General features: G+C 44.5%; 2 protein-coding genes, 1 long non-coding RNA gene and 1 other non-coding gene across 7 annotated transcripts; 3 read left to right on the top strand and 1 right to left on the bottom strand.

The window, feature by feature from the left end:
• The first annotated feature begins 1,951 nt into the window (after nt 1–1,951).
• Nucleotides 1,952–13,317, top strand: srsf10b (serine and arginine rich splicing factor 10b). Its single transcript, XM_063034716.1, has 6 exons — nt 1,952–2,184; nt 4,516–4,620; nt 10,408–10,511; nt 10,888–11,059; nt 11,145–11,204; nt 12,282–13,317. The coding sequence occupies exons 1-6, from the start codon at nt 2,120–2,122 to the stop codon at nt 12,484–12,486; spliced, it is 711 nt and encodes a 236-aa protein (XP_062890786.1). The 5' UTR covers nt 1,952–2,119; the 3' UTR covers nt 12,487–13,317.
• Nucleotides 13,318–28,861: 15,544 nt separating this feature from the next.
• LOC134338682 (CD276 antigen-like) lies at nt 28,862–56,286 on the top strand. Of its 3 annotated transcripts, XM_063034714.1 has the most exons (5): nt 28,862–28,895; nt 29,380–29,456; nt 40,553–40,906; nt 48,345–48,629; nt 54,309–56,285. In XM_063034714.1, exons 2-5 carry the CDS (start codon nt 29,405–29,407, stop codon nt 54,446–54,448), a joined length of 831 nt encoding a protein of 276 aa, XP_062890784.1. In that variant the 5' UTR covers nt 28,862–28,895; nt 29,380–29,404; the 3' UTR covers nt 54,449–56,285. The 3 variants fall into 3 exon arrangements, with proteins under 3 accessions (XP_062890784.1, XP_062890783.1, XP_062890785.1); XM_063034713.1 differs by lacking the exon at nt 28,862–28,895 and having other exon boundaries at nt 28,906–29,456; XM_063034715.1 differs by lacking the exons at nt 28,862–28,895; nt 48,345–48,629 and having other exon boundaries at nt 28,906–29,456; nt 54,309–56,286.
• Nucleotides 35,821–69,740, bottom strand: LOC134338685 (uncharacterized). Of its 2 annotated transcripts, none has more exons than XR_010016281.1 (4): nt 69,207–69,740; nt 61,177–61,225; nt 39,461–39,687; nt 35,821–37,389 (listed from the first exon to the last, which is right to left on the bottom strand). It is a non-coding gene; the product is annotated as an uncharacterized LOC134338685 (long non-coding RNA). The 2 variants fall into 2 exon arrangements; XR_010016280.1 differs by lacking the exon at nt 35,821–37,389 and adding an exon at nt 37,419–38,554.
• trnaq-cug (transfer RNA glutamine (anticodon CUG)) lies at nt 69,605–69,676 on the top strand. Its single transcript has one exon. It is a non-coding gene; the product is annotated as a tRNA-Gln (tRNA).
• Nucleotides 69,741–71,420: the final 1,680 nt, after the last annotated feature.

Below are 71,420 nucleotides of genomic sequence, written 5' to 3'. Positions count from 1 at the left end.
GACTCCTGATATTGAAAGCATATCACCTCCTACGTGGCTGTCCTCTGGTGAGGAGCCTTCAACATGCACGTTGCCAAGCTGCATCTGGATCTTGGCAACACCAGGATGCTGCAGGAACCCAGGATGTGAGGCAGCAACCATGGAAGGAGATGGACAGTCGATGTTTTGGGGAAAGATCCTCCCTGAAGACTGGATAGCCAGTATAAAAAAGGATTGGAAGCCAGGAGGATGTGGAGCTAGAGTTGGTGGATGATGGGTGATCCAGGTGAGGGGGAGATGGGCAGGGCAGGTGGAAAGAATGGGGATGGTATAAGAAGCTGAGAAGAGACAGATGTAAGTGCCCAAGTGCTGAAGAATCCAAATCAGATTCAAGTTGAATGTCATGAAATTTGTTGTCTTTGCAGCAGCAGTACAATGCAAACCACAATGATAGAAAAAATGTGAATTACAGTATATATCAAGTAAGCAGTGAACAAATGGAAATTAAAAAGTAGTGAGGTGGTGTTCATGGCTTCAATGTCCATTCAGAAATCTGATAGTGAAGGGGAAGAAACTGTTCCTGAATTATTGAGTGTGAGCCTTCAGGTTCCTGTACCTCCTCCCTGATGTTAGCAATGAGAACAGGGCATGTCCTGGCTGATGAGGGTCCTTAATGATATACACTGACTTTCTGAGGCATCGCTCCTTGAAGATGTCCTGGATGCTACGGAGACTTGAGCTCATGTTGAAGCTAACTAAGTTTACAACTCTCTGCAGCTTATTTTGATCCTGTGCAGTAACCCCCATGCCCCCCATACCAGACAGTGAGAATGCTCTCCACGGCATTTTGTAGAAATTTACTAGCGTCTTTGGTGACATAAGAAATCTCCTAAAGATGGGCAAGGACTGGAGACCATGGGATAAGTAGGTGAAGAGAGGAGGCGAGGAGCAGGATGCATAGGAGGAATGTGTAGATAATGGGCAAATGGAGAGTGTAGGGAGGGAAAAACAAAGAGAGAGGAAAGGAGATGGTGATGATAAGAAGCTGAAGAAATCAATAACTCCTAAGAGATTGATAATTCTTGTGTCCTGCTATTAGACCTGTATATGTCCAGTGATGGCAGAGCACTAATAAAACTCTTCACAAAAGAATTTGTTACAGTACCACGCCCCGCACTCCCCACCACTGCCACCAGCACCTTCGTGTAGCTGGAGCTTGAGAGTATTATGTTCCTCATGGCCTGGTAAGGAAATACCAGTACCTTTGAATTGAAAGTCCTACAAAAGGTAGAGGATACAGCCCAGTCCATCATGGTTAAAACCCTCCCAACCATTGAGAACATATACATGGAATGCTGTTGTAGGAAAGCAGCTACCATCATCAGAGATCCCCACCACCCAGGACATGCTCTCTTCCTGCTGCTGCCATCAGGTAGAAGGTGCAAGAGCCTCAGGACTCGCACCATCAGGTTCAAGAACAGTTACTACCCCTCAACCATCAGGCTCTTGAACAAAAGGGGGTAACTACACTCATCTATTGAGATGTGCCCACAACCAATGATCTCACTTTAAGGGCTCTTTATCTCATATTCTCATTATTTATTTATATTTGCATTTGCACAGTGTGTTGTCTTCTGCACTCTGGTTGATTTTTCATTGATTCTGTTACAGTTTCTATTCTATAGACTTATTGAATATGAATCTCAGGACTGTATGTGGCGACATATCTGTACTCTGATAATAAATTTACTTTAACGTTGAGCAGACGGAAATGTGAACTGGACACAACGGACAGCGGTCACTGAGTCCCATTGAAATAAAAACACAAGCGAGCCATCTGCACCCTTTTAAAGCCATCCTGCTGGCGACCTCATGACGCGCGACCTGGGAGGATCCCAGCGGTAGATAAAGGTCTGAACGAAGGCGGCGCAACACATCCTTCGGCTGGAGATTACCGCCTCACGCCTCACCAAATGGCGGCCGTGTCGCCTGCACCAAGATGGCGGGGAGCAGCCGCTGCGCTCTGATTGGCTAGAGCGCGGTTGTGACGCGGCTTCTAGTGGCTTCCATGCCTCGGGTCGGCTGAGGCCGCGCCTGCGCACTGGTTGCCCGCCTCTTTCGCTTCGGTGCTGCCGCCGCCATGTCTCGGTACGCCCGTCCGCCCAACAGTTCGCTCTTCGTCAGGAATGTGGGCGATTGCACCAGGTGAGAAGGGTGCCCGGGCGAGGCTGGAGGGCGGCAGATTCGCCCCCGGGGCGGTGGCTGGCATGGGTCAGGCGGGCTCAGGGTCCTGGGGCCACGAGGCCTAAGGACAAGGCCGCAGCGCTGGCCCTACATCTCCTTTGACTTGCTGAGCGCTGGGGGAGCGGGGTGGTCGTGCTTACTATCATGTGAGACAGGTCCCAGTAAGACTAGCCCACGATGGCTTGTGAAAAAAATACCTGAAGTTCTCAAGCCTCTCTCGGTCATTGGGACACCGAGAGGGGCTGTGGAAGTAAGGCCTGGCGTGTGGAAACTGAGGGAATTTTATCTGCATTGCGGTTACTAGCATCTGTATAAAACGCATTTCGAGTTTCATCTCGTTTTCTGATTCCATTTTTGGTTTCTCCCCGCCCTAAAAAAAAATTAAATTGCTTTTTGTGAATGTTGATACCTCTTTAAAAGATCTGGCATGGGTAGCTGTTTTTTTTAAGTATATAAAGTTAGATTTTTAAGTGTAAATGTTTATCTCGTTTAGTATGGTTGCAGGAGATCAATCATGGGAGTGTAGAAGACATACATTTAAAGTTGCTGAATCTTTGGTCATTTCATTATCTCTCTTTGGATTTGATCTGAAGGAATTAGAAATTAGTTAGAAGTTATAAATGTTAATGCTACTCAAACCTTGCAATTTAGGTTTGGCTAATTGTCCCAAAAGAAAAGTGCATATCATGTTAAAAGTGAATCTGGAGTTTTGTACATCACACCAGCAAAAATTATTGAGGGCCTGCATTATTAATATCAATCATTGATTTTAAAGGTTTGTTTTTTGGGTACATCACTGAGTATCATTGAGTATATCATAAAAGCTTATAAATTCGGAGAATGGTTATAATTACCAAGAATTCTGCAACAGTTAATAAATTGCTGAGCTTTTTGTATCAAGCTGTATGCAATTTAACTGGGTATCAAATGAAAATGTCGAACTTAGTGGCTGCACAATTTAACAGTTTGGACTTTGCCCACATACCAAAGAGTGTGGCCAACGTCTCCTTAATACTTCAGTGAGAGAAAAAGATGCATCATATATGGACATCCTTAACTGTTATCTTTAATGGCTTCATGTGGGTAGTGTTTCCTCCTGGGTAGTTATGCAGGTTGGAGTCCACTATTAACAATAGAATATATCATAGCTGAGCCAGTATGATTCTCGTGGGGTGACTGGATGGGAATGCTAGTCTGAAGTGCTGCAATTCTCCAGCTGGTATTTTATGCCTTAAAGTGGGTAAAAGATTAAAGAAAGTCTTTTTTATTTTGGTATAGCTGTCCTTCTGATAAGTCTTTGCAGTAGCCATTTACAGATTTGGTTTAACTGAATTACATCAAAGTATGTATGCCGTATACAGCCCTGAGATTCGTCTTCCCCACAGACAGCCTCAAAACAAAGAAAACCAGACTTGTATTATTCAAAAGAACATGTGGATACTTAGCTATATTCCTTAATGCACTTCATTCTATTTAACCCAAAGGATTGAAGCAAAAAAAACTTCAAAAATATATTTGTGCTGAGCAAAAATAAAGTTCAAAGCATACACTGTAGATGCTGGAAAATACCCAACAATTTGGACAGCATCTGTGGGAAAGCTAAATAATGCTTCATATTGGAGATTTTTAATTTAAGTCCGTTGTCTTGACTGAAGAGCAACTTTCTGGGAATTTAGAAATCATTAGTTATTGTTCAGTAGATTTTTACAATAATAGGTTATTATTCTTAGATGGGATATTTAAATTACCATAATGTATCCCACAAGGGGCATCATATCATCTCTGCAGATAATTAGAACCCGATTTACTATGCAGGATGTAGGTGAAATATTATGGCTATTCCTTTGGCCACTGATAATGAGGGTACATGTGCACATTTATTGATAGTTAAGAAATTGAAATGAGGTGCCAATTTCAATGATACAAGGTAATTTATGGGCAGGTTGAAAGGTTCAGTAAGGATCATGTAACTTCAGATGACAAATTAGACTTTAAAAGGTTTCAGTTAAATTGATAAATCCAATGGAACAATTATCTTGTTAAGTCAGTAGCAATCCCAATTAAAATGGCTTTTTGTCAAACCTGTCACTCACCTGAATACCAACAAATTCACCAGTTCTATTCTACTCATCCTGTAGATAGTTTATGTTGATTTGATGTTGAATTTTTTTAGAAAGTAATCGAATCTCCTTTTGGATGGTTTAAAATCATTACTTTTTTTGGACTCTTCAGCACATGCATGCTGGACATTTCCTATTGCAAATCAACTATATCATTTTTATGGTACTTTAGGCCTGAGGATTTACGTCGTGAATTTGGTCGCTATGGCCCAATAGTAGATGTTTACGTTCCCCTTGACTTCTACACTCGACGACCAAGAGGATTTGCATATATACAATATCCTTTCTTCAATTCTCCTAAATGAGTGAAGCGAGATGCTCAGTTTTTTCCAGTTTAATGGATTTGATTGTCTTAATGATTTTTAGTCTGGTATAGCATTATTCCTGTGGCAATTGGTGGTGACTTATTTAATACAACATTGGCATGTGCGCAGTGATATATACAGGCTCCACTGCTTTTAGCAGGCATGTTCATGTGTTCTTGATTTGTCTGTGTGTGCAGTGGTTGGGGTACTGGGTAGCACTGGAGAACAGCTATGTGTGAGTGGAAATGCTGAGAGGCCACTACAGGAGATATTTAAGCATCATTTTGTGTGATAACTTGACACCTGTACAATGTCATTTTTGAAGCAGTAATTTTCCCTCAAGTGGTATTACTCACAAATGTGTGATCCCATCTGACCTCATTGCTCGTTCCTTAGATAGTGATGCTCCATAAAATAGCTCAAGTTATTAGGTTTCTCGAAATGACGAGCGATGTGGGATCCTGGTTAAATTTACTGTACTCAGAGAAATTACCCAATAACTTTAACTCCAACTTTGAACTTGACACTTCAGAGAGTCTGATTAATCCGGTACCCTCAGGGCTTTGCTGAATTGACTGGCCTTTCTGAACTATTGGATATTACTCCTGTTAAAACCCTAAACTCCTAAATTTAGATACAATGTTGTATAATCTGGAGAACTCCTTGAGCTGAGAGAGCATGAGGAACTGAGCTATGATGAGCCAAGCACCAGATGATTGTGATTTTTTTTTGGATTATTTGAATGGCTGGTTATGGGACTTTTATGTAGTTAATTTAGGATTGCAAATTAATAAGAATGGCTATGAAGTGGTGAGGGCACTAGTCTTTAACGTGTCAGAAGGAGCATTTGAACTTCAAGTACTTAGCTTCAAACTAAATGTCAGAACTGTTGAAAATTTGCAGTTTTGTTACAGTATTACATCCCTTACATGTTCAAATGTACATATGCAAGATTTCTTATGCTAATGATTTGAGTGTCTAATTGAAGGTTTTTGAGTATTAACAAAAATTAATAATTGTATTAAAATAGACTGGGATGTAAAATTATCCAGCTGGGCTTTTTCCCTTATTTGACCAGGATTTCTAAGTATTTCATTACCATGCAGTAAGTATTGACTCTGCATACTTAAGACTGTTTGTCCTTGGGCTCAAGTTAAATGAGCGGTCTCACCTGGTCTCTTTCACCTGTCAAGTATGCTGCAGAGTTGTTTCATTTCCACCAGAAAGGTAGCATTACCAACATTCAAACATACCTGATGACATGGCTTACCAGTTAATAGCAGCTATGTAATGGAGTGGGTATTTGGCAAACTCCGTTGAAATAATCTTGCCCAATTCCTTAAAGTCAACAGTGCAATGGGCCCTGTAGAAAAAAAAGTAATAATAAAATAAATAACTAGTCTCAGCAAATGTGCTTTTTGCTTTTAGTTTTGGATCTTGGGAGGCTGGCTTCTTTAGATTCCTAAATGCTCCTACTATAGGTTCATAGATACAGTTAGCTCAGCAGCATGAAAGTGGAGCTGGATTTAATAGTGCTATTTTTTTGAAATTGGCTCCTCATACTTAAATTCAAACCACGTTTCTGTTGTAAGAAAGCAATACCAGGTTGTTGGGCTGATTATGAATTGACTAGAAATGTACTTATGCACACAACTTTTCCAGATTATTGGATGTTCAAATCTGAGCATTCAGAGAAGTGATTTGAAGTTTTGGACAGATTCACTCCAGCTTTGCTACTGCACTGACTAATCACAGCAACCATCATAATCCTACATTTTACAGGAGATCATGCTTATATGGTACCCTCAACCTTCATCTTAAAATATCAATTTGTAGAGTGACAATAAAGTAAAGTTCCATTGTACAGCACAGAAGACACAGCAGCGGGTGTTTACAAATAACTCTTTAAGCTAAGATGGTAGACTACTTTGGGTTTGATGAAAACCTTTGTTACAGCTGCACCCATTCAGGCTGTAGGTGCTTGTAAAGTTCTGAGAATTGGGGTGAGTTGCTTTCACTCTGTGAATGACCCACTGTAGTTGTACCTGATCCATTGCAACACTGGTTCCTGTTGACCCCATGGGTAGGAGGTCTGTCATGGAGAATGTCTTGTGTCATGACTATGACTGTATTTGCAGCTTGAGACGAGTTCTTCTCCAGGTCTTTCTATGAATTTTAATTAGAGATGAGCACAGGTATTGTTAATAAAAGCACCATCTCTGAATTTGTGATGCAGAAAAAATGGCTCTACTGACTTAGAGTTGTGCTTAAAGCAGAACCTGGAGAAACTGCAGTGATCTTAAATCGAGATCATTAGTCTACAACATGAATCGTGGTTGTACAGCCCTGAAATGGGTCGATCCTTTAGTTAACTGTGTTGCACCCACTATGCTAATTGCATTTTCAGTAGGCTTTAGCTTTCTGTCCCTTGGTGATTCAAATGCTTTTGGCATGCTTGTTAAATGTGAAAATATCTGCCTGTACCTCAGGCAGCAAATCAAGCCACTCTGCATCCCCTCTAAGCGTCTTGCCTCTCATGTACATACATCTTTATGCTAGTTAGGATAGTAATGTGGGGTCATTTCTCACTTCAGTAGTTTGCTGCAACAGCATCAATGTCACTTAAATTGAAATACAAATTGTCCCTGATGGAATCTGAATGAGTATTATTTGGTAATACTTTTAGGATGAATGATATTGGGCTAATTAAGCCATAGGTGGTTAGTTTGCATTTGTTCTGATTTTCTACAAAATATAACAGGCATTTTACAACACTTATCAAATTAGAATTGACAATGAAACAGCCTAGTTACGGACGTTGTAAATTATGGAGTCCAAAGTAAATGTAATTGTGGCCTATTCTATACTGCATTGAAAGCATCATTCCCTTCCACAAGGAAAATAAACCTTTTAGAAATGTGGTAATAAAAATCAAGCTGGACAAATCTTGGGTATTTGAAGGACAATGGTTTTGTATTTCCCCAGGCAGCAAGGAGACACAAATGGTCTGGTGCGCAGTACTGATTGGTTGTGAATAATCCAGTTTCATTAGAATGTAGTTACTGGTGTAAAATGAGGTTTGAGCTCTTTTAAAGTGTCTGGCGATATTTCATTCTCATTGCCCTGGAAGGCTTTGCACACTTATTCCCTGGGCCATTGTAAATTGCATTTATACTGAGTTGTATCCATGTGTGATGTTATATCAATGGTTATGTAGAATTTAAAACTGGTTTTCTAGGTTTATAAGGACAAAAAATGTTTATTACATTATATCTAAAAAAAATTTACCACATCTTTTGAATTAAGAGAAACTTATCTCTTGCAAATTCTTGGGATTAATGAACACAAGTATTACTTTTTAACACTTGCGTCCTTGTACATCTGAATGTGAATTATGGGATATGTTTAATACACCAAGTTACTAAAAACACAAGTTTAAGCAAAATTAGCTTGTGTCAATTTTTTTAAACTTTCACCATTTTTTCTAGACCATTAATATTGTATGCAGTTCATTAGCTGTGAATACAAAGTGAAATATATATTCCTCTTTGTGGGTTTAATTAAGGAAATACATTTTACCATTCCCTTTCACTAATGACATTGACTTAACCAAAACTAAAATGATAGATTAGTTTTATTTTAGGAAATTTACTAGAATAAAAACATCTTTTTGTACAAATTGGAAGTTTTCATCCTTTTATTCAGTTGTCAGTTGTGACTAGTTTTTCTCTCTATTTCACTCCAATTTTGAAAATGTGAGTAAATCCTTCCCCTTATTGCTTCAAGTTTTCTTTAAAGTCTAATGACAGCAAGATCTCTGAACATTTATTAAGGAAGTCTAATCTTTTGTGTATGTAGGTCAATTAAATTCAGTAAGAGAACAATTGGTCATCTGACAATATTTTTTTTGGTAAAATGGTTGTGGACTAATTGCCTTGCTGAAAAAGTAATTTGTATTAATTACATTCCCCAATACCAAATATGGTGTGTGGTGAGTATTTTTAGACTAGCTATCAGAGTACAACCAGTCAAAGGTATGTATATTTTAAATGTTCAATGTGTATAACTTGTATTGAAATCATGCTCATGAATGTTAGTTTGCTCTAAATTACTCTGGTTTAGAGTAATTTAGGACCAGGAAGTGTTAATGTGCTTCCACATAATATGAACCTATAGTACTGATTTGTGTGGTTAATGTCAAGATGGTTGTTGTAGGGGACTGCTGGTTCTGGCTTCATGCATTGCACTCCAGTGTTGCTTTTTATAACAACTTTTTTCCTATTTATGTCATACTGTAAGTACTTGCCTAACATGAAGTTCAGATCATGGATAGCTTTAAGCTGTTTGTAAAATGTACTTGCTGGTGTTTTTTGGCTAGCTTTGGAGGTAGTCAAACAAAAAAGTGATTTCAAACCCTGCATGTTTGTCTCTTTATACCATCCCCTGACATAATCTTTTTGTTGTTGTTGCCTCAGAAAATGTAAAGCATTCCACTGTAACTGGCGATCCCACAAAGAGTATGAAAGAGCCTTTTAGATAGAATCCAAGCATAAGACAAGCAGACAAGCCAAAGACCTCTTAAGGATCAGGCTTGAAGAAAAGAGAGGGAGGGTGTGAAAAAAAGATTAAAGCTTGAAGAGGGAAAAGTCAAGGCTTCGATTTGTCCGCAATTGGAAAAAGGTTGTTATGTCAAAGTCAAGTGTCTTATTTGGGCCAGCGCCTCATGTCAAGTCCTTCTGGCAAGCACTTAAAGAGTTAAAGGTCAAGCTGACGGTGCAAGGTCAAGTTGACAGCCAAATTTAAGGTAACCAGCAAAGTCCTGATATTGTATCCTACTGTAGTGAAAACAATTCATTCGCTCTTTAAATGTTTTGATTGTGATTTTTTTTTACAAACTGATCCTTGTGTAATGAACTTTATTAAAGCATAAATCTTAGTTTCAGTGCTGCTGATCAATTTAGTTTTGTTTATTTTCGGGTATTTTTATTTGAAATATTTGCAGCTTTTTACTTTTCCAGCTACATTGACTTGACAGGAGATGATGGGTTAGAGTGCTCTTCTAATCCAATCCGTTCTCCATCATTTGTTCTTTCCCCAACAAAAGTCCTGTCAGTTAATGCTCCCCTTAAAGCAGTACCACTTTGGATTGCTTGAGCTTCAGTGGTTTTGTTTCTCTTAAGTTATTGAACTGCCACTCCAAAATCAGTGAGTTGCTGCAGAATTATAATTGCAGGTGCAGTGAATTGTATTCACCTATTAGATTTAACATTGGTGAATGCCTGCAAGCACCTGTACTTTGTGGGAGGCATTTGCCTTCTTGGGGTCTTTAACATCCTTCTCAGTGTGACCACTGTAGTGGCACATGATTGGTGCTTCCCTGTCGGGATGATTGAACAGTTTTTGATTCTTTGACTGGCAGTGTGATATGTTTTATTTTATTTCCCAATTTTTGTTTGCAGCATTTTATAAAATTTGAATGAAGGTGGATAGTGGTGGTGGGATAACTAGAACCTAATTACTTTGATTAGTTTTAATTGTTTAGCTATTGATATCAAAATCTTGTTTTTGTAAATTTAGCAAACGTCTGTGTGTTTTAAGGAATAGACTGGATAATGGAGTTTTGGCGTCTTATGCATTTTTTTAAGAACTAGCTTTCTAGATATTTGGTAAAACAATGTTATGGCTGAAAATGTGTATTGAAGATTGTAGGATTTGTTCGAAACCTGTGAAAGTGAAAAGCCCCCTTAACAGCTTAGCATGTTTGAAGATGTTCGTGATGCAGAAGATGCCCTCCACAACCTGGATCGAAAGTGGGTGTGTGGCCGTCAAATCGAGATCCAGTTTGCCCAAGGTGATCGAAAGAGTAAGTATTGTTCAAATAAAACAGAAATTCAGGCATGTTTCACATTAATTCTGTTGAAGGATAGTTTCATTAATTTGTATTTAAGAAACCAGGATGGCCATTGACAGCTTTAATTGAGGGCTGTATTATTTGATGATCAGCAAATTTAGTGTATTTTTGAATTCAGAAATATTTTCCATATTGCTCATTCTGGGCTGCTAAGGGGGAAAATGTGGGGTTGATTACTATTCAGGTTTGTTTCATCTAAAACTCACTCCAGCATCGTGTTTGCAGAAAGGCAAGATGCTTTTCCATTTTGCTTGTGCCTCGAAAGCAAAAGCTGTTGTTTTGATTCCTTGCCATGCAGTTCTGAAAATCTTGACTCTTATAATTCTAGCACCTGGTCAGATGAAATCAAAGGAGCGAAGATCCTCACGAAGTTCGCCTCGATATGACCGTTATGATGACTATGATCGGAGGAGGAGGTCCAGAAGTCGCAGTTATGACCGGAGGAGATCTCGAAGCCGTTCATATGATCGTGGCCACAGGAGATCTGACAGCCCTAAGAAGTATGATATCACAAAAGCATAATACTTGGTCTGCATTCAGTGTAATTGCTTTCATTGTTTTATTATGCCTTTTTCTTCTGTGCAGTTCACGGAGCAGATCAAGTGGAAAGCGCAGGCGGAGCCGTAGTAACTCCTTCAATGACAGGTATATTCATGTGAATTGTTCTGACTGTTATGCATGTTTGGGAGTCAGTGAATGCAGAGCCTCATGAGGCGGTAGGTAAGGCAGACAGAATTCTGCACTGTTAATGTGGGAAATGGAGTGATGCGGGCAAGGGCAAAGGAAGGGAAATTTTGATCTTAGGAGGAGGATGGCATCTCTGATGTCCTGGAAAGGAAAGCCACATCCCAGGGACAGATGCAGTGGAGGCAAAAGAACTGAGATATGGTCAAGATCATCATGGGAATCAGTAGGTTTGTGAAAGAAGTTGGTTGACATTTTGTCTCCAGAGATGGAGACAGATTGAGGAGGAGGGTTGGTGAAAGTTGGAGGAAAAATTGATGGAGTTGACAAACTCTGCTTTGGAGCATGAAGCAGCACTGATGCATTTGTCAGTGTCGCAGAGGAAATTTGGGTGTATTACCAGGGAAGGTTCTACGTGGCGCATAGCTGGGGTGCCTGTCAGATGCACATACCTGCCCCTGGAGGCTGGAGAAAGTGGGGGGAGCTCTGAATTGTCTTGCTGCTTACTTCTCATTGACTATCAGTGACAAAATTTACTGCTTTTTGAACAGAAGCACATGCCACTGAAACTTAAAACTTGGTTCTGAGCATGATGTAATGTCTAGCAGTCACAGTGCATGTGACTGATGCTAGTTAGAAACTGGAAAGTCTCCTGTCCCAATTAAGAAGCATAATGTCCCAAATAAATGGCTTTCCTGATTAACAGTTGGCCCAATTAATCAGAATCCTCTATTTGAAATTCTCTAACCTGGGAGGTTGAGAATAGATTGCTGGATGTTAACTATGTGGTGATAGTGATGGTAAATGGCATTGAGACATTGCGAAGCCAGCTTTTTAGTCTGAATGAATTTGTTTTTTGTTTTTCGGTCAGATGACAATGTAGTGGTTAGTGATGGGAGTTGGCAGATTGGAATTTGAGGCTTTTCAGCAGCTGTGAATATGAACAACCTGGAGGCATGTGTATGATGCATGGGAGGTCAGCACAATATCGTGGGCTGAATGGCCTGTGTTGAAAATGCTTTTGTCTTTTTTTCCCAGGCATAGACGTCGCCATCGTTCTTACACCAGATCAAGATCCAGATCACGGTCCAGGTCCAGGTCAAGATCCAGGTCAAAATCTGCATCCAGAAAGGATTCTAAGACACGGTCACAATCAAGGTCAATCACCCATTCAAGGTCTGGGTCTAGATCTAAATCCAGGTCACTGAGTGGCCACAAGTCTGACAGTCACCATGAAGACTGAAGCAGCGGAAAGTCGTCCATTTACAGCTTCCATTGTGATTATTTTCTTTTTGTGTTTATTGGGGTCTTGTAGGTGTTAAGAGAAGGTGGGTACTGTTTTATGACTACAAGAAAACTGTGTGAAGACTAATTTGTTGATGGTGCTTGAAAGATTTTTGCCATGATTTTAAACAGAATGATGCAGTAACTATAACTAGATGATAACAGTCCATTTGACATTGACATATTCATTAGTTGTTTGAAACTCAATTTTCACATTTACTTTTAGGCAAATTTCTCGTATTTGATCTGCAGCTTTGCTATGTTACTGTTAATTTTTATAAAACAGTGCCCTCTATACTGTGCAAAGAAAAATACTAAATTGTTTCCCCAGTTAATATTCTAATGCTGCTGGTACAAATTAAACCGTGTGAATTCAAAATTTGTTAATGATCCCTGTATTCATTACCATACATAATGTGAGCTTTTTATTAGGTCTTTCAGTTTGCTGCAGAAATCCTTTCCCTTTGTGCTCAAGGTGATCGGCAAGCTCCGGCAATTTGCTGCCACAATTTTGTTCCATCAGTGTGCATTCATTTATACAATGCAGTGGTCTGGCATGCTTCCTGTAATATTGATTTGTGTATTTTGCATGAGTTCTTTCATACTTGGCTGTAAAGATAAAACCTGCCTCAACATTGGAGAATCTGCGTTTAAATGTAAGAAATAACAGTGACTGGGAAACAGCTGAGAAGTGTTGTGATCAAACTTATTTTCTTTCATGTAGAAGCTTGTAAAAACAAAAGGGATTTTTTATACCAAGTCTTTTTAATAAAAGCTGTTTGTAAAAGTTCATCTCTAGTATAAATGTTTTCAGTTAAGCTTTAAAATGGCAAGTTGTGTAGTTTTTGCATGCCTAGAAGGATGTGACATGTTAAATTAAGTATTGATCATTCTAGTCTGTTGCTTTGAACTACAAGTAACAATAGTATATCTTTAGGATTAAGAATATAGAGGCCCTACGAGTCATGTCTAGTTTTTTTTTAGTTTGGGAGGAACAAAACTGGATATTTGTCTAAGTGACCTGATCACTGCACATGTGTAGATCAAGTTAGGGTTATGTGACTATAACTGAGCAAAACCAAGATAACCTTACAGTTTGTGACAGTTTAGGGTCTGCCAGGACATTGAGGTTGTCTTGTCATAAGGCCTGGTTTATTTCTTAAACTTAATTAACCAGATTTTTTTGACTGAGCTTCTAAAGACCATAAATACAGGGTACGCATTTCATTACTTTATAGAATTTGGTTTAAGATGTGCAGTACAAATAAACCCTTGCAAACTTAACACAGATTTAGAATTAAAAGCTGACGACATTTTACTTTTTTGAGACAGATGTGGTTGTACTCATCTTTTTTTGTTCATAGCTGACTGTAACTTCATTTGTAAATAAATCTCTACTGTATATGAAGCATCTGCAAGACCTGTTTTCTTGGTGCAGTTATAATATTGATGGTATTGGTAAAGTGCTTGTGTGAATCTGGTACCAGAACAGTATTGTACAAAGCAGGTAGCTCAAAATAAACCAAACCATGGGGGGGGGGGGGGTAAAATTTTATTTTACATACGATTACACAACACTAAATGTACTTAATTCATCTACCTAATTCAGTTTCAACAGTAATTGAGAAATGGAAGAACAATTCATAATTGAGTTTAACTTGGGAGAGATTTCAAATAAAATCAACTTGCACTGTTTCACAGCAAGCTACAAAATATAATTGCTTACATTGTGGCCCCTGTTATAAGACAGTAACTGGACAATATGCAAGAGTTATTACAGAATTCATGTGGCTGCACTATTAAAGAGCCACCTTGTACACATGAATTAATTTGGGCTGAAAGTGGACATGGCTATTGAATTACAATCCAATAAAATAGTGGATTAGAGAATTTGCAAACAAAAAACTGGATCAAACCTAACTCAAACTTAATTCAAACATTAGGCAAAATAAGTGTTCTGGTCACAGCTCAGACTGGACCCCTCTGGTGTACAAATCGTTTATTTCATATGGTAAGTTGGAAAGTTTCAGGTTTGATCCACGTCTTAAAAGAACTGACATCATTAAACAAGTGCTAATAACAGCGCAGGCATTAGTTCAATTTCTGACATTAATATTACTAAATATACTCTATGTACTAAATGTTGAGTAAGGGGAATTACCAAACAACAACATTCAAATATGATTAGCTCTGTGCTTTAAATGTACAGCTGGCATTGACACTGCTTAGAACAGGAAATTGGCTTTTTACTGCTGACATTTCTTTTGGTTAAATGCTGTTATCACATGTATGCTGCATGTTCACAGTGTTAAAGTTTTTTTCATTTGTCTTTTATATAAAACAATATTCTTAGGTTTGACATGCCAAGAAAGATGGCATTGTTTACACAACTATTGTATCAAAATAATTTCTCCAACAGGAGGGAGATCCTGTTTTAAAATATACATATGCTACAAGTCTGTTATTTACGTGGTTCAATCTAGATGTGAAAACAAGGTTTTAAAAATCTGTACCTAATCCTTAGGAGATCATAAATTATAAAATTAACTCCTTTTACTCATTTTTTGGGAATGATGTAATCTCAAACCAACTTTGGGCTTCAGTTTTGTTTCAAAATGAACAAATTTTCAGGAGAGGCAAAATAAGATCTTATTTCACAAACCTTTACAAAGCTCCACTGTGTTAATTGCAGTAATGGCAAGAAACAAATGGTCAAAAAGATTTTTTTTGTTAACTAAACTGGTATTTTAAGTGGGTGGTTGCTTGCTTAATATACTCAGTTAACATTATAAATGCATTCCTTTAGAAAAAATAAAAATTAAAACGGATACCTGGCATGTAATGCTGGCAGTGTGGTCAGGGGTTGCAACAAGTACTACACTGTGGGTCTGCCTTCTACAATAAACAAAGCAAAACTCAGATGGAAATAGGTGAGCCACAAGTTACATGTACAAGTTGTGCTGGGCAATTTGGAAAGGAAGGCAACAGGGCCATGGTCCAGCTGCAGGTTGATGGGACTGGGTAGTTTAAATAGTTTAGCACATGTTTCTGTGCTGTACTTTTCTATGGATCTGACAACAGTAATGTTGGCTCTGGACTTTAGACCCAATCAAGACCAAGGGGAAACTGGTCAGCTGCAAAACTATAATCCATTCCCTCTTCAGGACAGAGGGGGCCGAATTGAAAAAACTATTTCACTTTTTTTTTAAAAAAAAGTCCAAATTTCACACATAGACCGACCACATAAGGCTGAACTGGTATACACGATGCAAACATGCACCTCGAATGGGTAATTAAAGGCAGTGGTTGAAAACTGTATTGAATGACAGAACAAAGCTTCCAGCTCTGTTTGAACCTGCCCTGTTTAAGCTACAGACTATGCTTGCACTTTAAGTAAGGTCTTCAACTGGAAGGTCATGTCACTGTGGTCAGAAGGCTCTAGGGGAAGATGTACCCAGTGGCTCGGAGGTCTGGGTAATACACTTGGGGATGGTGGCTCACTAAACTTGGCTCCAGCATAATTTTGGTCACACTGCGATTGTAGTAGTGTATTAGAAGTGTTCAGAACTGCTTCCCAGCTCTGATTACTTGCAGTAAAGTGCATAACCATTTTTGCATCCTTTTGCATAATCTGACAGGTCTCAGAGATGCATCGTTCATGGGCCTTGTGTGCTGACTTCATGTGGTTGAGATTGTTGTCCTTGTGCCAGTTATTGTTCAGGTGCTGGTTTCGCTTGGGAGTGCCAGAACTTGGCTGTGATATTGGAATGTTTAGCCTTTCAACCCCTCCCATTTTCTTTTTCCGAAGAAGTTAATAATCTGTACAATCAGAAACAAACAGCCAGCTCAAGTCTTTCTGCAGTGAGAAAATGAGATAAATAGCAAACACATTTCTTAACAGCAGATTATTATATGAATTAATTCCTTAAAAACTTCCCGCAACATTTTAACTCTGGCTTCCGTAGATCTTTCACACTGCCGTGTTTCAGGCTTGGAAATAAGATAACATTACTGACTAGAAGCTTCAAGTTTCAGGATTCTGCTGACCACAGCAGCAATCCTGCCTTCACTAAACCTCAATGTATGCAAATGGAGTGATTAAATTAAAGCACTAATTAATTCTGGAATTTTTTCCCCAAAAGTGTCCTCTAAATTTTTTTTTGTTTATGATAGACCACTTGAAACTGAACACATATAATTTCAGACTACTTGTATCACGTAGGAATTTGGAGAAATATGAAATGAAGTTTTATTGAAAATGTTAATTGCGCAACAGTGCTGACGCTTTGCAACAGTTCCGAAAATGTTCTGTTGATGATTTTCATTTGTACTCAGTGCCCGAGTCGTCTTGCATAAATACGAGTCCAACAAAAATCAGCCAGAATTGATGGATTCCAGTTGCCCTGATACCATTTCTTCATGAACATAATGTCCTGGTGAAACCTTTCACCGTGCTTGTCTCTGGCAGAGTAGTCTAAATGGGAATGCAGGAAATGAATCTTCGGTGACGTTGTAGTTCATGGTTTTGTATGATTGAGGGATATCAACCAAATGCACATAGTTTGGTGCTCTGTACTCTGTAGTAGCCACGAAAATATTCAACAACATCCAAGTTCAAAGTAATTTTTTTTATCAGAGTACATGTATGTCACCACATACAACCCTGAGATTCTTTTTCTGCAGGCATACTTAGCAAAGTTATAGAACAATAAACTAAACATAAGGAACTGTTAACTATAAGCAAACTGCGTAGATGCAGATACAAATAACAAGCTTGAAATAACAATACAACAGAGTCCTTAAGTGAGTGAAGTTATCCCCTTTTGTTCAAGAGCCTGATGGTTGAGGGGTAGTAACAGTTCCTGAACCTGGTGGTGCGAGCCCTGAGGCTCTTGTACCTTCTACCTGATGGCAGCAGCGAGTAAAGAGCTTTGCCCGGATGATGAGAATATTTGATGATGGATGCTGCTTTTGTACGGCAATGTTTCATGTAGATGTGCTCAATGGTTGGGACGGTTTTACCCATGATATACTGAGCTGAACCCACTACTTTTTGTAGGATTTTCTGCTGAGAGGCATTGGTGTTCCCGTTCTGGGCGGTGATGCAGCCAGTCAGCACGCTTTTCACCATGCATCTATAGAGGTTTGCCAAGGTTTTCAATGACATGCTGAACCTCCGCTGTTCTTTGAACTGCCTGGCATTGATTATTATTCTTGGCATCAGTTACTCCGGGAAATCTCAGTCTCAAATATCAAAATACTAATTGGAAATTTATAGCCTTTCTAAAACATACCCGCACTGCAAGAGCATGCCTGGACAAGATGGAAAACTTACCAGCTTACATTGTGGACAACATTTTAATAGCCTTGAATTATGAATTGAAGTAACAAATAAAGGTGATGTGTGATAGGGAAATTTTATGGATTCTCATGATCAGCAGCCCAAAATCCCTAAGATCCACCCAAAGCGATTCAGGTAGCAAAATTTTTGTTGTCCTGTATAATGGAGAGACTTGTTCAAATCCCAGTTAGCAACTGCAGAATTATATTAAATAAATCACCATAAGACATTGGAGCAGAGTTAAGCCTTTCGGCCCATCAAGTCTGCTCTACCTGGCTGATTTATCCCCATTCTCTTGCCCTCTCCCTATAACCTTTCATGCCCTGGCTAATCAAGAACCTACCAACCTCTGCTTTAAATATACCCATTGATTTGTCCCCTAACAGCTGCCTGTGGCAATGAATTCCACAGATTCACCATCCTCTGGTGAAAGAAATTCCTCCTCATCTCTGTTCAAAATGCACGCACCTCTATTCTGAGGCTGAGGCCTCTGGTCATAGACTCCCCAGCTATAGGAAACATCCTCTCCACATCTACTCTATCTAGGCCTTTCAATGAAGTCACTCCTCATTCTTCCAAACTCCAGTGAGCACAGGTCTAGAGTCAATGGTGAAGGGTTTTGTGAGCATAATTACTATTGCCCTCTATCCCCCTTTCATATGGAGGGAATGTTGCTTTCTGTTATGCTCAGCTGGTTCTGGCATCACCGATGTGTGACTGTTTACATTTACTCAGTCATGGGTCTTTGGAAGAGTCATGGGGCTGTACAACTCTCAGAATGACACATTTTATTGAGCAAAGGAAGTCAGGGGCAGACGCTTAGATGTTGTAATACAGATCTCACCAAAACCCTGCCAGCACTGCAGAGATTTTAAATAAATACTAATTCACAGGATTTACTGTCCCTTCGTCAAGGAGGCTGTTTAAGTCTCAACCTCACCAGTGGACCTGCTCACAGAACAGAGGGAAGGGAGTGGTATATTTCAGAGGTGGTTTAGGCAATCTCATAGTTTCATTATCACCATTATCAATAGAGTCATAGAGCAATACAGAACAAAAACAGACCCTGCAGCTCATCTAGTCCATCCCAAACTATAATTCTGCCTAATCCCATCACGCACCTGGACTATAGCCCACCCATCCACATCCTCTTAACTACTGCATCTGAACCCACAGCCACCACTTCCACTGACAACTCCTTCCACATTAGCACCACTCTGGGTAAATAAGTTTCCCCTTAAATCTTTCACCTTTCACCCTTATCCTATGACCTCAAGTTCTAGTCCCACCCAAACATCAGTGGAAGATGCCTACTTGCATTTACCCTATTGATTTACCCTCATAATTTTGTGTTTCTTTAAATTTTTTAATTTTGTATACCTCTATCAAATCTCCCCTCATCCTCCTACCCCCACAACACCTTTGTAAATTTTCTCTCTACTCTTTCAATCTTACAGACTGCACACAATACTCCAAATTTGACCTCACCAACATAACACCCAAACTCCTGTACTCGGTACTCTGATTTTAAAGAAATACTTAGCAGGATAGACAAAGGAGAATCAGTGGATGTTGTGTACTTGGATTTTCAGAAGGCCTTTGACAAGGTGCCACACATAAGGCTGCTTAACAAGTTAAGAGTTCATGGTATTACAAGAGAGAATCTCACATGGATAAAGCAGTGGCTGATTGGCAGCAAAGAGTGGGAATAAAGGGAGCCTTTTCTTGGTGGCTGCTGGTAACTAGTGGTGTTCCACAGGGGTCTGTGTTGGGACCGCTTCTTTCTACGTTACATGTCAAGTTTGCGGACAATACGAAGATAGGTGGATGAGCTAGTGGCAGATGGAATACAGTGTCAGGAAGTGTACAGTCACACACTTTGGTAGAAGAAATAAAAGGGTAGACTATTTGCTAAATGGGGAGAAAATTCAAAAATTGGAGATGCAAAGCAACTTGGGAGTCCTTGTGCAGGATTCCCTAAAGGTTAATGTGAAGGTCAAGTCGGTGATAAGAAAAGCCAACGTGATACAAGACCATAAGTCACAGGAGCAGAATTAGACCATCCGGCCCATCCAGTCTGCTCCACCATTCAACCATGGCTGATTTTTTTTTCTATCTCCTTCTCAACCCCAGTTCCTGGCCTTCTCCCCATAACGATGCCATGTCCAATCAAGAACCTATCAATCTCTGCCTTAAGTACACCCAATGACCTATACCCCAAAGCTGCATGTGGTAACAAATTCCACAAATTCACCAACTTTGGCTAAAGAAAATTTTCCACATCTCTGTTTTGATAGGGCACCCATCTATCCTGAGGCTGTGCCCTCCTAGACTCCAACCATTGGAATCATCCTTTCCACATCTACTCTGTCTAAGCCTTTCAACATTCAAAAGGTTTCAATGAAATCCCCTCTCATCCTTCTGAACTCCAGCGAGTACAGACCCAGAGCCATCAAACGTTCCTCGTATGATAACCCTTTCATTCCTGGAATCATCCTTGTGAACCTCCTCTGGACCCTCTCCAATGCCAGCACATCTCTTCTAAGATGAGGGAGCCAAAACTGTTCACAATACTCAAGGTGAGGTCTCACCAGTGCCTTATAAAGCCTCAGCAAATTAATGTAAGCATTCATTTTGAGAGAACTAGAATATATAAGCAAGGATGTAATGTTGAGGCTTTGTAAGGCCTCACCTGGAGTAACGTGAGCAGTTTTGGGCCCTTTATGTAAGAAAGGATGTGCTGACATTGGAGAGGGTTCAGAGGAGATTAACGAGAATGATTGAAGTGCTTTTGCCACATGGGGAGTGTTTGCTGGCTCTGGGCCCCCACTCACAGGAATTCAGAAGAATGAGGGATGACCCTATTGAATGATGAAAGGCCTCGGTAAAGTGGATGTGGAGAGAATGTTTCCTATGGTGAGAGAGTCTATGACCAGAGGACACGGTGTCAGAATAGAGGGGCGTCCATTTAGAATGGAGCCGACGAGGATTTTTTTTAGCCAAACTGCAGTGAATCTGTGGAATTCGATAGCACAAGCAGCTGTGGAAGACAAGTCACTGGATACGTTTAAGGCAGAGGCTGATAGATTCTCAATTAGTCAGGGCATGAAGGGATATGGAGGGAAGGCAGGAGGTTGGGGCTGAGAGGGGAAATGGATTGGCCATGATGAAATGGCAGAGCAGACTCGACAGGCCGAATGGCCTAATTCTGCTCCTAAACCCTACGGAGGCCAATGTGCCAAAAGCTCTCTTTATGACCCTATCTAACTGTGATGCCGCTTTTCAGGAAATCTAGCTCTTTAATCTAGATTAAATCACCCAAATTCAAAGTTCGTGGCCACTGTGGAGTTTAAATTCATGTATCCAATTCAAAGTACATTTATTATAAATTATACAACCTTGAGATTTGTTTGTTTACAGGCAGTCGCAAAGCGAGGAACCTGAAAGAACCCAATGAAATTATAAAGATCCAACCTCAAAGCTCGTGGAGAAAAGAAAAAACAAAACAAATCATGCAAACAACAGCAGCATTCCGAACTAAATTGAGTCCTTAGATCCAAATCCCCGGATTAGGCCCAAAGCCTCGGTATTCAGGAGGAGACGATGGCGGCGCGACGCAGCTTACGCGGCCACTCCGGTGAATGATATCTGTAATCTGTCAAGTAGGGTGCCGTGCGCAATCCTGATTTGATGGAGACAGACGTGAGAGAACGGAGGAACATCTGGAGAAACTTCTGAGATGCCTTTTTCGCTGCCGCTGCTACTGTGTGATCCAGATTCTCCGAAGGGGAAGGCCCCAAATCCTCGGCTTTGCTTGTTGCTCGGCGGTCGGGACCGAGTCGAAGCGCTGGGCAGAGATGGTGCTCAGTGTCGAAGGGCTGGTCAGAGGCTTGAAGTTTTGGGATGGACTCAGAGTCGGCTGGGGTCGGGTGCTTCCAATGCATCGACAGTTATCGGTGCCTGGAGGTTTACGGCAGAGAGAGTTTCTCCGTTCTGCCGCCTGCTATCGGGGACTATCGGAACTTTGAGACCTTTTTTTTTACTGTTCCCATGGTCTGTTCTTTATCAAATTATGGTATAGCTTTGCACTGCTGTAACCATATGTTATAATTATGTGGTTCTGTCAGTGTTAGTCTTTGCTTTGTCCTTTTTTTCTGATATTACTCTGGAGGAACATTGTATCATTTCTTAATGCATGCATGCATTTCTAAATGACAATAAATGAGGATTGAGTGTCCTCATGATCTAATTTAATAATATTAGGGGGGCAAATTGCTGCAAAGTTCACAAACACGAAGCACGGCAGCCGGTCATGGGGAGGGGACCCCCCAGTCTATCGGAGCTGGTGTTTAACATGTCCAAACAGCGGATCACACCTCACGCTCAGACCCGGGCTCTGCAGTGGCAAATCGCTCCGGGCCTCGATTTCGCTGCCGAAGACCTCTCCAAATCGGCAAGGCACTCAGAGCTGTCCACCCTCATACCCAGGTAAGTTGGCCGCACATCCGGACTCCACTGTCTCTTCTCTCCGAATCGTTCGCTCCAACTCCAAGTGCGTCGATTACGCAACGCACCACCAGGGCACATGCCGTGAATCCGCGTCGCCTTCACTCGCCTCTTCACTGTTTGTGGTGATAAGTTTACCACAAGTTACTTTTTAAAAAGTGTTACCCGTGATGTTATTAATCGAATTCCTTTGCTTTCAAACTACCAGTATACCAGTCACATGCCTTCAGTAGCACCATCTTAAACTGGAAGCTGTAAATTCCACCATGGTAGCACAGAATTGTCATTGCAATCCAGTAACTTAACCAGACTGCTGAATTGTACCCAATAACTTAACCAGCTCTATACTACATTTCCCCCCCACAGATGATGAGATCACACCTGGTGTGCTGTAGGACTGGTTTTGGTATTAAACTGTGAATCACATGGTTACCAAAGAAACAGAAACCTAATGGTTTTAATCTTAGAGGGTAAAGGCCACAAGTCCACTGAACATTCAAGGGAGAATGTGGATGTTTATTAAGGGAGAAAGAGTAACTAAAGACAGAATAGGATCTCAAAGACCAAAGTGGGCATGTGTGTTGCTCTAGGAGATGGGAAAGATCCTGGATTAATATTTCTCTTGTTTTACCGTGGAGACTTATGGTCAGTAGTTGACCATAACCATGAAGACTTTGTAATTTGATGGGACAGTCCGCATCACAGTGGAAAAGGTGGCCGATTTCTTAAAATCCATTATTTATTGAGAGATGTAGTTGGGAATAAGCCCAACGAGCCACCCTGCCTAGCACTTAACCCTAGCTTACTCACAGTACAATTCACAATGACCAATTAATCTACTAGCCAGTACGGCTTTGAACTGAGAGGCAACTGGAAAACCCAGCGGAAAGCCATGCAGTCACAGAGAGAGTGTACCTACACCTTACAGGCGGCACTGGAATTAAACTCCGGAAAGCTCTGAGCTGTAGCAATTGTGCCAAGAGCCACAAAGGTGAATAAACCTATGGGGCTTGATTGAGTATATTGTCACCTCCTGAAGGGTCTTGGACTGAAACACCAACTGTACTCTTCTCCACAGATGCTGCCCGGCCTGCTGAGTTCCTCCAGCATTTTGTGTGTGTTGCTTGGATTTCCAGCATCTACAGATTTTCACTTTTTGTGAGTAGATCCAAGGACACTACGGAAAACTATGGGAGAAATTGCAGGACTCTGGTTGAGATACAGGCATCATCGTCAGCTAAGGGGAGGTGTCAGAGTACAGGGGAAAGACTAATGTGTTTTTATTTGAGGGCTTTACAGAAAACCTTAGCAACTACCGACCATAAGGGCTGGCATCTTCGGTGGGTGATTGTGTGGGTAAATAAACCTGATTTTGGATTTTTATTTATTCTGGTGGAGACCATCTCTCCAGCACTGGGTTCCTCAGCGGGTGGCTGCCACAGGGGCGGGAGGGCACGGCATCAGTGTGAGCCGCCGAGAGCCAGCACCAGCAACCCTACCTGGTAGCAAAGGCGTCCGGAGCTCTGCGGATCGTGCAGCGGGACTCGGCCCGAGGATGAAGCCGGCATGGGCTCGCCGCCTGTCGGGGATAAGGAGGCGGTGAGCAGCCCGAACTCTGCAAAACGGTCGGGCGTAATCTTCAAATTAAACCTCAACACCGCCCCTCCCTTTCGCATGGGAGTCATCAACCCCGGGGGTGGGTATCGTCCCGCTCGCCGACTCATCGACACCGAGACTGCGGCGCCCCCTTCTCTCGCCTCCCGGCTCCCCCGCACCCACCCCCGTCTTCCTGCAACCCCTCTCCGGGCCCCCAACGGAAAACACGTCGGCACCGAGGAACAACAGGTGGATGGCGGTCCCGATCTTGGCCTCTACCGGGACGGACGGACGGACAATCGAGCCCCTCCCTCGCACACCCTCTCGGTTTTCCCACTACCGTCATTCGCAGCCTTACTCCAGCTCGGGGTCCACTCCGCCGTCGATCCGAGCTAGGCCCAAGCTCACCTCCGCCGACCAGGCGCTCAGCCAATCAGGGTCGCCAGAGAACTGATACATTGCACCCCACCAATCGCATGCTCGGACGTCATAGAAACAGGAAAACAATGTTGGAGGCTGGTGTAGAATCAGCGCTCTGGGATTCTGATCTCTGGCGCTTTAAAATCCAAATTTCTCTATTTTCAAAACTACAAAACCTCAAAAGCCAGCATTCTTCCGAATAATGTGTGTGTGTATCAAAAACTGTTTTCTCGTCACTGCAGATTTCGTCAAATGTAAACACGAGGAATTCTGCTGATGCTGGAAGTTCAAGCAACACCATTAAATGCGTTCACCAGCAAATTTGATGTGTGTTGTTTCGTGAAATGTGTTGCTTTGAGGCAGCAGAACATGAAAAATTACCACAATTTACAATTACAAATATAGGTAGATAGAAAGACAAATACATACACACACACGCGTATATTATATTTTGAGCTATGTGTAGAGCCAAAAGAGATGGAGGAGATTCTGAACAATTTCTTAATTTCTTTAGGGAAGTTATGGAAACTATGATGATTAAAGAAGAGGATGTACTAGAGCTTTTAAAGAATATAAAAGTTGATAAGTCTCCCGGTCCTGACAGGATATTCTCTAGGACCTTGAGGGAAGTTAGTGTGGAAATAGCAGGGGCCCTGACAGAAATATTTCAAATGTCATTAGAAATGGGCATGGTGCCGGAGGATTGGCGTATTGCTCATGTTGTTCCATTGTTTAAAAAGGGTTCTAAAAGTAAACCTAGCAATTATTGGCCTGTGAGTTTGACGTCAGTGGTGGGTAAATTGATGGAAAGTATTCTTAGGGATGGTATATATAATTATCTGGATGGACAGGGTCTGATTAGGAACAGTCAACATGGATTTGTGCGTGGAAAGTCATGTTTGACAAATCTTATTAAATTTTTTGAAGAGGTTACCAGGAAAATTGACGAGGGTAAAGCGGTGGATGTTGTCTATATGGACTTCAGTAAGGCCTTTGACAAGGTCCCACATGGAAGGTTGGTTAGGAAGGTTCAATCGTTAGGTATTAATATTGAAGTAGTAAAATGGATTCAGCAGTGGCTGAATGGGAGACGCCAGGGAGTAGTGGTGGATAACTGTTTGTCAGATTGGAGGTCGATGACTAGTGGTGTGCCTCAGGGATCTGTACTGGGTCCAATGTTATTTGTCATATACATTAATGATCTGGATGATAGGGTGGTAAATTGGATGAGTAATATGCAGATGATACTAAGATAGGCGGAGGTGTGGATAATGAAGTAGGTTTTCAAAGCTTGCACAGAGATTTAGGTTGGTTAGCAGAGTGGGCTGAAAGATGGCAGATGGAGTTTAATGCTGATAAATGTAAGGTGCTACATTTTGGTAGGACTAATCAAAATAGGACATACATGGTAAATGGTAGGGCATTGAAGAATGCAGTAGAACAGAAGGATCTAGGAATAATGGTGCATAGTTCACTGAAGGTGGAATCTCATGTGGATAGGGTGGTGAAGAAAGCTTTTGGTATGCTGCCCTTTATAAATCAGAGCATTGAGTATAGGAGTTGGGATGTAATGTTGAAATTGTACAAGGCATTGGTCAGGCCAAATTTGGAGTATTGTGTACAGTTTTGGTCACCGAATTATAGGAAAGATGTCAACAAAATAGAGAGAGTACAGAGAAGATTTACTAGAATGTTACCTGGGTTTCATCACCTAAGTTACAGAGAAAGGTTGAACAAGTTGGGTCTTTATTCTTTGGAACATAGAAGGTTGAGGGGGGTCTTGATAGAGGTGTTTAAAATTATGAGGGGGATAGATAAAGTTAACGTGGATAGGCTTTTTCCATTGAGAGTGGGGGAGATTCAAACAAGAGGACATGAGTTGAGAGTTAAAGGGCAAAAGTTTAGGGGTAACATGAGGGGAAATTCTTCACTCAGAGAGTGGTAGCTGTGTGGAACGAGCTTCCAGCAGAAGTGGTTGAGGCAGGTTTGATGTTGTCGTTTAAAGTTAAATTGGATAGATATATGGACAGGAAAGGAATGGAGGGTTATGGGCCGAGTGTAGGTCGGTGGGACCAGGTGAGAGTAAGAATTCGGCACGGACTAGAAGGGCCGAGATGGCCTGTTTCCGTGCTGTAATTGTTACATGGTTATATAGTTACTAAACATTTTTATTCCCATTCCCGTTCTGATATGTTGGACCATGGCCTCCTCTTGTACCACAATGAGGCCTCTCTCGGGATGGAGCAGCAACACCTATAACCTCCACTCTGAAAACGTAAACATAGATACCTCCTTCCGGTAAAAAAAAGCAATTCCCGCTCCCTCCCCTCTTCTTCTATCCCCACACAGGCTCCTTACCTCTTCTCACCTGCCTATCACCTTCCCCTGGGTCCCCTCCTCCTTCACTTTCTCCCAGGGTCCCTTCTCGTCTACTTTGCTCTGATCTGTACAGCACTTTGGTCAATGTGAGTTGTTTTTAAATGTGCTATATAAATAAATCTGACTTGACTTGACTATCAGATTCCCTCCTCTCCAGTCCTTTACCTTTCCTTCCCACCTACCCTCACCTGTCGCCTTCTAGCTAAGCCTCCTTCTCCCCCCACCCCCACATTTTCATTCTGCTGTCTCCCCCTGTCCTTTCCAGTCCTGAAGAAGGGTCTCGGTCCGAAACGTCAACATTTCGACAGATGCTGCCTGACCTGCAGAGTTCCTCCAGCATTTTGTGTGCGTTACTCCAGACATACAGGCAGGCAGGCAGATAGAGGAAAAAGAGAGCAAATTAGCGAGGTCGTCTTCATGGGTTCATGACCCGTTCAGGAATCTGATGGCAGAGGGGCAGAAGACTTTCTTACCACATTGAGGGTATATTTTCAGGCTACCAAACCTCCTCCCTGATGGTAGTGATGAGAAGAGGGGTCTTCAGGCCCCTGTCCCTCCTCCCTGATGGTAGTGATGAGAAAAGGGGTCTTCAGGCTCCTGTCCCTCCTCCCTGATGATAGTGATGAGAAGAGGGGTCTTCAGGCCCCTGTCCCTCCTCCCTGATGGTAGTGATGAGAAAAGGGGTCTTCAGGCTCCTGTCCCTCCTCCCTGATGGTAGTGATGAGAAGAGGGGTCTTCAGGCCCCTGTCCCTCCTCCCCAATGGTAGTGATGAGAAAAGGGGTCTTCAGGCTCCTGTACCTCCTCCCTGATGATAGTGATGAGAAGAGGGGTCTTCAGGCTCCTGTCCCTCCTCCCTGATGGTAGTGATGAGAAGAGGGGTCTTCAGGCCCCTGTCCCTCCTCCCTGATGATAGTGATGAGAAGAGGGGTCTTCAGGCTCCTGTACCTCCTCCCTGATGATAGTGATGAGAAGAGGCTGTGTCCTGGGCAGTGAGGATCCTGAATGAACAGCACCTTTTTTAAGATGTGATTTTATTGGACGGTTGACCTCAGACAAGCATTTACAGTTAGAGAGGAGACCTGGGTCATCATGCTTGCTTGATATCTGTACCTCACACAGCACTGTGCCTCTTGCACTACCTACCTTGCTTGTTGCCCTCCCTCAAGCCAAGCACACCGACTGCCGACAACAATCCCACGGAGGCACGAAACAAGTTCTCCACCACTGGTGGCAGGGTCATCTGTGTCTTTCCGTGAAGTCAACGCACATCTCCAGGTGTGGCCAGCAGCTGAAACACTTCCACCGAGCCACACCGAACGAGTATCCTGAACGCAGAAGCGGGTCTGGATCTCATCCCTCTGCCTCCACAGACGCCGACTGACCCACTGAGTTAACTGGAAGATATAGGACCACAATTAGTCCATTCAGCCCATCGAGTCTACTCTGCCATTCCATCTAGGCTGATTTATTATCCCGCTCAACCCCGTCTTCTGTCTTCTCACTGAAACCTTAGACGCCCCTTACTAATTGTGAATCCATCAAACTCCACTTTAAAATATACCCAATGACTTAGCCTCCACAGAGTCACCATCCTCTGGCTAATCTCCGTACTAAAGTTTCGTCCTTCTGTCCTGAGGGTCTACCAGCTGGGCCCAGACTCCCTGACCACAAGAAATATCCTCTCCACATCCACTCTATCGTGGGTGTCAGGGAGGGGGTAGCACCTCCGGTGGGGGAACATGTCGCGTCCTTTTCAGGGTGGTTAGCCCACCTTTGGTCCCCACCTGGCACTCACCTCTCACCTGTGGCTCCTGGTAGCTGTTCTCGTGTACATCCTTTCCAGTGCCAGCACATTCTCTCTTAGAAACGGGGTCCAAAACGGCTCACAATACACCAACCGGTGATTGGCACTCTAAATTCAGTCTAACTAATAACTTGCTCCAGAGGCAGGAGTGTTCAGAAGATCTCCCGGAGAGACCGGTCGCCGGCCACCGATCCTTTCCCCTCAGCAGCGGCATCTCAATATCCTCGCAGCCTTGTTCCCGGGGGGTGGGGCCATCTTGGCGGGCGGGGCCTGTTATGCTTCGGGACTTGAACCGGAGTTGCATAAACGACGCGGAATCGGGTAAGTCAGGAGAGGGTTCCGGCTGTGGATAAGAGTGTTAGGTATTGGGAGCAGGATCCCGGCTGGGGATAAGAGTGTTAAGTATTGGGAGCAGGATCCCGGCTGGGGATAAGAGTGTTAAGTATTGGGAGCAGGATCCCGGTTGTGGATAAGAGTGTTAAGTATTGGGAGCAGGATCCCGGCTGGGGATAAGAGTGTTAAGTATTGGGAGCAGGATCCCGGCTGGGGATAAGAGTGTTAAGTATTGGGAGCAGGATCCCGGCTGGGGATAAGAGTGTTAAGTATTGGGAGCAGGATCCCGGCTGGGGATAAGAGTGTTAAGTATTGGGAGCAGGGTCCCGGCTGGGGGAGAGGGGGATTTCCCGGTGGTCGATAGAGTGTGTAGTGTAGGTGGGGGGGGCGGGGATTCCGGGAGAATTCGGCGGAGACATTAAACGGCACTTTGCTCAGTTGGTTTCATTCGTCGCTGTATACCCGGTCGCAGGTGACGAGTTCGCATTCTGGGAATTATGTTATACTTCCTCAGTGTCTTGGTGGGAATTGGATTCAGCTTTGCTTCAGGTAAGACTTTGTGAACTTTCTGTACAAGTAAAGCATCGTTTTCACCACTTACACCACATACATTTGACTGTGTTTAGATAATATGTGTTTCGTGTCTCGCCCATCCCTAAATGCCAAAGTTGGGAGAGTTGCGTCCTTGAAAAGCCGTTGTTTCTCTTTTGTAACCCGCCGAAACAAAGAAATGCTTCGTTTACGACAAAGATCAGCACAGTCTGAGACAGCCCGCGGCTGTAAACAATTCCAACAGCAGCTGACTGACCCTTTCGCTGCAGCGGGGAGTCTGTGACCTGAGGACACAGCCTCAGAACAGAGGGACGTCCATTTAGAACGGAGATGAGGAGGACTTTTGTAAACCAGAGAGTGGCTTGTTGACAGCCGGCTGCAGAGTCCAAGCCAGTAGGTGTTGACAGATTCTTGATTCAGCTTAAAACACAATACGATGAAGGAGACAATAATAAAAATACAATAAATATACATACATAAGATAGCTTTTATTCATAGAATGATTGTATGCCCACGAAGTGACGCTAGGCACAGGAGTGTCTGTACATAAGGTGGCTCTGACAGGAGGTGATAAAGTAGTGGTGGGCGGGTTAGCAGGTGGAGGGGTGGATCAGGCTCACCGAGTGGGGAAAGTAACTGTTTTTCGGGTCCTGGTGGGAGTGGGACAATGTCGGGGCAGTTGACGAGACTGTCCTGCTGGAGATGGCGATTGCTACGCAGTCATGCGCTATGAATGTAATCTGCTGTGTCATAGCCCGTGCCTGACCTGAGTGTTGATCAGTAATGTGGAAAGCATCCTGACTTCTTATCTTATGACATTAATGAATCATTCTGACCATTGGTAAATCAGCAAAAGATCAGAATCAGGTTTATTGTAAGACCATAAGATATAGGATCAGATTGAGCCGTCTGGCTCATCAAGTCTGCTCCAAAATTTCATCATGGCTAATGTCAGCCCCGACCTCCTGCCTTCTCCCGTATCCCTTCATGCCCTGACATCAAGAATCTATCAAATACACCCAGTGACTTGGACCCTACAGCCGTCTGTGGGAATACATGCTACAGATTCACCACTCTCCAGCCAAAGAAATTCCTCCTCATCTCTGTTCCAAATGGACACCCTTCTGTTTATTCTGAGGCTGTGTGCTGTGTTCCCAGACTCCCCCACCATAGGAAACATCCACTCTGTCGAGGCCTTTCAATATACCAGAGGTTTCAATTATGTCATCCCTCACTCTTCTGCGCCCAGAGCCGTCAAACACTCCTCATATGACAAGCCTCCAACTCCAGAATCATTTTCATGAACTTCCTTTGAACCCTCTCCAGTGTCAGCACATCTTTTCTTAGATAAGGGGCCCAAAACTGCTCACAGTACTCCCAAGTGAGGCCTCACCCGTGCCTTATAAAGCCTCATCATTACTGCCTTGATTTATCATTGATATTTGCCATCAAATTTGCTGTGTTGAGGCAGCAACACATAATAATAGAAAAAACTGTGAACTACTAAACAGTGAATTATTAAATAGGTAGTGTAATGAGAAAGATACAAAATTAATAAAGCAGTGAGGTAGAGTTCATGGGTTCAATGTCCAGTCAGAAATCAGACGGCAGAGAGGAAGAAGCTGTTCCTGAATCGTTGAGTGTGTGTCTTCAGGCTCCTGTACCTCCTCCCTGATGGTAGTGATGAGAAGAGAGCATGACCTGGGTGATGGGGGTTGTTAATGGTGGTCAAGGAGACATCGCTCCTTGAAGATGTCATGGATATCACAAAGGTTAGTGCTTTTGATGGAGCTGACTAAGTTTACAATTTTCTGCAGTTTATTTTGATCCCGTGCAGTCTAGATGTTGAGGCCCGGAGTTCAATATCCATTTTAAAATCTTTTTTATTAATTATTATTGAAGATCAACACGGAGCTCAATATCCCATGATTGGCAAGTCCTGGGGTTGATACTGGAGGTCGGAGGTCGAAGGCCGAAGGTCGACACCCCAGGGTCATCATGTCCAGAAGTTGGAAGCCCAGTGTCTGCGAGTCTAGGGCCAGGGACTGGAGGTCTAGAGGCAGCCTGAACTGGGGTTGGAGACTTCTCTGAGTATGTGTACGGGCAAGAGCCTGTCAGACTACTGTTGTTATTGCGTTGCTGAGCGTCATGGGTATGCTATGTAGGCGTCGGAACGTGAGCTGGCCCCAGCTCATCTTTAGGTTGTGTTGTTCGTTAAGACAAATGACTCATTCCACCTTAAGTTTCAGTGTGCATGTGATAAGTAAATGAATCTGAATTCCGTTCGCCTGCGTGTGGTTGGACCAAGGCTGTACTGTGGTGTGGATCTGACTAGTCCAGGCAAAACCCAACCTGAGAGTTGGTGAGCTCAGGCACTGTCGATCTCATTTCCTAGTAGCCGTGGGAACACTCTGATATACTGAGCAGGACTGGTCTAGAAACACCAATGCCCTTGTATGGAAAATCCTACAAAAAATAGTGGATACAGCCCAGTCCATCACGGGTAAAGCCCTGCCCTCCATTGAGCACATCTACATAGAGCGCTGTCTCAGGAAAGTAGCCTCCATCATCGGTGAACCTCACTACAGAGGTCACGCTCTCTTCTCGCTGCTGCTATCAGGAAGAAGGTATGGGAGCCTCAGGACTCACACCGCCAGGTTCAGGAAGAGTTAATACCCCTCAGGTTCCTGAACCAGAGCGAATAACTTCACTTGCCCCATCAGTGAAATATTCCCACTATATACACACTCACTTTCAAGGACTCTTCATCTCATGTTCTCGATATTCATTGCTTATTTATTTTTTATTATGTTTTTTTCTTTTTGTATTTACACAGTTTGCTGTCTTTTGCACTCTGGTTGTCCACCCCGTTGGGGTGGTCTTTCATTGACTCTGTTATGGTTATTGGATTTACTAAGTATGCTCACAAGAAAATTAATCTCAAGTTTCTATACGGAGACATATATGTACTTTGTTAACAAAATTACCTTGAACTTCGAGCTCAAGAGCCACCAAGTAATTTTGCAATTCTATAAAACCCTGGTTTGAACACAGTTCTGGTTGCCTCATTACAGGAAGGACATGGAAGCTTTAGAGAGGGTGCAGAGATTTACCAGGGTGCTGTCTGGATCAGAGAGCATGTTTTATGAGAATAGTTTGAGTGAGTTAGGGCTTTTCTCTTTGGACCGAAGGAGGATGGGAGGTGACTTGATAGAGGTGTACAAGATGATAAAAAAATATTGATTGAATTGACAGCCAGAGACTTTTTCTCAGGGCAGAAATTTCTAAAATAAGGGGGCATGATGTAAGATGACGGGAGGAAAATATAAGGGGGGGGTTGTCAGAGGTAGTTTTTTTTTGTCAGAGATGAGTGCAGGCATGGAGTATATTGCCAGGGATGGTGGTCAGGCAGATACCTTAGGGGCATGTAAGGTTCTCTTAGATAGGCACATGGGTGATATTGAAATGGTGAGCTATGTGGGAGGGAAGGGTTAAATTCATCTTGAAGAGTCAGCACAATGTTGAGCTTTTCGATGTTTTATGTTTTATCTGTGTTTTATAGAGACTTCCCAGTCTGCTCATCCCTTTCCATTCACCACCCCCCCCCACCCCCAATCCCCTGGTACTTGTCTCTGAAGCTGTGGGGGGGTATAGGACCTTTTCCCTCACCAGCATCCTCCAGACGATCATGTGCATCTCCTCCGACTTAGACTGCTACGTCTGGCAGTCTCAGTGCAGCCCCTTCTACAAAGACCCGGGCAGCAGAGGTTTGGATGTCTTCGTTAAAAGATAGTGGAAACTCAGCGATCAGGCCGGAGTGGATTGGGACGGTCAAGATAAGAGAAAATAAAAGTGCCAGTGAGGTTTAGCAGCAGTTAAAGGTGACATGCCAAGAGCAATAACAAGGGCTTGTAAAATTTGGTTATCTTATATTGGAAACTTCCCTTGTCAACTGGTTTTGTTTATGCAAATAAAAAGTACCAAAATTTTTCCAGAGAAATAATGTTATCAATATTGTTTGATGAGAATCGTTAATCGTTGGGACTTTACAAACCACGAGAATTAGAGTTTGTTTGTTATTGTCACGTGAACTGAGATACCATGAAAGATCATTATATCTCTGTTCATACAGATCAGATTAGTACTGAGGTAGAACAAGGGTAAACAATAATCATCATTACATGCTATGTTGTATGATGTGGGCAATCGAGATCCTGTGACTATGTCTGTTCCTGGCAAATTTTTCTACAGAAATGGTTTGTGATTATGTGGGGAGTGGGAGAATCATCCCCCTTGTGCTTCTTGATCTCATCAAGCGAGATTCAGTGTCACACAACCCTGCCACTTTGATCTGGCCCACACCTTCATTAACCAGGTCCTACACTTGCCTTTAATGGCATCTTCCTCCTCCTTACACAAGTAGGCTCTCACAAGGAGGTGTGACCAGGGTTAGTCAGGGTGTGGTCCAAGTCAGCTGGGGTGTGTGGGCCATTGGGTAGGGTTGGGGGATGTATACATAGAAACATAGAAAATAGGTGCAGGAGTAGGCCATTCAGCCCTTCGAGCCTGCACAGCCATTTATTATGATCATGGCTGATCATCCAACTCAGAACCCCGCCCCAGCCTTCCCTCCATACCCCCTGACCCCCGTAGCCACAAGGGCCATATCTAACTCCCTCTTAAATATAGCCAATAAACTGGCCTCAACAGTTTCCTGTGGCAGAGAATTCCACAGATTCACAACTCTCTGTGTGAAGAAGTTTTTCCTAATCTCGGTCCTAAAAGGCTTCCCCTCTATCCTCAAACTGTGACCCCTCGTTCTGGACTTCCCCAACATCGGGAACAATCTTCCTGCATCTAGCCTGTCCAATCCCTTTAGGATCTTATACGTTTCAATCAGATCCCCCCTCAATCTTCTAAATTCCAACGAGTACAAGCCCAGTTCATCCAGTCTTTCTTCATATAAAAGTCCTGCCATCCCAGGAATCAATCTGGTGAACCTTCTTTGTACTCCCTCTATGGCAAAGATGTCTTTCCTCAGATTAGGGGACCAAAACTGCACACAATACTCCAGGTGTGGTCTCACCAAGGCCTTGTACAACTGCAGTAGTACCTCCCTGCTCCTGTACTCGAATCCTCTCGCTATAAATGCCAGCATACCATTCGCCTTTTTCACCGCCTGCTGTACCTGCATACCCACTTTCAATGACTGGTGTATAATGACACCCAGGTCTCGTTGCACCTCCCCTTTTCCTAATCGGCCACCATTCAGATAATAATCTGCTTTCCTATTTTTGCCACCAAAGTGGATAACTTCACATCTATCCACATTAAATTGCATCTGCCATGAATTTGCCCACTCACCCAACCTATCCAAGTCACCCTGCATCCGCTTAGCATCCTCCTCACAGCTAACACTGCCACCCAGCTTCGTGTTATCCGCAAACTTGGAGATGCTGCATTTAATTCCCTCATCCAAGTCATTAATATATATTGTAAACAACTGGGGTCCCAGCACTGAGCCTTGCGGTACCCCACTAGTCACCGCCTGCCATTCTGAAAAGGTCCCGTGAAATATACGTGGGGATGGGCGAGATAGGCTTCTGGAGTTTCGTGTTAGGAGGTACGTGGGGCTGTGGCGGAGCCATGTTAATCTGGTCCATGTCTTTCATTAACCTGGTTTGACACCACTTGGCTTAATTAACCGGGTGTGAACTTCTTCTGGTAAATGTCCTTACAAGACAGGTGACCCCAGCTGATACACTATATAAAGAGAGAGAGAGAGAATTTTCATTTCGTTATTTTAGAAAGCATGTTCACTTTACAGAATTTTATTACATGTGCCAAAGACTCTTGCCCAGTACTGTAAATGAGTAGTGCAAAAATAGGAGCTAGTGTTCATGGTTTCATCAGAAGCAACATAACGATCTCCAGGGAATTCTAATTCATAGATGAGAGGTTTCATCATCATCATTATGTGTAATGTGGCCAATTATGGCCTTCCCTTGATCATTATTGCTCTTGCCAAGTTTTTCTACAGAAGTGGTTTGCCATTGCCTTCTTCTGGGCAGTGTCTTTACAAGACGGGTGACCCCAGCCATTATCAATACTCTTCAGAGATTGTCTGCCTGGTGTCAGTGGTCACATAACCAGGACTTGTGATGTGCACCGGCTGCTCGTATGACCATTGTTACGTACCCCGTAACTGGGTTGCCAAACCAGCAGAAATGGATCACTCAGTTGGAGTCTGGATTACTAGAACTAAGAAAGTTTTATTAAAGAAACAAGCAACACAGTACTCTAATCAAAAGGATAATGAATGCAACAGTTCAGCAATGATAAACATACATGTACACAGAATTCAGATAACAGGATCAATCAAGCTCTATCGTTGTCCAGGGGCAAATGACCAGTTTCAAAGTGACGCAAAGTTCAGTTCAGTTCGCAGTAATCGCTGCCGTGGGAGATGGACAGTGTGGGGGAAGGAGAGAGAGAGCAAAACAAATGAATATTCAAAACGGCTTCCACACACAGACCTTCGCAGTCAGCTTTCCGGCGAGTCCTTTGTGATGTCATCTGAGGTCACCGACCATGACCCCTCCGTTTCCCGATACGAATCGTTTCCCTGCGGTGAACCTGGCACCCAGGCAAGGGTGGACACACACCAGGTTCCCGCCGATCGCGCCTTTCCACCCTGTGCGTTTATGGCCCGGTACTTCCCACCGACTTGTGAGAGACGCTCCGCTTCCAGGGTCTTGTTACCTCGGGTGTCGTGTGTGTCCTGCCTTAGCGAACCTGTCCCTTTTTATCCCCCTGTGGGGGTATCGCCTGTCCATCACTTCAAACAGTTCAGGGTTCAAAGGGGGAGCCGCTCTTGACAGCTCCCTCCTTCTGTTACTCTCTCTCCCGTCCCTTCATTACACATCTCCAAATGCTGCTCCGTTGTTTTCCTTATCTCTCTCTCTCCTGAAGACAGGTGGCAGACCAACTGCTGATCACACAGGACAGCTAAAATCTTAATCTATGTGTATTCTTGTCACACCATCCACCACCTGCTCCCATGGTTTCACGTGACCCTGATCGAGGTGCTAAGCAGGTGCTACACTTTGCCCAAGGCTGACCTGGGGGCGAGTGGAGGGAAGGAGCACCTTTCACCTCCTTTTTATAGAGACGAATCTCCACCCCACCACCCAATAATAATGGTAACAATGTAGAATAAAGTGTTACAGTTACAGAGGGAGTGTGGTGCAGGCAGATGATAAGGTGCATGATCATAACAAAACTGATTATGAGGTACTAGGGAGTTGTTCAACGATCTTCGAACTGTGGGGTAGAAGCTGCCCTTCAGCCTGGTGGAATGTGCTTTCAGGCTTTTGTATCTTCTGCCCAAAGGGAGAGGGGAGAAGAGAGAATGTCTGGGCTGGGTGGTGCCTTTGATTATGCTGGCTGCTTTCCTGAGGCAGCAGGAAGTGTAGACAGAGTCCATGGAGGGGAGGCTGGTTTCAGTGATGTGCCGAGCTGTGTCCACAGCTATTTGCAGTTTCTTGCAGTCAAGTGCAGAGCAGTTTCTGTACCAAGCTGTTACGCACCCAGACAGGCTGCTTTCGAAGGTGCATTGAAAATTGGTGTGGGTTAAGGGGAACATGCAACGTTTCTGTAGCCTCCTGTGAAAGTAGAGGCATTTGTGAGCTTTCCTGGTGGTGGTATCAACAGGACTGGACCAGGACAGACTAATGGTGATGAACTAGAAACCTGAATCTCTTGACCTCAACACCATTGACATAAACAGGAGTTCTGGCATCGTTTCCACTTCCTGATGTGAAATTCACCGGAACCAACTGAATACCTGGAAATTGTGTAGTGTAGGAATGTGGAAGATTACTCAGAACTTGCTGCGTGATGCAACCAAGATATGCTACATTGCTGATAGCTGAAGAATAAAGATACAAAATTCAGTGTAAATTTTATTATCAAAGTGTACAACGTCACAATATACAACCCTGGGATTCTTTTTCATGCAGGCATACTCAGCAAACCTATAGACTAGAAACAAATCTATAAGTAGTAACTACAAACAGGATTAATGGAGAAACAAAAAGACATAGAAGATAATAATCTGTGCAAATGTAAATATAAATAAATAGCAATAAATAACAAGAACATGAAATAACATATAAAGAGCCCTTAAAGTGAGATCATTGGTTGTGGGAACATCTCGATGGATGGGCAAATGAGAGAAGTTATCCTCTTTGGTTCAAGAGCCTGATGGTTGAGGGGTGGTAACTGTTCTTGAACCTGGTGGTGGGATATCTGAGGTTCTTGTACCTTCTACCTGATGGTAGCAGCGAGGAGAGAGCACGGCCTGGGTGGTGGGGATCTCTGATGATGGATGCTGCTTTCCTACGACAGTGTTTCATGCCGATGCTCTCAATGCCAGTGATAGTGGTTCAAATCTTCCCCCCACCACTGCTATTTGAAAGGAATTTGTATGTTCTTCTTGTAAGTTTCCTCACACGTTCCAAAGACTTACGGGTTAGGGTTAGAGAGTTACGGGCATGCTATGTTGTCACCTGAAGTTTGGCAATACTTGTGGGTCATTGATGCAAACGATGTGTTTCACTGTACATTTCGATGTACAATACGTGTAACAAAGTTAATCTCTGAAAGACGATCAGGTGCTTTCCTGATGTGCATGACAAATGGAACTCTTCTCGGCCTTCGAAACGTTGGTTGTTTTCAATACCTGTACCCGGCTGGAAGCTTGAGAAGAGTTTAAATTTAATCTTTATCGTGAAATAGTGGCAGGAATTGAACCCCGTTTGCTGATCGGTGGCGCTGTACGCTAACTGCTACTCTACCATATCACCATACACCAATCCGCAAGTCTTTGGAACCAGAGAGGAAATCCTCAAGTCTCTCACAACAACAACATGTCATTACTTAGAGTAACACACACAAAATGCTGGAGGAGCTCAGCAGTTCAGGCAGCATCTGTGGAAAGGAATAAACAGTCGATGTTTCAGACCGAGACCCTTCATCTGGACCTGCCCTGGTTACTGCCAGTGGCAGCACATTGGATCTTTGCAGCTGTTCAACTGAAATTAGAAGCAAAGTTAATCTGAGTGTTTTGAACCAAAGTGGCTGAGGTAATCAAATTTTTTTGAAAAGTTTCAGAGAACTGGTTTCAGTAGAGTACCTACTGAAATATTCTGGGAAACAGGGGTGGGGGGAGGGAAATGCAGAGGGATATTGATAACTTTACATAATTATGCTTGTAATTTTGTCATAGTCACAGAGCCATACAGCCCAGGAAAAGGCCCTTCAGTCTATCCAGTCTATGCCAGCCAAGATTCGCATCTAAACTAGTCCTATTTCCTCACATTTGCCCCACCTCCCTCCACACCTTTCCTATCCATGTACCTGTCCAAGTACCTTTTTAAATGTTTTGAGGTCGCTGTGGCCTTGATGTTTAATATTCTGTGGGCTTTTCCCTCATCTCTTTTTTGCCATTCGCGCGATTTGTTCTTTTTTTTATGTGCCTTGGATGTTTGATGTTTTCCTGAAGGGGTTGCATGTTGTGGCTGCCTGAGGGAAGATGAACCTTGGGGTTGGATTCTGTATGCCTACGTTGATGATAAATGTACCTTGAATCTTTGCTTCGCCCACTTCCTCTGTCAGCTCGTTCCATATTGACCACCGTCTGGGTGAAAAAGTTGCCCCTCAGGTTCCTTTTAAATCTCTCCCCTCTAAACCCATGTCTTCTAATTCCTCATTCTTCACTCCTGGGAAGGACACTGTGTGCATTAACGCCCATGTAAGCCCCTCATGGTTTTATACATGTCTGTAAGGTTACCCCCCATTCTTTCCATAACTCAGTCTCTCAAGTCCCAGCAACTTCCTTGGACACCTCCTCTGCATTTCATCTTTCAGATCAGTGCTTTATTAAACCCTTTTGAAATAATACCCTTTCAAAAGCGTGGCAGGTGGAGATACGTCCCTACCAAAGGAGGTGTGAGGGGTTCCTTCCCTCCGATGGCCTGCAGGTCCCTCATGGTGTGGCACCCACTCAGCCACAGGAGCAGGTGGTGGATGGTCGTACGAGCAGCCGGTGCACGTCACAAGTCCTGGTTATGTGACCACTGACACCCAGGCAGACAATCCCTGATAATGGCTGGAGTCACCCGTCTTGTAAAGTCACTGCCCAGAAGAAGGCAATGGCAAACCACTTCTGTAGAAAAATTTGCCAAGAACAATCATGGTCATAGACACAGTACATAATGATGATGATGACACTTTAATATATAACGAGTGATAAGATAAATGGCTTGTTTGCCAATTTTGATACAATTACAGACATATACTATGAACATATGGAAATGGGAAATCTCTAAGGCAAGCAATGTGTGTATTGGCAAATATTGGGTTGAGGATTGAAAAGAAAGGATAGAGCTGAGCAGTTTCAAGTTCCTGGGTGCCAACATCTCTGAGGACCCCGTCTGGGCCCAACGTATCGATGCAGTTACAAAGAAGGGACGACAGAGGCTATATTTCATTCGGTGTTTGAGGAGGTTTGGTATGTCACCAAAGGCTCTAGCAAATTTCTCCAGACGTACCATGAAGAGCATTCTAACTGGCTGGTAGAATTGCCGTCTGGTATCGGGGCGGGGGGAGGGGCCCTGCACAGGATTGGTAAAAGCTGCAGAGAGTTGTAAACTCAGTCAGCCCCATCAGGGGCACCAGCCTCCCCACCATCAAGGACATGGTCAAAAGCCGATGCCTCCAGAGGGCGACATCCATCATTAAGCACCCCCATCAGCCAGGACGTGTCCTCTTCTCGTTTCTACCATCAGAGAGGAGGTCCAGGAACCCGCAGATGCACACACAGCATCTTTGGAACAGTTTCTTCCTCTCTGCCATTGAGTCGCTGAATGGTCGTTGTACCCGTCAATGCTATTTTGCTCTATATATTATCTTTAATATACTCCTATTGTAATTTATAGCAAAACAAGAAGTTTCACAACATATGCCAGTGAAAATAAACCTGATTCTGATTTGAAAATGGTTGGTAATCTGATGCTTTTTCTCATTTTCAGTTGAGTTTCAAGTTTCTACACCGGAAACTCCAGTGACTGCTGTCTACGGCCAGTACACAGTATTGACGTGTAGCTTCCCTGTTAACGCCGAGATAGGACTGGACAAGTTGGTCATCAACTGGCAACGTCTCAGTACAGAGGAGGTTGTTTACAGTTATTACTATGGCAAAGGGCAACTGAGTCGCCAGAGCCCTCGGTATTCAGGGAGGACAAGTTTATTCCCCGAAGACATTACAAATGGGAACGCTTCACTGCGACTGGATTCGGTGAAGCTGGAGGATGCTGGACAGTACCTCTGCTATGTCAGTAGTTTAAAGGCCAGTGGCCAAGGGATTGTCTCACTCACATTTGCAGGTATGTGCAAGATTCTTCTGATTTTTCTCCTATCGATGCTTCACACTGAACCACATGGCTCCTCTGCGAGGCCTACTGATCCAACCTGAGCCTCAGAACAGGACAAGTGGAGTCAGAGTACACAGGGTGGTGAAGAAGGTCTTTGGAACACTGGCTTTCAGGTGTCAAAGCACTGAGTTGGAAGATTATGACGCGGTTGTACAGGATGCTGGTGAGACTGCAATGGAAGAGTTGTGTTTGCTTTTGATTGGTCTGCCATGGTAAAGCTGCCATTAAACTGGAAAGAGAGCAGAAAAGATTTTCAAGGATGTCGAGGGACTGAGTTATAGGGAGGGGTTGGACTGGTGTAGGACATTGAGAGGTAATCTCCTAGAGTGGTATAAAATCATGAGGGGCATAGATAATTTGAAAGCAACACTCACAACACGCTGGAGGAACTCAGCAGGTTGGGCAGCATCCGTGGAAAAGATCGGTCGATGTTTTGGGCCGGAACCCTTCGTCAGGACTGTAGGGGGAAGGGGCAGAGGCCCTATAAAGAAGGTGGGGGAGGGTGGGAAGGAGAAAAACCAGTAAGGGGAAAGATAAAGGGGTGGGGGAAGGGAGGCAGGGAGGTGATAGACAGGAAAGGTGAAGAAGGAATAGGGGAAAACACAATGGGTAGTAGAAGGAGGCGGAACCATGAGGGAGGTGGTAGACAGCTAGGGGAGGGGGCAGAGTGACATAGGGATAGAGGAAGGGAGGGGAAGGGAATTACCGGAAGGTGTAGAATTCTATATTCATACCAAGGGGCTGGAAACTACCTAGACGGTATATGAGGTGTTGCTCCTCCAACCTGAGTTTAGCCTCATCATGGCAGTACAGGAGGTCATGTATGGACATATCTGAATGGGAGTGGGAAGCAGAGTTGAAGTGGGTGGCTACTGGGAGATCCTGTCTGTTTTGGCAGACGAAGCGGAGGTGCTAGACGAAACGGTACCCCAATCTGCGTCAGGTTTCACCGATGTAGAGGAGGCCGCACCGGGAGCACCCAGCTGCCTATCACCTCCCTCATAGTTCCGCCTCCTTCTACTACCCATTGTGTTTTCCCCTATTCCTTCTTCACCTTTCCTGCCTATCACCTCCCTGCTTCCCCCCCCCCCACCCCTTTATCTTTCCCCTTACTGGTTTTTCACCTGGAACCTACCAGCCTTCTCCTTCCCACCCTCCCCCCACCTTCTTTATAGGGCCTCTGCCCCTTCCCTCTACAGTCCTGACGAAGGGTTCCGGCCCGAAACGCCGACCGATCTTTTCCTCGGATGCTGCCCGACCTGCTGAGTTCCTCCAGCGTGTTGTGAGTGTTGCTTTGACCCCTGCATTTGCAGATTATTTTGTGTTGTTGATAATTTGAAAGCACTGTTTTTCGCCTTTACTGGTTGGCTGCCAGTGACTAGCAGTGTTCCACAGGGGTCTGTGTTGGGACCATTTCTTTTTACGTTATATGTCAGTGAAACCTCATTGAAACCTGCTGGATATTGAAAGGCCTCGACAGAGTGAATGTGGAGAGGAAGTTTCCTATGGTGGGGGAGTTTAAGTCCGGAGGGCACAGCCTCAGAATAGAGGGACATCCATTTAGAATGGGGATTCGGAGGGATTCAACCAGAGGGTGGTGAATCTGTGGAATTAATTGCCACAGATGACTGGGGAGGGCAAGTCATTGGGTATATTTAAGGCAGAGGTTGATAGAATCTTGGTTAGTCAGGACATGAAGGGATACGGGGAGAACGCAGGAGATTGGGGCTGAGAGGGGAATGGATCAGCCATGATGAAATGGCAGAACAGACTCGATGGGCCAAATGGCCTAATTCTGCTCCTTTATCATATGGTCTTATGAGGGTCATAGATAATTTGAAAGCAGTCAGTCTTTTTCTCAGGGTGAACTAGAGGGTGTAAGTTTAAGATGAGAAGGAAGAGATTTATTAGGAACTTGTGGGGCAACTTTTTTATTACACAAGAGTGGTATTTATGTGGAATGAGCTGGTTGAGACAGGTACAATGACAACTTTCAAAAGACATTGAGAAAAGTATACGGATTGGAAAAGTTTAGAAGATTTTTGGGCCAGCCGCAGGCAAATGGACCAAGTCAGCAGAATGACAGGTTTCTTATCACTGATACATTGAGATTTGTTGTTTTGTCTCAGCATCACTGAAGTGCTTGTTCTTCCTGACACTGAGTGCAAGCTTGCTTTCTTGTCAACACTTTCTCGTTCCTGTACACCTCCTCATCGCCATCTGATAACGTTTGTATCATCATTATAGATGGCATTCGAGCTGTGCCTACCCATGTAGTTATGGGTGTAGAGAGTAGAGCAGTGGGCTAAGCACGCATCCTTGAGGTGTGCCAGTGTTGATTGTCAGCGAGGAGGAGATGTTATTTTTGATCCACAATGACTGATCTCCCAGTGGGGAAGTCAAGGATCCAGTTGCAGAGGGAGGTACAGAGACTCAGGTTTTGAAGCTTGTTGATTAGTACTGAGGGAATGATGGTGTTGACATAGATATTGCTGTGGTCTAGTTGGGTTGATGGGCTTGTTTCTGTGTGGTGTGACTGTATGACAGTTTGATGCTCAGCCAGTTCTAGATTGGAAAAGATTTGCATGTTCCTGTCGCCTGCCCAATCCCACAGTAGGAGATGTATCTCTGTGGGTTCTGCAATACTCAGCCTGAGTACTAGGTGATAAAATTACTAATGATTATCACACAGTGTCATATCACAATCTGATGACAGCAATATTTCTAAGTAAAAACAAGAGCTGCGGCTGCCAGAAACCCGAGGTTCTGATGCAGTGCCCATCCTTTCTCCTCCACTCTTCTACATATCCCAGGACGTAAACAACCCTGGGTGAAGCAGCGATTGATTGTATTACAATTTTAATGGACTCCACACTGGGGATAACATCAAACTGTTAGACGTTGGAGCTGAATTAGTCCACTTTTATACTCTTCGCTGCTAATGCTGAAGACAAACGTGGTCTGTGGGCCTTCTTTTCCTGTCGACTGATTAATAGTTCTCTGATCTTGGCAATTTACTTGCAAACGTTTTGTCACCATACAAGGGTATCATCAGTGTGTTGTTGATTGTGAGTGTCCTCCAAATGCTTAGCCTTTATATACTTTTCAATCAGCTGCATTTTCTTGGAATTCTCTTGCATGGTTCTCTGTGAACAAATGCGAGGCCTTGATCTTACTTATGAGCAGATGTGGGCAAAGTTCCAGAGGACAACACTCAAAGTTCACCACACAGCCAATCAGCGACGAGATTTCCTCCCCACATTACAATTGACTTCCCGAAATGATGACCAGCTGATTGATAAGTATATAAAGGCCAGGCATTTGGAGGGCACATCACAGTTGACAGTGCACTGACGACATCTCCTTGTATGGTAACGAAATGTTTGCAAGGAATTTGCCAAGATCAGAGAACATCTCAACCCAACTATCAACCACACGAGCTATACATCTTCCAAATTAATTCCAACTGATTAATTCCCCAATCACATTTGTCAATGGTTGTGATAAGGCTTTAGAACAGGGGTTCCCAACCTTTTTATGCCATGGACTAATATCATCAAACATGGGGGTCTGTTGACCCGAGGTTAGGAACCATTGCTTTAGAACATGATTTCCCTCGTCCATGGGTTAGCTAACTGTCGTTAATCGTGCCTGTGGACCTGCATTGTATCTTGGCCAGGCTGGGAATTCATGTCTAGGTATATCAGCAGATGGTCCTACCACACCATTCTGCACTCCTCATGGAACCAGGGGAGGTCCCTGGACTTGACAGCACTGTTATAGTGAGGGATCTGCCACTGGAGGTTACCAGCTGGGTGGGAGCTATTCTGTTTCTGTGGACCGTCTACAGCACCTTATTGGTGTCTAAGTATCTATTACCCTCTGCTTTAAACACACCCAATGACTTGGCCTCCACAGCCACCTGTGGCAATGAATTCCACAGATTCACCATCCTCTGGCTAAAGAAATCCCTCCTCATCTCTGTTCTAAAGGTACGCCCTTGTATTCTGAGACTTCCAGATGGTTGTGGAGGCTAAATCATTTAAAGCAGAGCTGGATAGGTCAATAGACAATAGACAATCGGTGCAGGAGTAGGCCGCTCGGCCCTTTGAGCCAGCACCGCCATTCAGCATGATCATGGCTGATCATCCACAATCAGTACCCTGTTCCTGCCTTCTCCCCATATCCCTTCACTCCGCTATCTTTAAGAGCTCTATCTAACTCTTTCTTGAAAGCATCCAGAGAATTGGCCTCCACTGCCTTCTGGGGCAGAGCATTCCACAGATCCACAACTCTCCGGGTGAAAAAGTTTTTCCTCAACTCCATTCTAAATGGCCTACCCCTTATTCTCAAACTGTGGCCTCTGGCTCTGGACTCCCCCAACATCGGGTCCTTGATTACACAGGGTTTTAAAGGTTACAGGGAGAAGGCAGAAGATAAATCAGCCATGACTGAATGAGAGAGCACACTCAGTGGGCCCAATGGCCTAATTTTGCTCCCATGTGTTATGGATCTTCTCTCTCAGTGCCATTTTCTTGCCCTTTACTCTCCCCTTTTGTCAAGTACTTTCCCCTTTTTATAGCATCCTCTCCCTCACAGATCATCCGATGTTAACATGACTTCACCACCCTGCTCCAACCAGTATCACCAAAATATAGTTCCAAACTGCCCTAGGTCACTACCCAAAAAGTCAATGTAAATTTAATATCAAAGGTCATATATGTCACCACGTACAACCTTGAGATTCATTTTCTTGCGGGCATTTACAGGAAAATAAAGAAAATCAATAGAATTTACGAAAAATCATAAATGACGAAGACTGACAGACAACCAATGTGCAGAAGCAGATGAAAGACAAACTGTACAAGTACAAAATATATAAATAATAATACTGAGAATGAGAGTTGTGGTGTTGTTGAGAGTGAGTCCGTAGGTTGTGGAAGCAGTTCAGAGTGGAGGTGAGTGAAGTTACCCACGCTGGTTCAGGAGCCTGATGGTAGTAGGGTAATAACTGTCCCTGAACCTGGTGGTGTGGGGTCTGAGGCTCCTGTACCTCCTGCCTGATGGTAGTAGGGTAATAACTGTCCCTGAACCTGGTGGTGTGGGGCCTGAGGCTCCTGTACCTCCGGCCTGATGGTAGTAGGGTAACAACTGTCCCTGAACCTGGTGGTGTGGGGCCTGAGGCTCCTGTACCTCCTGCCTGATGGTTGTAGGGTAATAACTGTCCCTGAACCTGGTGGTGTGGGGCCTGAGGCTCTTGTACCTCCTGCCTGATGGTTGTAGGGTAATAACTGTCCCTGAACCTGGTGGTGTGGGGCCTGAGGCTCCTGTACCTCCTGCCTGATGGTAGTAGCAAGAAGAGAGCATGGCCTGGATGGGGTGGTGGGGGAGGGGGTCATTAACGATGGATGCTGCTCTCTTGTGGCAGTGCTCGTTGTAAATGTGCTCAATGATGGGGAGGGCTTCGCCAGTGAGGACAGGGCTGTATCCACCACTTTTGGTAGAGGTTTCCTTTCCTGGATAATGGTGTTTCCATAGCAGGCCAAGATGTATATCAGAGATACTTCCTTTGTTCTCTGTATCTCATTGTGTCTTTGATGTCAAACATGTCTCAGTTCCGGTGAAAGATTGGGCATATTTACAAGGAGCGCTACCTCAAGGGAGAAGCTTCTGTTATCGAGGACTCCCACCTTCAAGGCCATGCTCTCATCTCACTGCTGCCATCTGGGAGGAGGAACAGGACTCTTTTGTCCCACACCACCAGGTTCAGCAGCAATTCTGACCCCTCAACCGTCAGGCTCCTCAACCATTTTGGATAATTTCACTCACCACAACACTGAACTGGTTCCACAAATTATGGACTCTACAACTCATGTTCTCAGTATTATTTATTTGTTTATTAATTTTTTTTTGTGTTTGTAGAGTTTGTCATCTTTTTGCACATTGGTTGCTTGTCAGTCTGTGTGATTGACTCAAATGATTCTATTGTATTTCTTTGTTCTACTGTGAATGCCCACAATAAAATGAATCTCAGGGTAGTGTATGGTGACCCAGACATACTTCAATACAAATTTACTTTGAACAATGATCAGAGATTAAGGGAGCTAGGGCTTTACTCTCTGGAGAGAAGGAGGATGAGAGGAGACATGATAGAGGTATACAAGATATTAAGAGGAATAGTTAGAGTGGATAGCCAGCGCCTCTTCCCCAGGTCACCACTGCTCAATACAAGAGGACATGGCTTTAAGGTAAGGGGTGGAAGTTCAAGGGGGATATTAGAGGAAGGTTTTTTACTCAGAGAGTGGTTGGTGCGTGGAATGCACTGCCTGAGTCAGTGGTGGAGGCAGATACACGAGTGAAGTTTAAGAGACTACTAGACAGGTATATGGAGGAATTTAAGGTGGGAGCTTATATGGGAGGCAGGGTTTGAGGGTCGGCACAACATTGTGGGCCGAAGGGCCTGTACTGTGCTGTACTATTCTATGTTCTATGTTCTAATGAGGTTATCAACCTGAAGTATTGACTCTCTGTAACTGCTGCCTGATTTCAGCACCTATTTTTGTTGGAGAAGGTGTGCACAGAGTGGAAATTCTCTTTTCCACCTGTTCCTGCTTTTCAATTCAAGTTTAATTGTCATTCAATCACACATGAATGCCCATGAATAGAGCCAAACAAGACAGCGTTACTCCGGGGTCAAGGGGCAAAACGTAGTACCAACAGTCACACGCAGCACCAAGCACACACAAGATGGTATCACAGATCAGGCAAATAAAAGAATCAAAAACTCGTCCATTAATCCACAGTCGACCACTGTAGAGCCTGTATACTCCAGCCTGGACACTACTACCACACAAAATATAATTGTCGATAGTCCAGACACTTCAGTCCATTGAAATCTTCAGTGGACCACAAGAGCGCTTGTCTTCGGTCACCGAGTGAACTCTGTGTGGACCACCCCAACTCCAGCCGGATGCTGCACCACATGTTCCCAGTGGGGCACACCAGCTCGGATGCCTCTCCCCCAGCGGCTGTGAACCAGGTTTGAGGCCCTGAGTTTTATGCAAAAGCTCAGGGAATTTAATTTAAGAATCTATCGTGGCCTTACTGAAAATTTAAGCTTCACATATTAAATTCCACTTTGTTTTGGCAGTGGCCAGCGCTGTATTGGTAGGTGGATAATCTCAGATAAAATTGTTTGGATATTTCAATAAATTGAGTATTTTCTCAGCAATTATCTTTAGCTGGTTATCGTCATGCATGTCTGCAAATCTTTTATGACACAATCATGCACTGTTCTTTAGTGTAACAAAGTTTCTGACTGGAATTATTTTTATGACCCAGTTTCGACTTTATTTCTAATGAACGTTTAAAAATCTCTTTTATTCCGCAGCTTACTATGAGGAACCTAACCTGTTTATCAGATTAACGCCTTCATCAATGGTGTTTACATTTGAGTCCAGAGGTTATCCCGCAGCCAATGTTTCTTGGTACAATAACGAAAGGGAGAATATTTCCTCACAGTCTGAGACCTTATACCAACAAGATTCCAATGGCTTATACTTACTGCAGAGCATTCTGAGAGTCAGCAATGCCAACCAGAGTTCAGGCTACATGTTCAATTTAAGAAATGAAGTTTTACATCAGTCAGTTTCAAGAACTTTTGATCTTTCCATAGGTATGTTGACTAATTTTACCTTTTAACCTGCAGGCTGATGGGCCTTACAGTACACGAGTGGCAGGGAAATTAATGGGGAAAATACTCAGGGTTTGGATTTCTATAAATTTGGCAAGTCAGAGGTTGTCAGCATGCTTTGTCAAAGAATGATTAAAAAAGTACAACACTGAAAAAGGCCCTTCAGTCCATCTAGTACATGCTGAACCATTTAAACCTCCTGCACCAGGACCATAGCCCTCCATACGAGTCTGTGGTGGCCAGTGCGATCATGTTTGCTGTTGTGTGCTGGGGCAGCAGGCTGAGGGTGGCAGACACAAACAGAATCAACAAACTCATTCGTAAGGCCAGTGATGTTGTGGGGATGGAACTGGACTCTCTGACGATGGTGTCTGAAAAGAGGATGCTGTCTAAGTTGCATGCCATCTTGGTCAGTGTCTCCCATCCACTACATAATGTACTGGGTGGGCACAGGAGTACATTCAGCCAGAGACTCATTCCACCAAGATGCAGCTCAGAGCGTCATAGGAAGTCATTCCTGCCTGTGGCCATCAAACTTTACAACTCCTCCCCTGGAGGGTCAGACACCCTTGAGCCAATAGGCTGGTCCTGGACTTATTTCATAATTTCCTGGCATAATTTACATATTACTATTTAACTATTGTTCTATTACTAGTTATTATTTATGGTGCAACTGTAACAAAAACCAGTTCCCCCCCGGGATCAATAAAGTATGACTATGACTATGACTGTACCCCTACCATCCATGTGCACGCATAAACTTCTCTTAAAGGTTGAAATCAAGCTCGAAGCACTGCTTGCACTGGCAAGCTCGTTCCACACTCCCACGGTGGGTAGGAAAGGTAAATCAGTTAAGTTAGACAACCTCTCCTCCTCCACTCTCACCCTGAACACCAGCATGTCTCAAGGCTGTGTGCTGAGCCCTCTTCTGTACTCCCTTTTCACCTATGACTGCGTTCCTGTACATGGTTCTATCTCCATAATCAAGTTCGCAGACGACACCACGGTGGTTGGCCTGATCAAAGTGGATGATGAGACGGCCTATAGGGATGAGGTCCAGCACCTGGCCGCGTGGTGTGCCGACAACAACCTGGCCCTTAACACCAGAAGACCAAGGAGATCATTGTGGACTTCAGGCATGCTAGGAGCCACACTCACGTCCCCATCTACATCAATGGAGCTGTAGTGGAGCTTGTATCAAGCTTCAAATTCCTTGGTGTCCACATTTCCGAGGATCTCACCTGGTCCCTGAACTCCTCCATCCTGGTCAAAAAGGTGCAACAGCACCTTTATTTCCTGCGGAGCATCAAGAAACCTCACCTCTGTCCCAGGATACTGACGGACTTTTACCGCTGTACCATTGAGAGCATACTCACCAACTGCATCTCAGTGTGGTATGGCAATTGTCCCGTATCGGACCGCAAAGCACTCCAGCGTGTGGTGAAATCTGCCCAGCAGATTATCGGCACCCAATTGCCCACCATTGAGAACATCTACCATAAACACTGCCTGGGCAGGGCGAGAAGCATTATCAAGGATGCATCTCACCCTAACCACGGACCTTTTACTCTCCTCCCATCCGGTAGGTGCTACAGGAGCCTCCACTCCCACACCAGCAGGCACAGGAAGAGCTTCTTCCCTGAGGCTGTGACCCTGCTGAACCTCTCATCACAGCGCTAAGCAGTATCACACCCATATTGTACTGTCTCAGTACTTTTATATTTGTGTGCTGTAGCACTTACTTTTTATTGACAGTTATTTTGTAAATAACACTATTCTTTGCATTTCTGGTCAGATGCTAACTGCATTTCATTGGCTTTCTATCTGTACTCAGCACAATGACAATAAAGTTGAATCTAATCTAATCTAATCTAATCTAAAGGGCTGGAGAGGAAAGAATCTGATAGGAGAGGAGAGTGGACCATAGGAGAAAGGGAAGGAGGAGGGGACCCAAGGAGAGATGACAGGCAGGTGAGAAGAGGTAAGAGGTCAGACTAGGGAATAGAAGAAGAGAGGTTTGCACCATCAGATTGAAGGCTACCCAGATGGAATATAAAGTGTTGCTCCTCCACCCTGAGGGTGGCCTCATCCTGGCACAAGAGGGCATCATGGACCAACATGTCAGAATGGGAATTGGAATTAAAATATTTGCTTTCCCCCTCTCCCACTCCTCCAATTCCCACTCTGACCGTTTACCTCTTCTCACCTGCCTACCACCTCCCCCAGGTTCTGTCCTCCTCCTCGGCCTGAAATATCGACTGTTTATTCATTTCCACAGGTGCTACCAGTCCTGCTGAGTTCCTCCTGATTTAGGAGAGCTAGCAGGGCACATGGGAAGGAATTAGCAGGTGGCACTAGGGAAAACCCCAAGGTGTTCTATGCCTATGTGAATAATGAGGTCTGTGTAGAGCTGGCTGTTATGCTTGAACATGCCAAGAGCCTGATTGACATTTTTTTGAGAAACACTGGAGTTTAGTAAAGTGTTCAATGAGGTTCCCCATTGAGGGCCCATCTAGAACTTCAAGAGGCATGAGATCCATGGAAGCTTGGCATGGAGGGTAGTGTATTCTGCCCGGAGGTCGGTGACCAGTCATTTTCCACAGGGATCTGTTCTGCGACCCCCCCCCCCTTTGTGATTTCTATAAATGACTTGGATGAGGAAGTGAAAGGGTGGGTTAGTAAGTTTGCAGATGACATGAAGGTTGGTGGAGTTGTGGATAGTGTAGAAGGTCACTGTAGATTACAATGGGATACAGAGGTAGGCTGAGAAGTGGCAGATGGACTTCAACCTGGAAAAGTGTGAAGTGACTAGGTTCTGAACTTAAAGAGGGGTAACTTTTAAGGTATGAGACGTGAATTAGCTAAGATAGACTGGCAAATGACACTTAAAGGATTGACGGTGGATATGCAATGGCAAGCATTTAAAGATTGCATGGATGAACTACATCAATTGTTCATCCCAGTTTGGCAAAAGAATAAATCAAGGAAGGTAGTGCACCCGTGGCTGACAAGGGAAATTAGGGATAGTATCAATTCCAAAGAAGAAGCATATAAATTAGCCAGAGAAAGTGGCTCACCTGAGGACTGGGAGAAATTCAGAGTTCAGCAGAGGAGGACAAAGGGCTTAATTAGGAAGGGGAAAAAAGATTATGAGAGAAAACTGGCGGGAACATAAAAACGGACTGTAAAAGCTTTTATAGATATGTAAAAAGGAAAAGACTGGTAAAGACAAATGTAGGTCCCCTACAGACAGAAACAGGTGAATTGATTATGGGGAGCAAAAACATGGCAGACCAATTGAATAATTACTTTGGTTCTGCCTTCACTAAGGAGGACATAAATAATCTTCCAGAAATAGTAGGGGACAGAGGGTCCAGTGAGATGGAGGAACTGAGCGAAATACATGTTAGTAGGGAAGTGGTGTTAGGTAAATTGAAGGGATTGAAGGCAGATAAATCCCCAGGGCCACATGGTCTGCATCCCAGAGTGCTTAAGGAAGTAGCCCAAGAAATAGTGGATGCATTAGTGATAATTTTTCAAAACTCATTAGATTCTGGACTAGTTCCTGAGGATTGGAGGGTGGCTAATGTAAGCCCACTTTTTAAAAATGGAGGGAGAGAGAAACCGGGGAATTATAGACCGGTTAGCCTAACGTTGGTGGTGGGGAAACTGCTGGAGACAGTTATCAAAGATGTGATAACAACACATTTGGAAAGCAGTGAAATCATCGGACAAAGTCAGCATGGATTTGTGAAAGGAAAATCATGTCTGACGAATCTCGTAGAATTTTTTGAGGATGTAACTAGTAGAGTGGATAGGGGAGAACCAGTGGATGTGGTATATTTGGATTTTCAAAAGGCTTTTGACAAGGTCCCACACAGGAGATTAGTGTGCAAACTTAAAGCACACAGTATTGGGGGTAAGGTATTGATGTGGATAGAGAATTGGTTAGCAGACAGGAAGCAAAGAGTGAGAATAAACGGGACCTTTTCAGAATGGCAGGCGGTGACTAGTGGGGTACCGCAAGGCTCAGTGCTGGGACCCCAGTTGTTTACAATATATATTAATGACTTGGATGAGGGAATTAAATGCAGCATCTCCAAGTTTGCGGATGACACGAAGCTGGGTGGCAGTGTTAGCTGTGAGGAGGATGCTAAGAGGATGCAGGGTGACTTGGATAGGTTGGGTGAGTGGGAAAATTCATGGCAGATGCAATTTAATGTGGATAAATGTGAAGTTATCCACTTTGGTGGCAAAAATAGGAAAACAGATTATTATCTGAATGGTGGCTGATTAGGAAAATGGGAGGTGCAACGAGACCTGGGTGTCATTATACACCAGTCATTGAAAGTGGGCATGCAGGTACAGCAGGCGGTGAAAAAGGCGAATGGTATGCTGGCATTTATAGCGAGAGGATTCGAGTACAGGAGCAAGGAGGTACTACTGCAGTTGTACAAGGCCTTGGTGAGACCACACCTGGAGTATTGTGTGCAGTTTTGGTCCCCTAATCTGAGGAAAGACATCCTTACCATAGAGGGAGTACACAGAAGGTTCACCAGATTGATTCCTGGGATGGCAGGACTTTCATATGAAGAAAGACTGGATGAACTAGGCTTGTACTCGTTGGAATTTAGAAGATTGAGGGGGGATCTGATTGAAACGTATAAAATCCTAAAGGGATTAGACAGGCTAGATGCAGGAAGATTGTTCCCGATGTTGGGTAAGTCCAGAATGAGGGGTCACGGTTTGAGGATAAAGGCGAAGCCTTTTAGGACTGAGATTAGGAAAAACTTCTTCACACAGAGAGTGGTGAATCTGTGGAATTCTCTGCCACAGGAAATAGTTGAGGCCAGTTCATTGGCTATATTTAAGAGGGAGTTAGATATGGCCCTTGTGGCTAGGGGGATCAGAGGGTATGAAGGGAAGGCTGGGGCGGGGTTCTGAGTTGGATGATCAGCCATGATCATAATAAATGGCGGTACAGGCTCAAAAGGCCGAATGGCCTACTCCGGCACCTATTTTCTGTTTCCATGTTTCTATGATTCCCTTTGGAAGGTTGAATCTTAAGGCAGATTACAGGGTTAATGGCAGAATTCTTAGCAGGGTGGAGCAGAGAGATCTTGGGGTCCACGTCTATAGATCCCTTAAAGTTGGTATGGTGGTCGAGAAAGAGTATGGGATGTTGCCCTTCATTAGTTGGGGGATTGAGTTCAAGAGCCATGAGGTAATGTTACAGCTCTATGAAACCCTGGTTAGACCACACTTGAAGTATTGTGTTCTGTTCCGATGGTCTCATTATGGGAAGGACATGGAAGCTTTCAAGAGGATGCAGAGGAGATTTACTGGGATGCTGCCTGGATTAGAGTGTCCTATGAGGACAGGCTGAGCAAGCGAGGGCTTTTTTTCCTTTGGGGAGAAAGAGGATGAGACTTGATCAAGGTATACAAGATGATAAGAGGTATAGATAGATGATAAGGGTTGTGTTTCAGATGTAGGGAAGAGTTGGCCAGTGCAAAAGCCAGAGACTTTTGGATCTGTAAAATTATCTTGAGGCTCCGTCCCAAAGATCAGTAGATATCAATGCTCTCCAATGATGAATGTATGTTAAACAGAAGCCTGGAGTAACACAAAACTCCCTTAACATTTTCCTTCCTTCCACAGAAGAGAAAGTCGATGATGTTCCAACAAGAGATAAGTGGATGCTGGCTCTTGCTCTCATCATCCTGGAATTTGGAATAATTTTAATTCTGGCCAAAGCTGTGTGGAGAAAAGAGGGTTCACAGCAGCGCACAGAGCTGTAACAATTAGTTGTCCCCTGGACTGATATACACTAGGATTCTTCATAGCTGGCATTGTACAAAGAGTTCTTCAGGAAGACCACCAGACCTCCTCTGCTGCGTTTCAAACCAACTGCTCATGTCCTGAAAATCCTAAAACTGTATTTTATTGGAAATCTTCCATTTGAATAGATAACACTGGAAACACGACAGCGTCTGCAGAGAGGGAAACGAGTAACCTTCCAGTGCGATTCATCGGAGTTGTGTTTCAGATGTAGGGAACAGTTGGCCAGTGCAAGACATAAAAATCTATTAATTCGCAAACACGAGGAAATCTGCAGACGCTGGAAATCCAAGCAACACACACAAAATGTTGGTGGAACGCAGCAGGCCGGGCAGCATCTATAGGAAGAGGTACAGTCGACGTTTCGGACTGAGACCCCTCGTCAGGACTGACTGAAAGAAGAGATAGTAAGAGATTTGAAAGTGGGAGGGGGAGGGAAACGTCGACTGTACCTCTTCCTATAGATGCTGCCTGGCCTGCTGCGTTCACCAGCATTTTGTGTGTGTTGCTAAAATCTATTAATTCCAAACATAACTCAGATTCTTGCAGACTTTCCAGGGTCTAACGATAATACAGTAACAAGTTTCCAGCACTTGAGTCGCAGCGCAGAACAAACGAGTCCTTCCGCCTCGATGAGTTTAGCAATCCCGGATTTAACCCGAGCCTAATCACGGGACAATTTACAATGACTAATTAACCAGCCAACCGATATGTGTTTGGACTAAGGAGGCAAACCAGAGCACCCGGAGGAAATTCAGGCAGTCACGGAGATCCCCCAGCTTAATTCTATATAGCCTACTCATAGGGCAATTTACAGTGACTAATTAATATTACAGAACCAGGAAATCCACGCACTGTCACGGGGAAGCCGGCATGTGAGACACAAGCCACAGATTAATCATTTATTTACAGACATTCGACCGAACACCTAAACTACCCTAAATTACACAAACCACATGTGGAAACACTTGACACACAGATACTCAGTTGCCTCCCCTGTGTCTACAGCACACTTTCTCAGTGTTTCGCGACCTCCGGGTGAAACCAAGTGCCCCCGGGTCGAAGGGTGCCTGGAACTGTGCACCGGTGCCGTGGGACACAAGGCAACCCTTGGGAGAGGGCTGCTGCATCATTCAAACGGGCCAGAAGCGACTTTTGACCGACAACTAAACTAACTCTTCATACTACCCGCACACACCTGGATGTGTGAACTCCTGACAGGACCGAACCCCGAACTTTGACATTTCAGAGCTGTAACAGCATCGTGCTAACTGCAAAGTCACGTGGCGCCCTTTAAACTATTTATTTTGTTTATTTTAATAAACTAACAACATCATATTCATTCCAGAACACTGAAAGCACGTGTGACCTGTATTTGTATCTGCTTCTACATCACATAAACTTTTTGCGTGAAGCTTTGGAGAAGGGAGGAGTAGCAATTATGATGAGCAGTTAATTAGTACGAAATATATTTTGAATTTTATTCTTTGGAACGTAGAAGACTGAGGGGAGATTTGATAGAGCTATACAAAATTATGAGGGGTATTGCTGTGTTCTTTATACGTACCGTGGGTTACTAAGAACAAACCATAATCTGGAAGAATCGAACTAAACTTCTATTTACAACAAACAGCAACTACGTGTTCACCAAACAAGTTGCTACATCATTCTGTCATTTCTGCGCATGCTCCGAACTCTGTCCAATCATGTTCTGGCGTGTGATATCACCACAGCAACACTCACAACACGCTGGAGGAACTCAGCAGGTCGGGCAGCATCCGTGGAAAAGAACGGTCAACATTTCGGGCCGGAACCCTTCGTCAGGGCTGTAGAGGGAAGGGGCAAAGGCCCTATAAAGAAGGTGGGGGGAGGGTGGGAAGGAGAAGGCTGGTAGGTTCCAGGTGAAAAACCAGTAAGGGGAAAGATAAAGGGGAGGGGGAGAGGAAGCAGGGAGGGGATAGGCAGGAAAGGTGAAGAAGGAATAGGAGAAAACACAATGGGTAGTAGAAGGAGGCGGAACCATGAGGGAGGTGATAGGCTGCTGGGGAAGGGGGGCAGAGTGAAACTGGGTTAGGGGAAGGGAGGGGGAGGGAATTACCGGAAGTTGGAGAATTCAATTGTTCATACAATTGAAGAGGAGAGCTGTCACCATTGGAGACTCTATAGTCAGGGGAGCAGACAGGAGATTTTGTGGACGTGAAAAGGACACCTGCATGGTTTGTTGCCTCCCGGGTGCCAGGGTCCGGGATGTCTCTGACCAGGTGCACGACATCCTGGTACGAGAGGGAAAGCAACCAGAAGTCGTGATACATGTTGGGAACAACGACATAGGCAGGAAGAGGGATGAGGTCCTGAAGTGTGAGTTTCGGGAATTAGGCAGAAGGCTGAAGAACAGGACCTCAAGGGTGACGTTCTCAGGATTGCTGCCAGTGCTACGTGACAGTGATGGTAAGAATTGGAGGAGATGGCAGTTGAATGCATGGCTGAGGAGTTGGTGCAGGGAGCAGGGTTTTAGATTTTTAGATCATTGGGATCTCTTCTGGGGAAGGTGGGACCTGTACAGATTGGATGGGTTGCACCTGTACTCGAGGGGGAGCAATATCCTTGCAGGTAGGTTTGCTAGCATGGTTCGGGAGGGTTTAAACTAATTTGCGAGGGGGATGGGACCCAGAGTGATAGAGCAGTGAAAGAAGTGCATGGAGTAAAGCCGGATCTAACATACAGAGAGGTTTTGAGGAAAGAGAAGCAGAATAAATGGTGTAGAGACAGTAAGGTAGAAGGGCTGAAATGTGTGTACCTCAATGCAAGAAGCATCAGGAACAAAGGTGATGAACTGAGAGCTTGGGTACATACATGGAATTATGATGTAGTGGCCATTACAGAGACTTGGCTGGCACCAGGGCAGGAATGGATTCTCAATATTCCTGGATTTCAGTGCTTTAAAAGGGATAGAGAGGGCGGAAAAAGGAGAGGAGGGGTGGCATTACTGGTCAGGGATACTATTACAGCTACAGAAAGGGTGGGTAATATAGCAGGATCCTCTTTTGAGTCAATATGGGTGAAAGTCAGGAACAGGAAGGGAGTAGTTACTCTACTGGGGGTATTCTATAGGCCCCCTAGTAGCAGCAGAGATACACAGGAGCAGATTGGGAGGCAGATTTTGGAAAGGTGCAAAAATAACAGAGTTGTTATCATGGGTGACTTTAACTTCCCCAATATTGATTGGCACCTGATTAGTTCCAAGGGTTTAAATGGGGCAGAGTTTAAGTGTGTCCAGGACGGATTCCTGTCACAGTATGTGGACGGGCCGACCAGGGGGAAAGCCATACTAGATCTAGTACTAGGTAATGAACCCGGGTCAGGTCACAGATCTCTCAGTGGTTGAGCATCTGGGGGACAGTGACCACCGCTCCCTGGCCTTTAGCATTATCATGAAAAAGGATAGAATCAAAGAGGACAGGAAAATTTTTAATTGGGGAAAGGCAAATTATGAGGCTATAAGGCTAGAACTTGCGGGTGTGAATTGGGATGATGTTTTTGCAGGGAAATGTACTATGGACATGTGGTCGATGTTTAGAGATCTCTTGCAGGATGTTAGGGATAAATTTGTCCCGGTGAGGAAGATAAAGAATGGTAGGGTGAAGGAACCATGGGTGACAAGTGAGGTGGAAAATCTAGTCAGGAGGAAGAAGGCAGCATACATGAGGTTTAGGAAGCAAGGATCAGATGGGTCTATTGAGGAATATAGGGAAGCAAGAAAGGAGCTTAAGAAGGGGCTGAGAAGAGCAAGAAGGCGGCATGAGAAGGCCTTGTCGAGTAGGGTAAAGGAAAACCCCAAGGCATTCTTCAATTATGTGAAGAAAAAAAGGATGACAGGAGTGAAGGTAGGACCGATTAGAGATAAAGGTGGGAAGATGTGCCTGGAGTCTGTGGAAGTGAGCGAGGTCCTCAATGAATACTTCTCTTCGGTATTCACCAATGAGAGGGAACTTGATGATGGTGAGGACAATATGAGTGAGGTTGATGTTCTGGAGCATGCTGATATTAAGGGAGAGGAGGTGTTGGAGTTGTTAAAATACATTAGGACAGATAAGTCCCCGGGGCCTGACGGAATATTCCCCAGGCTGCTCCACGAGGCGAGAGAAGAGATTGCTGAGCCTCTGGCTAGGATCTTTATGTCCTCGTTGTCCACGGGAATGGTACCGGAGGATTGGAGGGAGGCGAATGTTGTTCCCTTGTTCAAAAAAGGTAGTAGGGATAGTCGGGGTAATTATAGACCAGTGAACCTTACGTCTGTGGTGGGAAAGCTGTTGGAAAAGATTCTTAGAGATAGGATCTATAGGCATTTAGAGAATCATGGTCTGATCAGGGACAGTCAGCATGGCTTTGTGAAGGGCAGATCGTGTCTAACAAGCCTGATAGAGTTCTTTGAGGAGCTGACCAGGCATATAGATGAGGGTAGTGCAGTGGATGTGATCTATATCGATTTCAGTAAGGCATTTGACAAGGTTCCACACGGTAGGCTTATTCAGAAAGTTAGAAGGCATGGGATCCAGGGAAGTTTGGCCAGGTGGATTCAGAATTGGCTTGCCTGCAGAAGGCAGAGGGTGGTGGTGGAGGGAGTACATTCAGATTGGAGGATTGTGACTAGTGGTGCCCCACAAGGATCTGATCTGGGACCTCTACTTTTCGTGATTTTTATTAACGACCTGGATATGGGGGTAGAAGGGTGGGTTGGCAAGTTTGCAGACGACACAAAGGTTGGTGGTGCTGTAGATAGTGTAGAGGATTGTCAAAGATTGCAGAGAGACATTGATAGGATGCAGAAGTGGGCTGAGAAGTGGCAGATGGAGTTCAACCCAGAGAAGTGTGAGGTGGTACACTTTGGAAGGACAAACTCCAAGGCAGAGTACAAAGTAAATGGCAGGATACTTGGTAGTGTGGAGGAGCAGAGGGATCTTGGGGTACATGTCCACAGATCCCTGAAAGTTGCCTCACAGGTGGATAGGGTAGTTAAGAAAGCTTATGGGGTGTTAGCTTTCATAAGTCGAGGGATAGAGTTTAAGAGTCGCGATGTAATGATGCAGCTCTATAAAACTCTGGTTAGGCCACACTTGGAGTATTGTGTCCAGTTCTGGTCACCTCACTGTAGGAAGGATGTGGAAGCATTGGAAAGGGTACAGAGGAGATTTACCAGGATTCTGCCTGGTTTAGAAAGTATGCATTATGATCAGAGATTAAGGGAGCTAGGGCTTTACTCTTTGGAGAGAAGGAGGATGAGAGGAGACATGATAAAGGTGTACAAGATAATAAGAGGAATAGATAGAGTGGACAGCCAGCGCCTCTTCCCCAGGACACCACTGCTCAATACAAGAGGACATGGCTTTAAGGTAAGGGGTGGGAAGTTCAAAGGGGATATTAGAGGAAGGTTTTTTACTCAGAGAGTGATTGGTGCGTGGAATGCACTGCATGAGTCAGTGGTGGAGGCAGATACACTAGTGAAGTTTAAGAGACTACTAGACAGGTATATGGAGGAATCTAAGGTGGGGGCTTATATGGGAGGCAGGGTTTGAGGGTCGGCACAACATTGTGGGCCGAAGAGCCTGTACTGTGCTGTACTATTCTATGTTCTATGTTCTATGTTCTATACCAAGGGGCTGGAGACTACCTAGACGGTATATGAGGTGTTGCTCCTCCAACCTAAGTTTAGCCTCCATGGCAGTAGAGGAGGCCATGTATGGACATATCCGAACAGGAATGGGAAGCAGAGATGAAGTGGGTGGCAACCGGGAGATCCTGTCAGTTGTGGTGGATGGAGTGGAGGTGCTCGACCTCCCTCATAGTTCTGCCTCCTTCTACTACCCATTGTGTTTTCCCCTATTCCTTCTTCACTTTTCCTGCCTATCACCTCCCTGCTTCCCCTCCCCCACCCCTTTATCTTTCCCCTTACTGGTTTTTCACCTGGAACCTACCAGCCTTCTCCTTCCCACCCTCCCCCACCTTATTTATAGGGCCTCTGCCCCTTCCCTCTTCAGTCCTGACGAAGGGTTCCGGCCCAAAACGTTGACTGATTGTTTCCACGGATGCTGCCCGACCTGCTGATTTCCTCCAGTGTGTTGTGAGTGTTGCTTTGACCCCAGCATCTGCAGATTATTTTGTGTTTACGATATCACCACAGGCGCAGATAGGGTAAATGCAAGCAGGCTTCTTCCACTGAGGTTGGGTGGGACTACAACTGGAGGTCATGGGTTAAGGGTGAAAGGTGAAAAGTTTAAGGGGGAACATGAGGAGAAACTTCGTCACTCGGAGGGTGGAACAAGCTGCCAGTGTAAGTGGTGGATATGGTTTTGATTTCAACATTTAAGAGAAGTTTGGATAGGTACGTGGTTGGGAAGGTTATGGAGGGCTGTGGTCCAGTGTAGTTCAATTGAACGAGGCAGATAAAATAGTTTGGGCATGGACTAAATGGGCCGAAGGGCCTGTTTCTGTGCTGAACTTTTCTGTGACTATATTTTCATTCCTGTATGTTACAAGTACAGCCCACATCATGACTTCATTGCCTGTGGAGAAAAAATGCTATCACTCTGGTCGGAGAAGATGGAGTGAATTTATGAGGAACCGATGGGTCAGGTTAATGGCAGTCAGCATGGACTAAAGACAGTCAGTCAAAGTAAATTTATTAAAGTACCTATATATGCCACGATAAACCACTGCCAGATTCAGTTTCTTGCAGGCATCTACAGTGGAACAAAGAAATACAATAGAATCAATGAAAAACTTCACACAACCAGTGTGCACAAGAAAAACTGCAAATACAATAACAGAAGACCGAAAAATACTTAGACAATTAATACAGAGAACATGAGTTGTAGAGTCGTTGAAAGTGAGTCCATAAGACTATAAGACATAGGAGCAGAATTAGGCCATTCAGCCCATCAAGTCTGCTCCACCGTTCCATCATGCTGATTGTGGACCCCACTCAACTCCAAACACCTGCCTTCTCGCCAACCCTTTGATGCCCTGACTGATCAGGAAACGATCATCTTCCGCCATAAATATACTCACGGACTTGGCCTCCTCTGCAGTCTGTGGCAGAGCATTCCACAGATTCACCACTCTCAGGCTAAAAAAAAATTCCTCCTTACCTCTGTTCTAAAAGGTCACCCCTCAATTTTGAGGCTGTGCCCTCTTGTTCTGGATACCCCCACCATAGGAAACATCCTCCCCACATCCACTCCATCTAGTCCTTTCAACATTCGGTAGCTTTCAAACAGATCCACCCACATTCTTCTAATTCCAGTGAGTACAGGCCTGAAGCTGCCATACGTTCTTATAGCGGAGATCTTACAGAAATATCTAAAATTATGAAAGTGGTAGATAAGATAGAGGCAGGAAAGTTGTTTGCATTGAGGTGAGTAAATTTAGGACAGAGATGGATCTGCCCAGTGAAGCAGTGGAGGCCACCTTAGTAATTATATCTAAGACAAGGTTGGATAGACTTTTGCAGAGTAGAGGAATTAAGGGTTATGGGGAAAAGGCAGGTAGGTGGAGGTGAGTCCATGGTCAGGTCAGCCAATAATCTTACTGAATGGCGGAGTAGACTCGACGGGCCAGATGGCCTACTCTTGCTCCTATTTCTTATGTTCCCCATATGTTAACCCTTTCATTCTCAGAATCATCCTCATGAATCTCCTCTGCACTCTCTCCAATGACAACAAATCCTTTCTGAGATATGGGGCCCAAAACTGTTGACAATACTTCAAGTGTGGCCTGACCAGTGACTTGTAAAGCCTCAGCATTATCTCCTTGCTTTTATATTCTATTCCCCTTGAAATAAATGCCAACATTGCACTTGCCTTCTTTACCACAGATTCAACCTGTAAATTAAACTTACGGAGTCTTAAGTGTCTATTTAAGTCCCTCTGCACCTCTGATGTTTGAACCTTCTCTCCACTCAGATACAGTGTTAGTCCACACTGTTGTTCCTTTTACCAAAAAGCATTATCATACATTTCCTGAAACTGTATTCCATCTGCCACTTTTTTTGCCCATTCTTCCAATTTGCCTAAGTCCTGCTACAATCGTATTGCTTTCTCAGCACCACCTACCCCTCCACCTATCTTCGTATTGTTACGAACTGTAACGTTTTAGAAACAAACCAGCAGCAATAGAGTTCACACTGGAGCCTGGTTTTGATGTTAAAACCATTATCTTTATTAGTGTCTACTTATAATATAGCAACTTAACTAAGATAAACAAAGGTTAACAGTGTTATATATATGTGAATATAACTCCCAAACTATTGAGCTGAGGGGAACAAGGCTTAGCGTCTTGAGATGTTAAAGTATGAAAGTTCAGTTCATCCACGGAATAAATGGTAAGAGAGAGATATTTGTAATCCAGGGTGAATGTAGGGAGAAGGCAATTATGTCGAATTCCACAGGTTCCATGATGGTAATTAATAAATATCAGTTGTCGAAGATCCTCCATCGAGCCGTTCCAAATCCACATACGAATTACCACCAAAGTGATCTGTCACAGGGATGTCGCCTTCAAGGGGTTAGCACATAACATACCCAGGCAAGGGTTAACTTTGAGTGGTCCCACAGGACATTCCTTCATCCACTCCTACGGATTATACAAAGTGACCGTCACATGTTCGATGTGCACTGGATCGATAATCAACCCACCCTTGTGGGTGTAGCAGAGTTCCAAATCCCCAGCTTCGACACGCTGGAGCGGCTCCCCTTTTCCAGGTTCACTCCTCTCCCTCTCTCTTCTGACTTCTGACTGTCTGTGTCCTTGTTTTTAAAGGTAAACAAGCTGCGGGTCGGTCAGTCAACAACATCATGGTCCTGCCTCACTGAAGCGCTCTTTTAAAGTGACAGTCCACAGTACACGAAACCTATGGGTTTGTAACAGTATCATCTGCAAACTTTGCCACAAAGCCATCATTCCCATTATCTAAATCACTGACAAACTGTGTGAAAAGTAGCGGTCCCAGTAATGGCCCCCGAGGAACACCACTAGTCACTGGCAGCCAAGCAGAAAAGGCCCCTTTCATTTCCACTCGCAGCCTCCTGCCTGTCAGCCATTCCGCTATGCATGCCAGTATCTTTCCCGTAACCCACAAGTTTTTATCTTGTTAAGCAGCCTCATGTGTTCGCTAGTGAGAGCACGGCCTGGATGGTGGGGGCCCTTGATGACGGATACTGCTCTCCTGCCACAGCCCTCCTTGTAGACGTGCCCAGTGGTGGCGAGGGCTTTTCTGTTCCTGTTCTATGTTCCATAGAAATGGTGACTGAAAAAGGTGTTCTGGAGATGGGATTGAAAGAGAAGGGAGCTGATGCATAGGAAAGTTCGAATGAACCATTGTTTCCCGGGGGACCCCCCCCCCACTTTCAAATCTCTTACTAGCTCTTTTTCAGTTAGTCCTGACGAAGGTTCTCAGCCCAAGACGCTGACTGTACCTCTTCCTATAGATGCTGCCTGGCCTGCTGCGTTCACCAGTATCTTGTGTGTGTGTGTGTTGAAAAAGGTGTTGGTATCTACGGTTCTCGAGGGGGCGGTGTTCAAAGAAATGCAAGCTGACGCAGGGGAAAAACATGGCTCTAAATGTCACTCAGAAGCCTCTGAAGTGTTTGCCCCTACAACAACACCACGCAGTGCATTACACCTGTCATTCACACACACGCCTGCTTCGTTTCATTTACTTGCCTGCAGTTTATAGGGTTTATATGCGAGACCCTGAACCTGTTGAAATACGTGATGCGAACTCTCAGTCCTTTTTAACCAGTGCATAGGCAGTTGAAAATGCGCCATATCCTGGACCTATTTGAAGTTTTAGCCCCCAGGAAACAATGATTCACCTGAATTTTCCTATGCATCAGCTCTCTTTTCTTTCAATACCACCTCCAGGGGAAGATCTTTCTCATCATCGCATCTATGGAACATGGAACAGTACCCAGGCACTTCAGCCCACGATGTTTTCCTGATCTTTTCACCTACTTATGCCAGAATCCTGTACATTGATTTCAGTTCAGCGTTCAATACCATCATCCCACAGAGACTAGTGGAGAAACTGTTGCTCCTTGGCCTTAGCACTACCATGTGTCACTGGATTCTGGATTTCTTGACAGAGAGACCACAGTCAGTCCGTGTTGGCAGGAACATCTCTGACTCCATCACACTGAGCACTGGATCCCCACAAGGCTGTGTGCTTAGCCCATTGCTGTTTACACTGCTAACACATGACTGTGCAGCCAGATTCAAGGAAAACCTGATCATTAAATTTGCTGATGATACCATAGTGGTGGGGCTCATCAGCAAAAATGATGGAACTATGTACAGGGAGGAGGTCAAACACCTAGAGAGCTGGTGCAGGGATAACAACTTGATGCTTAATGTCACCAAAACCAAGGAGATGATCGTCGATTTCAGACGGTCTCAGCCTGAGCACACACACCCCTCAGCATCAGCGGCTCCACAGTGGAGAGAGTGGAAAACATCAAGTTCCTTGGGCTGCAGATCCTGGACAATCTCACCTGGTCCAGGAACACCACTGGGATTGTGAAATGGGCCCAGCAGAGATTGCACTTTCTGAGGAAGCTTAAACAAGCATCACTCCCCACTAACATCTTAACTACATTCTACAGAGGCGTGGTTGAGAGTGTGCTGACCTTTTGCATCACAACCTGGTACTCCAGCTGCAGTGCTGTCGACAAAAAAGCCTTGCAGAGGGTGGTTAGGGGAGCAGAGAAGGTTATTGGGGTCTCCCTACCTTCTGTCCAAGACCTCTTTCAGAATCGATGCCCCCAGAAGACACGGTACATCATTAAAGACCCCTCACACCCTCTCCATGAACTGTTCGTTCTTCTGCCATCAGGCAAACGTTACAGGAGCATCAAAACTAAAACCACAAGGCTACTAAACAGCTTCCTCCCACAGGCAGTCAGACTGCTAAATAGCTGCTCCACCTGACTCTGCTTTGGACAGTTTTAACTTGCACATGACACTTATAACTGATTTTAACTGACATGTGGCTGTTGTGTTTTACTATTTATTGTTATGTTTATTATTTAGTGTTGCGTTTGTTATGTTATGATTGCACTGCCCCTGAGCAACGCTGTCTCATTCTGCCTTGCAGAGCTGATGTATGGTTAGAATGACAATAAAGTTTTTTTGATTTTTTGAATCTTTTGAATCTACTCTAAGATCAATTCAACTCTTTCCATCGACATAGCTCTTTTTTTTCTATTGAGTGACCTCAGATCTTTGGGCCGCCTCAAATAGCCTCTGACAACCGTCCAGCTCCAGTCCTCCACGTATGACTTAGCTACTACACCTGGCAGAACTGTTTCTACCGACAGGAGAAGGGGCAAAGGCTGGTTACCGGCGCCTTAAACAGACACCCACAGAATCAACAAACTCATTCATAAGGCCAGTGATGTTGTGGGGATAGAACTGGACTCTCTGACGGTCGTGTCTGAAAAGAGGATGCTGTCCAAGTTGCATGCCATCTTGGACAATGTCTCCCATCCACTACATAATGTACTGGGTGGGCACAGGAGTACATTCAGCCAGAGATTCATTCCACCGAGATGCAACACAGAGCGTCATAGGAAGTCATTCCTGCCTGTGGCCATCAAACTTTACAACTCCTCCCTTGGAGGGTCAGACACCCTGAGCCAATAGGCTGGTCCTGCACTTATTTCATAATTTCCTGGCATAATTTACATATTACTATTTAACTATTTATGGTTTTATTACTATTTAATTATTTATGGTGCAACTGTGACGAAAACCAACTTCCCCCGGGATCAATAAAGTATGACTAACTCACTAACTTTTTAAAACTGGTCGTGTCGGTCAAATGGCTGTGGCTGGCAGTTCACCTCGGAGAAGGAAAACTCTGCTCTCAAACCTCCGCTACCTAGCGGCTATACCTACTCATTGGGGAAGGGTTTGGGAGTAAGTTCCAGAGCTGGGGTCCCGAACGCAGTCCTGCGCTGAGTTCAGCGCCGACTGGCAACTCCTGCGACTCTTCTGGTGTCGAACTGTATCGGTCTCGGCCGGCCCTTTGGGTTAGTCAGGTGCGTGGAGAGGGGAGCCTGCTGCCCCAACAGCTCGTACTGCCCAGACTTGTGTCTCCGGGCAACAGCTACACAACAAGCAGCACAGACAAACAGCTGGAGGCAGCGTCTATGGAAAAGAGTAAACAGCCACCGTTTCTGACTGAGATGACGCTGCCTGGCCTGCGGAGTTGCCCCAGCATTTTCTGTGTGTTGCTCGGCTCGGGTATCCAGCATCTGCAGATTTCGCAAACAACAGGAATTCTGCAGATGCTTGTTCAAGCAACACACATCAAAGACCCTTCGTGGGGTCTCGGCCCGAAACGTCGACTGTACCTCTTCCTAGAGATGCTGCCTGGCCTGCTGCGTTCACCAGCAACTTTGATGTGATCTGCAGATTTCCTTTGGTTTGTGGAAACCCAGGGCCAGACAAACAATTTCAAAGAATTACGAACAATTTCCAAAGGCAAACTATTAGACCTAAATGTAAACACAAAATACTCTGCAGATGCTGGGGTCAAAGCAACACTGACAACACGCTGGAGGAACCCAGCAGGTCGGGCAGCATCTGTGGAAACGATCGGTCGACGTTTCGGGCCGAAACCCTTCGTCAGGAGGAACGCTGCACACCTACGCGGTTACAGCGAGAAAATACAATCTGCAAACTAAATGGAAAAACACATTTGGCACCAGGCCATTGTCTCCCACACCATCACCGACTTTATCCGCTCAGGGGATCTCCCATCCACTGCTATCAACCTTATAGTTCCCACATCTCTCACTTCCCATTTCTACCTCCTACCCAAGATCCACAAACCTGCCTGTCCTGGCTGACCTATTGTCTCAGCTTGCTCCTGCCCCACCGAACTCGTTTCTGCATACCTCGACACGGTTTTATCCCCCCTTGTTCAATCCCTTCCTACCTATGTTGGTGACACTTCTCACGCTCTTTAACTTTTCGATGATTTTAAGTTCCCTGGCCCCCACCGCTTTATTTTCACCATGGATGTCCAGTCCCTATATACTTCCATCCCCCATCAGGAAGGTCTCAAAACTCTACGCTTCTTTTTGGATTCCAGACCTAATCAGTTCCCCTCTACTACCACTCTGCTCCGTCTAGCGGAATTAGTCCTTACTCTTAATGATTTCTCCTTTGGCTCCTCCTACTTCCTCCAAACTAAAGGTGTAGCTATGGGCACCCGTATGGGTCCTAGCTATGCCTGGCCTTTTTGTTGGCTTTGTGGAACAATCTATGTTCCATGCCTATTCTGGTATCTGTCCCCCACTTTTCCTTCGCTACATCGACAACTGCATTGGCGCTGTTTCCTGCACGCATGCAGAGCTCGTTGATTTTATTAACTTTGCCTCCAACTTTCACCCTGCCCTCAAGTTTACCTGGTCCATTTCCGACACCTCCCTCCCCTTTCTAGATCTTTCTGTCTCTGTCTCTGGAGACAGCTTATCCACTGATGTCTACTATAAGCCTACTGACTCTCACAGCTATCTGAACTATTCCTCTTCTCACCCTGTCTCTTGCAAAAACGCCATCCCCCTCTCGCAATTCCTCCGTCTCCGCTGCATCTGCTCTCAGGATGAGGCTTTTCATTCTAGGATGAGGGAGATGTCTTCCTTTTTTAAAGAAAGGGGCTTCCCTTCCTCCACTATCAACTCTGCTCTTACACGCATCTCCCCCATTTCACGTACATCTGCTCTCACTCCATCCTCCCGCCACCCCACTAAGAATAGGGTTCCCCTGGTCCTCACCTACCACCCCACCAGCCTCCGGGTCCAACATATTATTCTCCGTAACTTCCGCCACCTCCAACGGGATCCCACCACTAAGCACATCTTTCCCTCCTCCCCTCTCTCTGCATTCCGCAGGGATCGCTCCCTACGCGACTCCCTTGTCCATTCGTCCCCCTCATTCCCTCCCCACTGATCTCCCTCCTGGCACTTATCCGTGTAAGCGGAACAAGTGCTACACATGCCCTTACACTTCCTCCCTTACCACCATTCAGGGCCCCAAACAGTCCTTCCAGGTGAGGCATCACTTCACCTGTGAGTCCACTGGGGTGATATACTGCGTCCGGTGCTCCCGATGTGGCCTTTTATATATTGGTGAGACCCGACGCAGACTGGGAGACCGCTTTGCTGAACATCTACGCTCTGTCCGCCAGAGAAAGCAGGATCTCCCAGTGGCCACACATTTTAATTCCACATCCCATTCCCATTCTGACATGTCTATCCACGGCCTCCTCTACTGTAAAGATGAAGCCACACTCAGGTTGGAGGAACAACACCTTATATTCCGTCTGGGTAGCCTCCAACCTGATGGCATGAACATTGCCTTCTCTAACTTCCGCTCATTCCCCACCTCCCCCTCGTACCCCATCTGTTACTTACTTTTATGCACACATTCTTTCTCTCACTCTCCTTTTTCTCCCTCTGTCCCTCTGAATATACCTCTTGCCCATCCTCTGGGTCCCCCCCCCCTTGTCTTTCTTCCCGGACCTCCTGTCCCATGATCCTCTCGTATCCCCTTTTGCCAATCACCTGTCCAGCTCTTGGTTCCATCCCTCCCCCTCCTGTCTTCTCCTATCATTTTGCATCTCCCCCTCCCCCTCCAGCTTTCAAATCCCTTACTCACTCTTCCTTCAGTTAGTCCTGACGAAGGGTCTCGGCCTGAAACGTCGACTGCACTTCTTCCTATAGATGCTGCCTGGCCTGCTGCGTTCACCAGCAACTTGGATGTGTGTTGCTTGAATTTCCAGCATCTGCAGAATTCCTGTTGTTTGTGTTTTTAATCCACCCCTGGTGGTGACGGAGCGCCGTGAGTGAGAGCGTTTGAGTGTGATAATGTAGCGCAGAGATAACCGGGTCGAACTCTGTCGGTTCTCTCGGGATTTGAACTTCCGACCCGGAGCTGAGGAAGGAGTTTGAGTTGGTTTGAAGCCTCCGAGGTTGAGATCTCCGGAGATAATTACACTGCGCTGTAGGAGCCGCCGCTCAGAGTCTGTCAGAGCGGCAGCCGCCCCACCCCTCCGTGGTTCCATGGTGTAATGGTTAGCACTCTGGACTCTGAATCCAGCGATCCGAGTTCAAATCTCGGTGGAACCTCTGTAGACCGGACTCTTTTTACCAACAAAGTAAAAAAAAAGTTACCTCGATGTGAAAGTTTACACTGCCACTCCCCACATTTATACGCCGCAGATGCAGTTATAAACTACACTTGATTGTTGTAATTAAGCATAACTTTCCCAGGATTGAAATGTCTAATACCAGAGGGAATGTGCCTCAGGTGAGAGTAGGTAATTTCAGATGAGATGCTTGAAGCAATTCTTTTGCACACAGGGAGAAGAATCTGCCGAATCTGGAGTATTGTGTTCAGTTTTGGAATTACAGGAAGGATATTAATAAGGTTGAAAGAGCGCAGAGAAGGTTTACAAGGATGTTGCCGGGACTTGAGAAACTCAGTTACAGAGAAAGGTTGAATAGGTTAGGACTTTATTCCCTGGAGCATAGAAGAATGAGCGGAGATTTGATAGAGGTATATAAAATTATGATGGGTATAGATAGAGTGAATGCAAGCAGGCTTTTTCCACTGAGGCAAGGGGAGAAAAAACCAGAGGACATGGGTTAAGGGTGAGGGGGGAAATGTTTAAAGGGAACATGGGGGGGGGGGCTTCTTCACACAGAGAGTGGTGGGAGTGTGGAATGAGTTGCCAGACGAGGTGGTAAATGCGGGTTCTTTTTTAACATTTAAGAATAAATTGGACAGATACATGGATGGGAGGTGTATGGAGGGATATGGTCCGTGTGCAGGTCAGTGGAACTCGGCAGAAAATGGTTCGGCACAGTCAAGAAGGGCCAAAAGGCCTGTTTCTGTGCTGTAGTTTCTATGGTTTCTAATGCCTGAAATGTCCTGTCAGGGGTGGTGGTGAAGATATGATAATTGGACATTGTGTAGGCAGAAGGGATTAGTTTAGTTTGGCATTTGATGCTGGTTTCCTCCCACATTCCAAAGATGTATAGGTTAGCAAGTCAAAAACACGAAGCAGTCTGCAGATGCGGGAAATCCAGAGCAACACACACAAAATGCTGGAGGAACTCAGCAGGCCAGGCAGCATCTATGGAAATGAATAAACTGTCGATGAGACCCTTCTTCAGGACTGAGAAGAAAGGAGAAAGACGCCAGGATAAAAGGGTGGAGGAGGGGAAGGCGGATCGCTGGAAGGTGAGAGGTGAAGCCAGGTGGGTGGGAAAGGTCAAGGGCTGGAGAAGGAGGGATCTGATAGGAGAGGAGAGTGGACCATAGGAGAAAGGGAAAGAGGAGGGGCACCTGATAGGTGATAGGTGAGAAGAGGTAGGAGGTCAGTGGAGAATAAAAGAAGTGGGGAGGGGGACAGAATTTTACTGGAAGGAGAAATTGATATTCATGCCATCAGGATAAAAGGTGTTGCTCCTCCACCCTGAGGGTGGCCTCATTGTGGACAAGAGAAGGCCCATGTACCAACATATCAGATTGGGAATGGGAATCAGAATTAAAATGTTTGTTCACCGACTCAGGAGCAACTGGTCACCCTCCAATTTCAGGGCAGTTAATGTCAGGCAATAAATGCTGGCCTCTCTGGTGATGACCAGAATGCCCAAACTGTTGAAATTGTATAAGGCTTTGCTGAGTATTGTGTGAAGTTTTGGTTACCTACCTATAAGAAAAATATAAATAAAGTTGAAAGAAGACAGAGAAAACTTACAAAGATAATGTTGGGTCTGGAGGACCTGAGTTATAAGGTAAGATCGAATAGGTTGGGACTTTATTCCTTGGAACATAGAAGATTGAGTGGAGATTTGATGGAAGTTT

The sequence above is a fragment of the Mobula hypostoma genome, chromosome 28, assembly GCF_963921235.1.
Source record: "Mobula hypostoma chromosome 28, sMobHyp1.1, whole genome shotgun sequence".
In the NCBI taxonomy this organism is placed as follows: domain Eukaryota; kingdom Metazoa; phylum Chordata; class Chondrichthyes; order Myliobatiformes; family Myliobatidae; genus Mobula; species Mobula hypostoma.
This window is presented reverse-complemented; position numbering and strand designations above follow the sequence as displayed.

What these genes read in the sequence shown, in the direction of transcription:
- srsf10b (XM_063034716.1), top strand. Translation starts at nt 2,120, where the DNA reads ATGTCTCGGTACGCCCGTCCGCCCAACAGTTCGCTCTTCGTCAGGAAT. An exon ending in AGATCTGACAGCCCTAAGAA is followed by an intron (nt 11,060 to 11,144) that starts GTATGATATCAC and finishes TCTTCTGTGCAG; the next exon opens with TTCACGGAGCAGATCAAGTG. An exon ending in AGTAACTCCTTCAATGACAG is followed by an intron (nt 11,205 to 12,281) that starts GTATATTCATGT and finishes TTTTTTTCCCAG; the next exon opens with GCATAGACGTCGCCATCGTT.
- LOC134338682 (XM_063034714.1), top strand. Translation starts at nt 29,405, where the DNA reads ATGTTATACTTCCTCAGTGTCTTGGTGGGAATTGGATTCAGCTTTGCT. An exon ending in TGTCTCACTCACATTTGCAG is followed by an intron (nt 40,907 to 48,344) that starts GTATGTGCAAGA and finishes TTTATTCCGCAG; the next exon opens with CTTACTATGAGGAACCTAAC. An exon ending in AACTTTTGATCTTTCCATAG is followed by an intron (nt 48,630 to 54,308) that starts GTATGTTGACTA and finishes TTCCTTCCACAG; the next exon opens with AAGAGAAAGTCGATGATGTT.